Source organism: Hypomesus transpacificus, chromosome 18, assembly GCF_021917145.1.
Source record: "Hypomesus transpacificus isolate Combined female chromosome 18, fHypTra1, whole genome shotgun sequence".
Lineage (NCBI taxonomy): Eukaryota > Metazoa > Chordata > Actinopteri > Osmeriformes > Osmeridae > Hypomesus > Hypomesus transpacificus.
In genome coordinates this window covers 12,609,947-12,679,238 of record NC_061077.1, presented here as the reverse complement: position 1 = coordinate 12,679,238, position 69,292 = coordinate 12,609,947, and the positions used below count along the sequence as shown (strand labels likewise).

The following is a 69,292-nucleotide window of genomic DNA, read 5'->3' as shown; positions in this document are numbered from 1 at the left end:
GAAAAATGGGAAGGCTATCTATATGTCTTTCTGCTTCCACCACAGGGCTACATGGCCACCATGAGCTCCAGAGGAACACCTGAGGACATGAAGGGAAAAGACAAGATTGTGTTTGGGAACATTCACCAGATCTTCGACTGGCACAAAGAGTGAGTGTTGGCTAGTTTGTGTGTTATGTCCGTACTCAGTGGTGAGTAGACCACTAACTGTCCCTATGCCTTTGTGTGTGTGTGTGTTTGTCTTCCTTTCTGTCTAGCTATTTTATGGCCGAGCTGGAGAAGTGTGTGTCTGAACCAGAGAGACTAGCCCAGCTCTTCATCAAACACGTGAGTCTGGTCTGACGCGTACACACACACACACACACACACATACACACACGACCTTGTCAGCCAGAGGCGTCATCTCTCGCTTCGCGGCCGCGTTTGGTGACGGGAATTAACTGTACTAAGAGAAAAAGAAGAAGAAGAAGGGGGAAAAAAAGCACACGCTAGCTTCTCGTTTTTATCCACCACGTGGTATCTCTCTCCTTATCTCCCCCCCTTTCCCCCCACCCTGTTATTGATATGCCTCAGGCAGAGCTTGGCAGCACTGTTTTCACAGCCACTCGGACCTGCCCTGCTCCCCACTGGGCCGCTCCGTCCAGGAAACCCAAACAGAGACAACACCGGCCCCGACAAAGACCGCAGGAAGAAGACCAGCAATAATAAACAGCTGGCTAAGCCGTTTGATATGGGAGGCTATTTTCTGATTGTTACAAAAAAGAAAGAAAAAATAGAAACGGAAGGGAAGGCCTGCTTAGGATACAGAGGAGTTTGCTTCTGGAAGCGGAGCAGGCAGTAGATGAATAAAACCCAGACCTCGGCTTCATTCGATTTGAGCTAATTGGTCCAGCGGTGGCACATGCTCACAAAGCTGTAATGTCAGTTGTTCTGACCAATTTTGGTCAGGATGAAACGGATTCAGTTCAAATCTCGGCGCATCTCTTCCTGTCCTCCTCCCCCCTTCTCTCTTTGGGCTCTTTAAACAGTTCAGTCAGACGGCTCTAGGGGGCTCCCTTACCCCCTCTGGGTAATGAACTTCAAAAGCCTGAGGGGGAATAAAGGGACTCGTAACTAAATCTAAGCATGGTGTCAAACTGTGAAAACAAGCAGACTGAGGCCCATATTAGCCGTAATCAGAAGCAGAGATGAGGTGAGGCTGAGCCAGTCTCAACACACGTGCTCTCTTACAGCACTGTACATACATCCACGCCAATACCTCCCACTGAAAACTTCAAACAGTTCTCCAGTAGGATTAAGTCCAGCCGACACTGCAGTGTGACATCGCGAGCAGGTTATATCAATCGAAATCCATAGATTGATGACATACAGTACATACATATTGTCTGCGTCTAATCTCTCACCTAACCCGACATTACGCAACATCTGTACACATTAATGATTTTACAGTTTATTCAAAACCGTTTTACAGGATCACAAACTTTATAAAAGACCGCAAAATCCAATGGTCTTACGAGGTCAGAAAAGACATTATGAGGACATCTGGACAGCTGGCATGTGCCCTCTTGGTAGGGCAGGTGCATCCTTTCAACCACGGGCCAAACATCTTTATCTTCATTGAAACCTTCGGTTTTTAGGCATATCATCTTGCATGTGTGCATGTCAATAATATAAGCTATACAATGTTTGGGGTACAAGATGATCGTTTTTACAGGAGTAATTCAAAAATGGCATAGTGACATGGCATCAGGAAAGAGCACAAATGATCTTCAACGACCTTTCCAGGAACTACCTATGTATGCTTTATTTACTAGCTGTAAAAGACCCAGTACAGGTCAAGGGCACGTGGCTTCAGAGACATAGGAATGGGCAGTGTGAAAGATGCAGCTGAGAACTACAGATCTGGAGGTTGCTGGCTGTAAGCTACAAACTGCAGTAGTGGGGCTCCAGTTACATTGAGGATTACCTGGCTAAATTATACATGTCGTGCTGCTCGTTCACACGTAACTCCCGGGCCTGCGCTCTGCCACCAATTAGTCTCACAAAACGAGCCTCGTTAAACAGAACCGGCTTCGAAACCATCGGCTTTGACAAATACTTGTCTCGCTCATACTTTTCATCGGAAATGACATAAATAAGGGATGCAATGCGACACAGATTTCTTTCGCGCGTTGATTTGAATCCAATGTCAGTCATTTCGCTCGATATTGTACGTGGTGGATAAAAAAGAGATACATTTCCCCCCGCTCAAATTGAGCGTGAGGATGGTGTGTTGAAGTGTGTTTTAGTGATGGGAAGTTCGGTTCTTTTTACTGATTCGGTTCTTTGAATCTCGTTCAGTAAAATGAACGAATCTTTTTTCGAGTCATTTGTTCATTTCAGGGGGGGGGGGGGGGGGGGGGGGGGGGGGGGGGGGTGGGGGGGCTATACGTCCACTGCAAAGGACGTATAGCCCCTATACGTCCACTGTAGGTTAGTGCATGACATGTGCACCAGCAAATACTATTTCAAAATAAATTCCTGCATTAAAATAATGTATCATGAGTTTGTATGATTTGGTCGTGTATTATCACACTAGCACTTAATTATCACGTCAAACAATTACACTGCACTAAACTGTAAGTGTAAATGTAAAGTGAAAATAACAAAACCAGTCAGTATGATGACTTGAGCGAATATCATTCATTCACGTCTTACTAAAACAGCGGCCACGCGAAAGGGAATAAGGAAACTGTTTCCTCTACTAAAAAATACAATGCGGGTCACGTGAAAAAAGGATCCAAAGACTCGTAGAAAGACCGAGTCGGGGAAGGAACTAATCATTCGTTTCCTCTAGCTACAGAGCCTATGCAGGTCACGTGAAAAATGATCCAAAGACTCGTAGAAAGACCGAGTCGGGAAAGGAACGAATCGTTCGTTTCCTCTTGCTACAGCCTATACAGGTCACGTGAAAAATGATCCAAAGACTCGTAGAAAGACCGAGTCGGGAAAGGAACGAATCGTTCGTTTCCTCTAGCTACAGAGCCTATGCAGGTCACGTGAAAAATGATCCAAAGACTCGTAGAAAGACCGAGTCGGGAAATGAACGAATCACTCGTTGAGAGGACTCGTTACTCCCGAGTCCTTATAAGGATTCGTTCAAAATGAACGAATCGTTCACGAACGACACATCACTAGTGTGTTTGGCTTGTGTTCCGCAGGAGAGGCGTCTTCACATGTATGTTGTGTACTGTCAGAACAAGCCTAAGTCAGAACACATCGTCTCCGAGTACATTGAGACCTACTTTGAGGTGAGCAACATTACACACGCACACACACACACACACATGGCCCCACTAGGATGGCAATAGTTAGAACAAGCACACACGATATAATATCATGGCAAGGGCAAGGAATGAAAGGTTACATCACGATGCCAAGTGGATAGAAAAATGTTGAGCAGATATAATATTGACTTCTTCTTCTTATTATTATTGACTAGTTGGATTACATGTTACAGTGAGTCTTGATTCCGGAGACACAGCTGTAGAGTTGTTGTGTATCATGTCAGGGCACATGGGGGTCCAAATAACATTGAGTGACAAGAATCTTTTATTCACGTGTCACCAAACCCTACAGTGATGTTTTTTGTATGTGGCGACTATAAACACGTCATGCTCCAGTATATCATGTCGTATGAAGTCCTGAACGCATCACATTTCTTCTTCACGTCTTCTGTCAGGAGCTCCGGCAGCAGCTGGGCCACAGGCTGCAGCTCAACGACCTGCTCATCAAGCCTGTCCAGAGGATCATGAAGTACCAGCTGCTGCTCAAGGTGAACCACAGGCCACCGGCCGCCACACACACACACACACACACACACACACATGCCACGTACACACACACACACACACACACACACCACGTTCACACAACAACGTAACACCTCCTCAGTCTAATTCAATGTGGAAACACACATCAAATAGATTCAAAACATGTGTCGGCTTCAAACACGTTTGTACAATTCGATGGATCGTGCCAGCCTTCAGCCGGTGCAACCCCCCCCCCCCCCCCCACCCGGTGCAGATCAAGGACTGAAATAACCCCATTAAACCATCTCCCAGATGTCCTCACCTCCTCATTACTAGTAAACGTCCATTGTTGTTAACCGTGATGTCGTAATGGTGCTGTGTTCACGTCAACAGGACTTCCTGAAGTATTACACCAAGGCTGGGATGGACACAGAGGAGCTGGAGGTGGGGGTTGTCATTCCAAACATGCTACATTCACTACTGGCTACGTTCTCTTTGAGACCATTGAAAAAGAGCATGTCGTGATACTGTTTCAGTATTGTGTATGCCTTTGCCGTAGGTAAGGAAGTGAAGTAGATTTGCAGTAGGTGCCGTAACACTAACCCTCTCTCGTTCTCCATCTCTCTTCTGTCATAGAAAGCTGTAGAGGTCATGTGCTTTGTGCCCAAACGCTGCAATGACATGATGAACGTGGGTCGACTACAAGGCTTTGAGGTACCAGACAATGGACTATAAGATTTCAACTCCTTGCCCAAAAACACGATCCTGTGAGAGTTTGTATTTTTCTCCCGTGAACCAATGGCTGTCTTCCGCCTTCTTGTCCCCAGGGGAAGATCACAGCCCAGGGGAAGCTCCTTCAGCAGGACACCTTTACCGTTATCGAGCAGGACAGCAGCTTCCTGTCCCGCGCCAAGGAGAGGCGGGTCTTCCTGTTTGAGCAGCTGGTCATTTTCAGTGAGCCAATCGACCGCAAGAAAGGTTTCTCGTTGCCGGGCTACATCTTCAAGAGCAGCATTAAGGTTAGTCTCTTTTCTAGCCCTCTTAGATTCAAAATACTCAACACGCGAATGAAAGAGTTGTCTGGTTGACAACGGTTGTTAAAAAGCAACCTGTTTTCCTAGACAAATAAAATGATGTCACACAGGTAATGAGTTCCATAATAGATACAAACAACACGAAGGCTTACGCAACCGCTTGTGCGATGACGTGGCCCGGTTTTCTCGGAACTCGTGCATCTTGTTCCCTGTGCGAGGCGTTTAATGACCTGCACCGCACGAGGTCCTCTTAGCAGATGCTAGTCAGATGGGATTTGTTCCAGGTGAGCTGTCTCGGGGTGGAGCCCAGCGTGGAGGGGGAGCTGGGACGCTTCGTGTTGACGTCTCGCGGGACCGACGGCAGCGTGGTGCGCTTCCAGCTGCAGGCTGCCTCGGCCGAGGTGGCCACGGCCTGGGTCGACGCCGTGGGCCACATCCTGGAGACCCAGCGCAACTTCCTCAACGGTAGGAGGAGGAAACCTTCAAACCCTTCATAACCAACCTTGACCAGACCCGTTCAGGGGCCTTTCATCTTTAACACTGAGAGACTTTTACCGGTCGAGTAAAAAGAGCCCATGCACTCTGCATGAGAGGGTGTGAAGGCTGACTGAGGGGGTTTAACTGGGCTGGACACAGTCCATCAAATCTCAGCACTGATTTGACCTCAAAACAGATGGAAGGATTAGACAATCACAGCCGCTTACCGAAACGCGGGGCACTTTCAAAGCCTTTTTTTCATTTCAATCTATGTCCCTCTCTGTCTCTCCTCACGACATCCAGCCCTGCAGTCGCCTATCGAGTACCAGCGCCGCGAGAGCAAGTCCAACAGCCTGGGCCGCAGCATGAGGCCCACCCTGTCCTCCACCGCCGCCCTGCGGCCTCACTCCTCCGCCTCCATCGACCGCCAGCGCCTGCCCTGCCTGCGCTCCTACAACACGTCCCTCCCCACCCTCTACCTGCCCAGCCAGGGCCAGAGCCAGAGCCAGGCCCCCGCTGACAGGCACCGCGAGGTGAGGGCCCGTGTTTGACAACAAACAGAGGGAGGCTGTTGGGGCCCGCTGGGCCAGTCAGACTGGAATGGCCTCCAGCCAAGCCTGACGGACTATATACAGCTCTGACATAGATGGTGTTCACAGGTGATACGGGATACACACTGTAGCAATGACCAGCGCAGGTCCGGGCGCAAATGGATAGATGGCACATACAACATTGACGCAAATGACATCAAAGATAGTGCGCCCCGGTCTTGATTTGACAATGTTATCAGCACCTAACAGTTGGGAATTGCCTTTCATAAGAGGTACTGTTTGTTGTTTTTCTTCATCGTTGCCTGCTCTCGTTTTGCTTTTTGTAGTCTACACTGGTCCATAATTGCCAAGCGGAGGTCAACTCCCAGACAGTCTCCCCATCACACATTCAGCTGGCCTTCCCTAACCAGGCTGTGCCGCTACACTGCCAAACTGTCACCAACGGGTTGTTCGGCCCCGTCATGCAGAACACACAGGTACGAACACACACACACTTAATTACTCAATTAAGTGACAATTTGTTCTGGGAAACTGATTTACATAGTAAATTGGAATGATACTTCATTATATTTATAGTCTGGGATAACTACCCTTGTCCGTAAGATGAACAGCAAACCAAGCCAACAGAAATTCACTTCTAAAGGGAACTAATTGGTCAGTGAAGGAAGGAAGATAATTAATTCTAGCATGCTCATTACTGTTAATTAAAAGAGGAGAGGCTTTAATAAATCTGGGCCATTTGTTCTCAGACATGTGGAGGGGGGGAAGCCAAAAGGTGTGCTGTTCCACCCCCTGTTGGACAAAATGAAAGTTGGAACAGAAAAGAAACACATTTTTATCAAGAAACGGACAACAACTTTAAAGAGGGATTCCAAAATAAAATTATGGCTAAGACTTTTCTATTGCACAATGTTGTGCCGCCGGCACAAGTGTTGCTCAATCCCTCCACAATGGACACACAGCATATATCCTCATCCATCCATCTTGCACATAGCTGTCACCGTCTGGCTGGGTCAACAATAGGGCCGTCCTGCGGTCTGGTTCAGAACCATCAAGGACTACATCTCCCTCTGTCAACACTGTGCACTTGTCTCTTAGTGGCCTGGCACTAAGAGACAGAGCAGTGCTTTGTTGTAGTTTCTGCAGTGTTTACTTAGGCTGGATGGGCTGGGCTTGTAACAAACAGGAAGGAGACCACGCCGGAGGAGGAAGTCAGAGATGCCTATCAAAGGGCTTGATTGTTCTCTTATAGACATATGGGAGAGATGCATGGAATTGAAGCATTGGTGTGACTAGCTTTGTAAACAGCAAAAACAAATCATTATTCTTTAAACAAAGTTCTTCATAGAACTTTTTTTTGTTTATGTTTTTTTGCTGAATGCACACAGTAAATATCTGTGGCTATTTGTCTCTTTGGTAAAAAACAAAACCCGTTTGATTTGGATGAGTGTGTTCCTAATACAGTGTCTTCCCCAGCAGAGAGCAGGAGAGGGCTGTCGCAGGGGCCTTCCTGAGGCTGGAACCCACACTCCCATGGTCGGCCAGGCCCCTTCCTCTGGACGGCGCTCCAGCAACCTGACCCAGCTGGCTGAGGACGACCTATGAACTCTGAGGGGGGGGGGGGGGGGGGGGGAGGTCTCTGGGGTCCAGTAGCCCTCGCAGGCTGGCGGTGAAAGCTGGGCCTGCTGGTGTCCTCTTCAGCTTTCTGAGACCCTCTGTCTTCTCCCTGAGGTTCCCCCCGAAAGCACAAGCCAGGAGAGCCATGAAGAAATGACACAAACCACTGTAGTTTTCGGTTGGGGCGCTTGTCAGCTTGAGGGAAACTCGCTTTCACCCCTGCTGCTACGTGCTTGACTGTGGTGGAGTTGAGTGGAAGGACGCTCGCCGGACACGTGGGGAGATGACTGGGCGATGACTCATGTTGTTTTGTTTTTTTTCCAAGAATTTCTATATACTGTATATTCTGTCTTTTAAAGGGCAAGGTGAAGAAAAAGGACCATTCCTGATTGGGAAGACCACTGGAGGTCGCTTGTGTGAAGTGTATGTGTGTAAATATGCGCGTGTGTATGTGTGTATGCGTGTTGGTATGGCACGTGTGTGTGCAAGCGTAGAGTTTGCACAGGATAGGCGGTGTATCTTGTAAACATGCAGATAATTCCCCTTGTGGTCTCTGTTTCCCCCAAGAGGGACAATGGAAATGAGTGTGTGTTGACTTCTTTGGTTCCTTCAACCTGCTGGTTCTCTGATTGCCATTTGCCAGGACAAAACAAGGCTATTTACAGGCTCTTCAAAACGTGTCCAAACACTGCGATAGCCCCTCCCACACAAGACAAGCAACCAAAGCAGAAGGACGACAAACACACTCGATCGGGATAGAGCAGATGTGAAGTCATCTGAATTTCATGCAACAGAACAGAAGCTCCTGGCGTCTGCCACGGCGTATCAAAAGGGCGAGAACTCTCCCATGCTCTCTTATTCCGTTTGAGTGTTTCCACTGAAGTATGGCTGCTGTTTGATCCAGACCAGAAAGGGGGTAAGGGAGCCCCGTAGAGGCCTCGCGCCTGGGAGACGTCACGGGAGGGCCTCGGTCATGAACGCGGCAACCTAAAGCTTGTCTCTTGGTTGGACGTGCAAGAATGTGAGAGGGACTACAATGTCTACGGCCAGAACTCCAGTCCTCCTGGAGCCTAGGTTGTTATATCACATGGAGCTTTGTTCTTAGCCAAGATGGGAGTTGTTTGACGTGGTTTAAGATGAAATGTGCTAAAATAGCTAACGGTCCAATCAACCTTAATCTTTCTATTACTTTTTGCTACCACACAAAATTCTGCTGAGCCTGCATCTCTAAGCAGCTTCGATTAGACACTATTAATGAACTGGATAATTGGTCGATAAATTGAGAAACTTTTAATAGAAAAATGCTGAATCTGCATGCGACATTTGTGCCAAAATTGAGGGGCTTCAGATTTCACACTTGCCTTCTCTGTTCAGTTACTGTTGCCACTATTGTGTATAGCGAAGACTAAAAAACTGTCTTCATAAACTTGAGACCTCTGCTTAAAATACATTTCAAAGTGTGGGTGTTATTTTAGTATTGCCAATTATATTCTCAAATTGCAAACTGAAGCCATGCATCATTGGTACAGTAACAAGAGTGAGGGGGTTAGGCAGTCTAAATTCACATTAAGCTGCGTTACTGCTCATGGCCAGTAGAGGGCCCTACAATGCTTTTACAGTTCCCTTAGCAAGCTCTGCATTGAAGATCAATTGGCTTCAGTATCAATGTACCGCAAGCAAACTTTGCCTTTTACATTTGATCCCTAAATAATCCATATTAAACGAGTGTTATTCTAAAAACCAATCAAAAAGACTTCATTTGTGATTTACCTCCTGTTTTACAAACTGTTGTATTTGATTGAATTTTATGATCAAGTATTGGTGTAAGTTACATAAAGATCCACTACAACCTGCATAAACAGAGAGACTTAAGATCACGGGACAGTATGTTAAGATGCCAAGTTTCACTGAGTAGACTCTGCTATATCATATCAAATAAAAGAAGTGTCTTTTTTCTGGGAAAATTTTTTGGTGTGTCTTCTTCATGTGTCTGTATCTAAATGTTACAGGTTAGTTAAGGGACTAACCTTATTAGAATAAAGGAATTAGAATAAAGGAAGTCACATCTGAGTGGATGCAAGAGGAGTTCATTTGAGCAATTTACTTAAAAAGAAACAGCCTTTCTCACTGAGAGAAAAAGGCATGGAATTTCACGTTTCAATTGACGCCCCCTCCTCCTCCCCCCCCCCCCCCCCCCCCCCCCCCCCCCAAAGAGAAACTTCAAACAGGCCCCAAAGACAAAGAGAAGCAACCCCTGGACCAGCAGACATCTGGTTGGTTCAGCCCAGAATAAAGGGCCATTCTGCAGCAGTAAACCCTGGCCTGATCGTAACACGCCTGTGATATATGGACGCCGGGGAGAAAAGGGGGCGAGGGTATTAACTTTCACAAGGGTGCAGAATCAAAGGGAGTTCCTGTCACCACCAAGGGGGTCTTAACAACAGGGGTCCCATTCAGAGGGGATTCCTCCCAAGTGCCCCTCTGTTGCATCTGTTGACTCGATCTCATGCATTGGGTGAAAGAAAACACTCATTAAAGCCACATGACTGTGAACTTGATTGCAGAAGGCAAGACAACTGCCCCTCTGTCAATGGGCTCAGTATTTACTTTGAGGTGCAAGATCTGACAACATTCTAAACATCCTCTTTCCTTTATGCCTGCAGATTGCCGCTATTTGTGTTCTGAATGCGATCCAATTATCATTGAAATAAAATAAGATGTTTTTGTGAATGGAATGCCATTCCTCAATCTTCACACGTTGGGTGAATTAGACAGTAAGCACTGAACTTTGAATATCTATGACAGAATGTCTTAAGGCAAAGTAAACCATGTTAACACATTCGAAGACGACAATAGAATTTGTTTTGGCACAAAACTATGTTTATTAAAATGTACATGCATTTTTGTTGTAGGGCAAATATACACATTATCTACAAGAGGCTTACACATTTAAATTTCTGTCCTATATTCCACAGCAATGGCAACTCACGCAAGGATTAAATATATTAATCATTTTGCAGATACAAAAAAAGAATTCATTTTCACTTTCAGCACTGGTCTCATCCTCCACTGGTTCACTGGTAGATTCATTAAATACGTTGCTGAATAATCAACAGCAAACAAGGTCATTCAACTGGAGACTACAAAAGACTGGAGCAACTCACCTTGTTAGTACAGATACAATGTTCAAATCATTGATGTGGACTTTAAATTGCATATTGTGAATTCCAGTGGTGAGACAACTCAAAATGTGAAATGTGCATTATCTTATATTCTACATTTTGTTCCTGAGCCCCACATACCTTCATCAAATGTATTTAAAACATGTTTAAGTGAAATGATATAAGAAAGCCTTGTACTGCTGCTGATTTAAACAGGCAAGAACGTATCTCTAATGTTGTCTGTTAAACGTCTGGAAAGAAAATCACAAACACTGCTTTGTTATTGTTGCATGAAATTCTTAAATTGATAAGTCTCAAAATTCCTTGAACTCAAACAAACTCCTTATCGAGTGTATTGGTCCTTACATTGGTTGTCCTAAAATACCTCAAAACACATATTGAGGTAACAACATGATGAGGGATCAGACCAACGCTGAAGTGAAAAGTATGGCTTTGCCTACAGAAATTGAGAAAGAGAAGCTGTGACAAAATACTTGTCTTCCTGTCCCCAGTTAGTGAAACACAGTCTCCTCATCTCTCTCTATCTCTCTCCCCTTCTCTCTCGGTTCAGTGTGATGTGGCCCCCTCTTACTCTCTCTTGATGTTGGTGAGAAGGGGGTCAGAGGGGCCGTGCTGGGAGGGCTGTCCAGCCCTGGTCTTCCTGCCCTGGTGGGTCTTGACGTGTTTGGACAGGTGATCGCTCCTCATGAACCTCTTGCCGCACTGCTGGCAGCCGAAGCGCTTCTCCCCGGTGTGCGTGCGCAGGTGGCGCTGCAGCTCATCCGAGCGCGTGAAGCTCTTGCCGCAGAAGAGCCAGTTGCAGACGAAGGGCCTCTCCCCGGCGTGCCAGCGCAGGTGGGCCTTCAGGTGGGACGTCTTCTTGTACACCTTGCCGCACTCGGGGATGTGGCAAATGTGCAGGCGCTTCTTGCCAAACTCCAGCCCGCCGCCGTTGGCCTGGCAGTTGGGGCACTTGCAGCGGCGGCAGCGGCGCGTGGAGCTCAGCAGGCCTTTGGAGGTGCCCTGGAGGAGGGCGGCGATCTGGGGCTGGTGGCCCAGGACCAGCTGCCTGCCCAGGGAGAAGTGGTGGTTGGTGGGGGTGGCGTTAGTCTGGGGGAGGCTCCACCACTGCTGGCCCTCCTCCATGTGAGCCCCGGAGAGGTGGTGCCTGGCGGAGGAGTTCTGGAGGAAGCTGGGAAAAGTCTGCCCCACTGTGTTGTGTTGAGGGTAGTAGGGGCCACTGCCCTGCGACTGAGAGGACAGCACCTTGACGGGAGACAGCTCAAATGAGTAGGCGGACGGGGGCTCAGCTGGAGGAGTAAGAGGCAGCTCGTGGTGGTGGTGGTGATGGTGGTGATGGAGGTGGGGGTGAGGGCCCAGGCCAGGCTGCATGTTGCCAGGGAACTGGACCTTGGGCACGGTGAAGGTCATCTGGTGGGAGGCCAGGCCGGCGCTGGGGGCCACCTCGTTGCTCCAGAGTTGGAACATCCCTGTGGTGGAGCTCACCGCCCCCTCGTAGGGGAACTGGGCACTCTCTGAGGCCACAGTGCCACCCACCTGCCAGGCCTGGCTGCAGGTGGTAGCCAGGAATGACAGAGCGTTGGGGGCTCCCTCTGGAGAGGAGCTGGGAGTGCGGTCCTAAGAAGAAGAAAAACCGACAAAAAGAAAATGATTCATTTTTACATGCCTCACATAAGTAAGTGTAGTCTACAGTTAAACACATTGCACACAACAGTAACAGAACATACATTGAAAAAAAGATTCTAAGATTCTAAATAGGTTTAATAAATTCTAAACCCAAAGAAATCAAGGACATTTCTATTCATTAAAAACTGAAAAAAATCTACATATTTCTTGTTAAAATAATAAACAGTCCCTTACTAACTAGTAATTAATCAATTTTAGAAGGCTTGCGCGCAAGTTATTCAAACTCATTCATGAGTTTCTTTATGCAGAATCTATGTCAACCGAATCAAAAATATTTACTCAAATGTACAAACCTGCAAAAAGGTATGCAAGAAGTTGTCAGTCCTCTGTATAGTCAGCGCAGCCATCTGTCCACGCGCTCCGTGTCTCCGCACCTGCAAGACGAGCCGCGAGGAGAGGCAGCGACGCACGAATTAAACCAAGTACAAGCAGCTGTGAAGGGAAGTGATTCACACACACTCGGGTCCAGAAGGACCGCCGAACTGAGCAGTCCAAGACAGAGCACGAATAATCCAGTAATTCAAGTTTTCCTTGTTCCGCTTGGCAACAATTTTAGAAGTCTGAGAAGATGAACTCTTTCCAGTATACTTTTTTTCCAAACCAGTCGCCTTCATACGACGAGAGTGCCTTGTGAAGTGTGAGGAAAGTATCGCAATAAATCCTCTGAATCATTTCAAACACGCCTGGGCTGCATCTTCTCTTTATAGAGAGAAAAGGTCCTCTCAACGGGGTCTCTTAAGTATGTTCCAGGAGAACCAGTCAATAGAGAGATGTGAGGGAGGGAAGGGGGAGGAGGGAGGGGGGGTTACATTGACAGTTTGGTGAGGGGGTGGGCTGCTGATAATTTCACTCCATTTCAACCAAATGCTGACCCCAGGAAATAAACCCTTCTGCCATTGTCTTGAAAAAGTTTAAGGTCACGGAGATCCGCAGTGTCAAAGTAATTGTGAATGAATACAATGTAAATACGAGTTCAGATAACGATTTATTTCTACTATAACAACGCAAAATCAAGACTTTACTTTGCCTTAATACAGCAGGCCTAGAGGAAGATATGTTAGGATTAAATTAATTCATTGGCATAGGCTACAGAACGTTGTCTAAAATGTGTTTAAAAAAAACAGTATGTCTACATGAATTGCAAATAAAACATTTTTTATAATTGAAAATATTTGATTAGCAGTGAATTCAAAATCAGTTTGCCAAGAATGATTGAGTGAATTGGGTGCCTGGCATTACTATTACAGGAGTGGACTAACCACCATCAGATAAGATTGAAAAAAAACTTATGGTCAGAATATATTTTTATATCTGAGGCAATCAAAACATTTTTGGCTACATATGGGGGACTAGGGATTAATTAAATTGACTGTGGTTCACTTGTCTGTCCTAGGAGATTTTAGGCGGTGACCCAAGCAAGTCACAGCACCCTTGCATGAAATGTTTACCCTCACAAAGCTAATTGATAAAACCTAATCAAAGGCTCCTGGGTTCTCACTGGTGGGTGACATGTCAAATAGCTCGCCCTGCATGACATTCTCACATTTCAGGGTTCAAGCAGAGGCCACCTCAGATCACACCCATTTAATGCAGATTGAGGTTTAATCTAATTCTGTAAATCTGTTCACCATTACAATGTTAAGAGCTTAAATCCAAGCCGGGAACTCATTTCTCATGTAAATAGCAGAGCTTCAATGCTCTGCTCCCTTCCTAACAGGTCGGGATTCTCATTCAAAGAGAGGATGATTGAACTTTGTAAGTTCTTTTTATCTGACCTAAAATATCTTTAACAATTTAAATTAATCTGTTATATAAAAAAGAAATATGGATGTGAATTTATCCAAACAGTTTATTGCAAATAAAAGCCTACTTCTTTTTGCAGATTAAGATACTATATATTTGTGTGATAATTTAGAGTTACGCATCATTCGAACAAGGATGTTTAAAAACAAAACTACTGATGTACATACATTCTGACAAATCATGTTGTGTAAATTAGCTATGACATTGAAAGAAAGAAATACAGTGAATGTAGATCCCATTCTGGATCGCAGTAGAAGGCTATTTTTTAATTAGTTGAATAAACACTACATGATATTCATTGTTGATATTTTTACACATCTCGTTTAAAATCTCTCCATAATATTTTCCATTCGCAGAGGGTATTTGTTTCTAAAAAGCTGGTTATAAACTCCCTAAGCAACCTCGAATGTTTAATTGTGTAATTCATACAGGAGCCCCTTTTGACGCAGAAATAAAATAAAACTATTACGATTAAAGTAACAGTACAGTAATAAAAGAGTCAAACAAAATCATGAAATGAAGGAAGACATCAAATATGAGTGTGCCTCCCAAGCAGAGGCAGACTGGCTGTGTCTCTCCCTGTGCTTTATTACGGAGCAGAAGTTGTTAATTACCCTGATTCTTATTTCCTGTCCCCACACCGCACCCCTCCCTCCCCTCCCGCACCCCCCCCCTTCCTCCGCCCCACCCCCACTGTACCGACTGCCTCCCAGATGAGTGGCTTTGAAGTGCAAAGTACTCTCTCCTCACTTTGAACTGTGAAAACAATGCTCATGTGGTGGTGCTTACCTTCCCCATGTTACCTCATTTAAATAGACCTGGATACGGCTTCCACAGTTTTCAAGGGAAAACTCATTTCCAGAGAAAAAAGGGGTCCCTGTGTTCATTAAACAGCTGTTGAGAGGGTTGATCAGGCCTGCAGCCTCACATACTCGCTGGGCCTCTGTGACTGAGCGGCCTCGAGCCAAGGCAAAACCAAGGAGGTCTGGGCCATTTTTTATGACATCATTGTAACATCTTAACCATTTAAAGAATTCAAATAAAAGACTTCCCTTTAGGTGGCAAACTGATTGCACCCACATCCAAGTGATAACATTACACAACAGCTGTTTGTTCGTGTTACACCAACTGAAATCAGCACTCGACCCAACTTTATGCATTAAAATGAACTATCAGAATGGTTATTATACAACATACATTTGTTTAGCTCATCGTAGATAATCCTGTTTTAGTATCCTGATCAATTCCCTCTTAAAAGCCCTTGAAACAATCCAGAATATGCTAGTGGCTAGTCAAGCTGGTTTTATCATGCCTGGGGGCCAGTTTAAGAGCCTCAGATCACTAAATTGTCCCAGCTGTCTGGGCCATCTGCACTCTAAAAGGCCAAACACAGAGGAGAGGGGGGCCTTTGTACTGGTGGCCATGTCAAAAAGCCAATTTTACAACACTGTGCCGACTAAATGACCCTCATGTGACAAACGTGGTCTAATGGATAGGACAGACAGGGAGCATGGAAAAGCCTTCTGCTGAACTGCCTCACTTTTAACCATCCGTCATTTCCCGGACGGCACAAGATGGTCCATGATTACCATGACAGTACTCAGTTTTGGAATGGGGGGCAACAGCACCAGCTGGACGTTACAGTAGAGTCATTTCTGACTTCATTCAGACGTTTTGTTTCCTGTATCCTGTGGGGAGGTGTGGAGAAAGGGTGGTAGAATGGAGAAGATGAGTTCATTTAAAAACATGGACTTCAGGGCTAGTTAGCGCTAGCTTGGCGTTCCAGGTGTTCTTCAACTTCCAGGTACACCTATCCTGAAGCAGATTTTTTTTTTCCCTATTTAAAATACAACAGACTTACCTAAATTAAAGCTTATTTTCCCAGTAGTTCAATTTACGTTCTGAAGTGTAGGAAGGAGGAAAAAGAGAAGCGCTGGTTTACAGATACAACATTTCGAGTTTTGAGAATTCACATTGGCATTTTTGTGTGTGTTTTTTTTCATCTTTAATACCTCACCTCAGTGCACACCTGTCCGTTTGTATGTGTGCAAGTTGGAAAACTCACCAGCCATGGGCCAGACATGGACAGACAGCACACATCTCCACGTGTCAGAGAAAACTTTTATCAATTCCAGGAGCACTTGAAGTTTGTTTGCATTTTGTTTTCCGGCACTCTTAACAACTTCAGAAGTCAGATCACAGGAGTGTGTGATCAAAGCGCCTCGCGGTTAGTTCTGGAAACACAGGAGTGCTACGCCACACTTTGATACTCCACATCAATATTTCAATTCAACAATCGCTTGACATGCGCCCGTACTCCCAGAGACGAAAGGGGAGAGAGAGAGATATCTGGGAAAAGGGGGGCTGAGGAACCTGATAGAGAAAGAAAGAGAGAGAGAGAGAGAGAGAGAGAGAGAGAGAGAGAGAGAGAGAGAGAGAAAGAGAGAGAGAGACTGAAGGTTAACATGGCTTCTGCTAACTTCATACTTGTGCTGCACAAAGTGCACCCAGGTTCTTTGGCTGGGTTTTGGTCATCGCTTTTGAAGAAGAAAAAAATGAATTTGATTTTGTGTCTGGACCATTCCATGTCCAGTAGATTTTGTATTAAATGTTTTTGCCTGGTGCATTTGACTGCAAGCCATTGATCCGTAATCCCTCAGCCAAGAATCAAAAGGCACGTGCATAATGAGCACATACTAAGCACCCATAAATAAATAAAAACAATGATTTGAAGCCCTAATCTGCCGATACCCGGTTTTGCAAGGAGGTCTACCTGTTACAGCACTGTGGATACTGTATGTCTGTCTTCTGTGCTTCAGACATCAGATCCTCACCACTGGGCAGGTTCCTTCTGATTCCAACCTCAAAGAGGCTCTGGCTCAAACAGCCCACCGCTGTGTCCTTAATGATACACATCCCCAGTGCATGTATGTGACATCTAACTGGAGTCTCATCCACACGGAACATTCCAGAGATGCTGCTCTGAGTCACAAGCTGGGAGACGTTTGCAGCTGAGGGCCTGTTTCAGGTTTTTTTTATATCAAAGCGAGGCAGCACTGGGATGTCACTACTCACTGCGAGATAAAGAAAGACCTGCAACCGAATGTAACTTTGATGGTACTTAATCATTTCATCAATGTGACACTAACTCAGGGAGAATATATTGACTAGCTTTGCTGGTTCATAAAATGTACTGCCTGATCAGGATTAAAGAGTTGTGACAGAGTGGTGTGAGTTGAACCTTCTCACACTGCTGTAGAGATTTGTCTTGTAACTTGCTAGGATATAGATGCATGTTATTTGCATCACTAGCATTGTCGAAGCCTATCAATGTGTCACTAAACCAAACTGGATTGGGATTTATTGACCAAAAAAAGTATGTACATCGGTAAAAACAAGGCTGTTTTAGCCATTACTGCACTTATCTCCTTCAAGACGATGGACAACGCCAAGGAATTTACAACCCCCAAGAGAGCTGTACTTCCACATTGTCACAAAGCTTTACGTAGGCTACATTATCAGCATGAGAACAAAGATAATTCAGCTAGAGGCCTATGCATGTCTCCTACACACATCCCTCCAAACCCCTGGTCATTTCACTATCCGTTTTCTCCTGTTTTTCATTGTGTCGTGAACAGGCTCGGAGCAATACATGGATGCAAATGAATTTTCCTGGTACAGCATTCAAAATGGATGATAACTAATATACTTGTGGGAGGACAAATTGTTTATTCATGGGGTTTGCTGTGTAAACTCTCTAAAACAACGAATTCCCTACAATAGCTGTCTGGAGAATGCTACGTAATATTAATAATAAAAAAGCGAGGGCAGAAACGAAAGGGGAAAAAACAATGTGGTGATCAATCACCAAGCGGCTCCGAACACACTCCTACGTACAGGAACAAAAGGTAAATAATTTGTTCCGATGCTTGACGTCGTCACCTCACGCGCGTCAAGTTAATGTGGGTATCGTGTTGGGCTTGGACCGCTGCCAATTCATCTTACAGAGTTCCACCGTGGCTAGAGGCTTGTCACACTGATACTGGCATCTGATCTCAGCTATGTACTCTGATGGGACTCCATGTCACATGACTCCTGGAGGGAGACCAGCAACGGTGGAGGACTTCTCACAGGACATGAATCTGAGGGAACCGTCACAGTTTTTTGGATAGACTTGTCACTAATAACAATGCACACACACACACACACCAGTTATCTAGTTTGTTCTTGAGTAATTCCTGTTGGAAAAAACCCCAAGAGAACCCCCCACATCAAAATTACAGCCCTGGGCTATGGAGCTTAGCATAGGTGGCAATGACTCACTGATTTAGATCAGGTGTATGTCACCCTGAATGTATTAGATGAAGCAAAGGCCTAAATGGATTTCAGGGAAAACAAGAACATTGATTTCTCACTGCTTAAAATCCACATTAAAGTACGGCACTGCAGTTCTAGTACTTCTTTTATATTGGGTCAGGAGGATCCCACACTCCAAAACAACAGTAGAGGAAGACTCTCTCCTCTACTCTCTCCTCTACTGTCTCCTCTACTCTCTATCTACTCTCTCCTCTTGAGGCGGTACCTGTCCAGCCTGGACCAGCTAACCCTAACCCAGAGGCAGATGCAGTATCTGCCTCTGGGTACAGAGGTGTGCCCCCCAGAGGCATCCAGTTCTCTGTGAGCATGTGCCTCCGGAGCCGTCAGCCTGTTGGCCTCTGCAGGCAGCTCAGCCTTTGCCACGAGAGGAAAAGTGTCACCCTGTCACCACCACGCCATACACACAAGACTCCTACCTTCTTTCTCTCTCTCTTTTTTTTTTGGTTGGCATGCGCAGCAAACCGAGCAGAGCTTTTGAGGAGGAGAGGCGAGAAAAGTGACAAGAGAGACTCTTTCATCTGATCCTTGCTGTGTAATTTGCACCTCAGTAAGTTTAATTGATGACTACTGATCAAATGCTTGCCTTTGAAAATCAAATCTTTGGGATTGTTTCCCCCCCCCCCCCCCTTCTCAAATCCGCAAAAATAATTCTTAATGCTCCTGATGAGGGCGTTACTCACTATGGCGGAGTCTACCGGTAGATCACTTTTGGGTGAGTTTGATCTCTGGCCTCATTTGAAAAAACCAGAGCCCACCTACAGAATAGAAAGAAAAAAAAAACGAGATTCTCTACGATAGAGAATGTGACTTTTAAACTCAACCGAATGAGCAGCCGTGTGGAAGCCGCCTGTTCGTCTGCTGAGTGGCGGTGGGCCCCGGCGGCGCAGTGGCGCGCGCACCCATCCTGCGCTCCACCTCTGGAGGTCTGACCCGAGCTATCAGTGTCACTCAGCCCAATGGATGGTGACAGTTAGAGCTTATCAGTGTCAACCCCGCGCTGCTCGGAGGAAGTGAATCGGTTGGTTTACCCACAGCTGAACAGAAGGCGCGGCTTTGCAAAACAAACCCGGCAAACGAACGAACGAGAGAAAAAAAAGGAAAGAAAAAACCCTGAAGAGAGTGATGAAAGAGTAAACAACACGGCCTGGTGACGTGCCCCCACAGCCATGACACTTCCTAAGTAGGTTACCGTGCCGCTAACCCAATTTAACACGTGGGACTCATCCTGTCAGAGACGGACGAGGAGCTTGACAAAGTTCACATCACTGCAGGACACACATCAGGTGAAAAGTAATCTTTCAAATGCAATTCTTTCTGCGCGCGCGCGCGCACCCACGCTCAAACACGCACGCACGCTCAAACATGCACAGATGCACAACACTTGATGTAGGTAAGGACTACGGAGTCAATCTATTGATGTTGCCTAACTAATTGTAAAGCGGGGACTCAAAAGCAGATGTTGCATTTCAAAGCAGTTGTGAGCAAGGAGACAGGTTATGATTTATGCTAAAATGCATGGCTTCAAAGCACCGCACGCGGCTTCTAAACAAATTGAACAAGTCAAGCACTATTCACCCAGGACCAAGAGAAAGCCTGGCGCATGCAGATCAGAGGAGCGCGGCTGCCGCTTGTAATATCCCTCACTTGAGGAGCGGTCCCACCAGGGGTGGGGGGGGGGGGGGCAGCACAGAGAGGCTAGCCAAGCAGCGGTAGTAGAGAGGGGAATTGTGTACAAGACACAGTTGCAACACCTGTGCGGGATATACCCCTCCCGCCCCCCCCTCTCCCCCCCACGACTCATGAATTGTCAGCCTGATAGGAGGGAGGGGAGAGGGGGTGGGCAGCACCTTGAGACTTGACACCCTTTCTGTGGATGGCACTATTATTTGGGAGGAGATAGAGGAGTCGCTGAAAGATACTGGGGCTTGTGTCAACAAGCTGATGCAATTTTGGTAAACATGTACGGAGCCGGGTTACCTTAGGAAGGGAGGAAGGCTTTCAAATGGGTTTATCATCTCTGTTGTCTTACAGATGAGGCACTCTGGAGACCAGCTGATCCCTGACTGGATCTTTCTAGAGCTTCACAGAGATAATTGTGGGTTTGGCTGTAGCAAAACCGCTTCACAAAAAACTGCAATGGGCCTGTAGTGCAAATATCATGAGACAAACATTATTCATTACAATAAACATTACACAACATTATACAGCATCAAAACTTTATGTTAAGGTTATTTATTACATATTGGTTATTAAAATACAGTGATTAACTGTATTTTAACTTAAAAAATAATAAGTAAAAAGAAATGTTATGTCATTTCTTTACTATACTTACAAAAAGGTTAAAACCGTAGGATAGTAAAACAACAGCCTAGATTTCAAAATGTTTTTTTTGTCAAGATGTTTCCCAGAAAATTTAAATAGACAGACCGTACGGAGCTCTCTCATTAGACAGACCGTACGGAGCTCTCTCATAAGACAGACCGTACGGAGCTCTCTCATAAGACAGACCGTACGGACCTCTCTCATAAGACAGACCGTACGGACCTCTCTCATTAGACAGACCGTACGGAGCTCTCTCATAAGACAGACCGTACGGACCTCTCTCATAAGATACACCGTACGGAGCTCTCTCATAAGACAGACCGTACGGAGCTCTCTCATAAGACAGACCGTACGGACCTCTCTCATAAGACAGACCGTACGGACCTCTCTCATAAGACAGACCATACGGACCTCTCTCAGAAGACAGACCGTACGGAGCTCTCTCATAAGACAGACCGTACGGACCTCACTCATTAGACAGACCGTACGGACCTCTCTCATAAGTCATCTTTCCTTCTGTTTTCTTCCATTTGATGCTACCTGAATCGGGACGGGAGAAACGAATTGCTAAATTTTTAATTAACTTCACAACATCTGCACTTGTGCTTTGAGAGAGCAGCGTGCTTTCCTTTTAACCTATTCCAGCACATTTGCACACCAAGGTAGATCTTGATGCTGGCACTCACACAGAAAGGAAGAGGGAAAAAAAATCAAAAATGGAAATGAACTTGTGTGTGCAGATCAAAGAGGCGGAATTATTCCACTTTTTTGCCATTGCTTGATCTTCAAAAAGGAAGAAGATAAAGTAAGGGAGAAACTAGATGGATGAAATAGTTTGAGTTAGAGGGTTCTTGGGTTGGTTTATCAGGGTTCCATTTTCTCCACAGCCATGTGTGCCCATGCACCCTTAGTTGTGCCCAACTTCATCCTTCACTGCTTCATTGTGTAGGCCTGACAGAACACTTAAATGGGAATCATTATTACGTCTTCCTGTGTAAAATACCTTCATAAGACGTGCCCTGATTGTTGGTTCCTTCAACTGAATTATAGTTTTATATTGCATTGGGTTTTCCCAAAACAAAATCAAAAGAATAACTACTGACATCACATTAGCAATTAAAAAAGATATGCTACAATACAAATAATAAAATTAAGATTGTTGGGAGGCAGTGTGGGGTCAAACATTTTGTAAACATTTTGTAAACAAATTTCAACACCTTCCACTAGGGAGAGCTACTTACCCGGAGAGCTTTAGAAACGAGAAGTTTCTCTTTGTGTTTAGCCCACTGTATAAGGGAGTCTGTGGAAACCACAACATAGGAGGTTCTGCAAATATCTTCTCAAACAAATAACACAAAGGAATTTAGGACCTAAATGTAAACATGTCAACCCTTGCTTCGTAAGAAATAGCAGTTTGCCTTGAAAAAAAAAAGGTTCCATCTTAGATGAAGTTACCAATACTACAGTGTAGCTCGCTACTGGAAAACCTGTGAAATAGGAGCAGGCAGCCAAGCCCCAGCCAGGACAGGCACCTGCAGAGGCACCTACCTGATGGGGCTGATATCACCACCCAGCACAGGTTCCTTAACAAGTCCCCCTTTGATGCTGCTCACACAATGGGGTCTCTGTGGGACGCCCTCCTACCTGCCTGTGTGCAGAGAGGGGTGCAGCCGTCCTCCCCCAACTGAAAGGACGAGCCTGGAGCCAGGCTGGTGGGAGAGACAAAGCACTGAGGGGATCATGGGGGGAGAGGGGGGGGGTTGGGGGAGGGGGGGTTGGGGGGGGGGGGGGTTGGGGATTACGAGGTATGGTGACTTTCTCTGTCCTCGCCACTAGAGGATGTTGTTTGCCATCAGATCCTTTTCGCGCACACTCTCGCGGCAAACTGTACATGAATATACATGACTCGACATGCACTATACAAACTATGCATGAACGATACAGGAACCGATAAAGAACTCCTTTCGAGATCCTCAGACGCACTCTTGCGGATGCCCATGTTGCGACTATGGGGGACTCATACAACACCGTCAGTTTCATTGGCACCGTGCTCCCTAGTCATTACCTGTCTGGCCCGTCAGTCAGTCAGTCAACGGGGCTCATGGTGACGATGTACATAATAGTATATTATTATACTGCTATCCATTTACTCAATCTCCATGTGGTCACTTTAACTGCACAGTAGAATTGTGGCCCTTTTGTGGATCTGTCAGTGTTTATTCAACTCCTCAAGCCATCGACATTGACCAAAAAAGAGAGAGAGGGGGGTGGGGGGTTTTAGAAAGAGAGGAAAAGAGTGAGATGATATGCAATGAGAGCAAGAGAACGGGAGAGAGATACATAGAGAATAGCCCGGAAATGAATAAACAGGAGAGAGAGATAGAAAGAGTGAGAGAGAGGGAAATATAGATAGAAAGAGAGATAGAAAGGGAAGGAGAGGGACAGAGAACCTTAACCCAGTGAGTGAGGCTGGGGGAGGAGAGAAAAAAGGCGGGGTGAGGGGGGTCTGAGGGGGAGGGGGGGAGGGGGGTCTCCCGGCCCTTGGCTTTGTCTGCCCCGTTCGGCGGGGCCATCAGATAACGGCCGGGGGGACAATGGCTCTCCATTCTGAGGGCGCTCTTAAAATGAGCAGGAAGCGTTGTCCGCGAGCGCCGAGCGGGGTCTTCTGGTGGCTCTCCCTGGAGTCCGCTCAGCCCTGACGGAGCGCGCCGCTCAAGGGCTGCCGGGCCCCGACGAGGAGGAAATGAGAAGCTGGTGGCCACCCAGCCGGAGCCACGGACGGCCCTTTGATGCTGCGCTGACGGGGCCCAGGGTGAAGGGTGGGGAGCGAGTGAAAGGTGACGGAGGAGAGCAGAGGGGGGGGGGGGAAAGGAAAGAGGAAACAGAGGGCAGAGCGAAGGAGGGTGGAGAGAGGGAGAGCAGTGGGATTTCACGTGGTACTGTGGAGCAGACCGATAAGGCCCTGGAATTATAGATTCACCAGGGAGGACCGTCGGAGACAAAAGTGACCTAAACCAAGTATGCCATGTGAAAACCGAGGTTGATTTGTCCTTCGGGCTTACATTTGGATTCTTTTAGTTTTTTTGGGTATAGCCTCAGGTGTGGGAGTGATGCTGGACAGGTTGGTCTGGTAGCTGCTGCCTGGACGAGACCACCTCTCCCTGCCCCCCGCCCCGCTGAAGAAGAAGGCAGTCAAATCCAGTACGTGCAGACAGCCAAGGTCTGCTGATGAAGTGGCCCAGGGACTTCCTTAGGCCAGTGGGCAGATCCCGGGTCACAACACAGGGCTGGGAGGGCAGTGCCAAGCCCTGCATCCGTGCTCGAAGGTTCTTGTGGGTCTGGCACAATGAGCTGCAGTAGACAGGGTGTGTTAGAGTACAGCACTGCTGACCCGTGCTGAAAGATGTGTCTGGGGGGGTTACTTTTGGAACCCTCGGTGGAGGGGATCACAGCTTTTATGTTTCCTGGAGAGGTTAAAAGTACATTTCGAGTATTGCCTTTGCCCTTCTGCGAGAGGAAATGGGGATATCATGTTTCCAGAGAACATTTTAGTGGGCTTCAGTTAGGGGCGGCTCACTACAATTTGGCAATGTATGGTTACAAAACGTCTTAGATCCTTTTAAACTAGGATGTGTTTTTAAAGAATTGATGCGACATAAACAATGTTTCCACTGCATTTATCTGATATACAACTTTTACGATCCCTATCATTTTTTTCACCCTTTTTCACTCTCCTCCAACATGTTCCTGAATACACAACTCATCACTATTCAATGACACAAAGTCTCCAGTGTCACGTTTGATGAAAAACTCATTTTAGCAAGTGCCCCAAACTGAGGTTGCAGAATGTGTTGGGTCACGGATGAACACGGATGTCCTGTCCTGAACCCAGGAGGAGAGGGGCCTGATCGCCCTCATGACTCTGAAGCACCCACTCCAAACAGTCCCACGACAGCAGAGCGGGCACCACGCCAACCGCCTGTTCTCAGTCTCCTCCCACCAGTGTGGTTCACCCTCCAGGCTGTGTCTCGTCCCCGAGTGGTTTGGTCGTATCGGCCGAGCGATGAAGACGATCACAGCCGCTTGGATACACAGCAACGACGCACAACCTCGAGTGTGATTTTGTTTTTCTGCGAGCACCATTTATTTGTTAAAAAAGCACCACAAGATTATGATTTTGATGATGACATCCATGTTTTTTTGTGTGTGTTTTTTTTCTAAACAGCTCAAATGAACTCTGCAAGACTGTTGTGTCGACTGCATCACATTTTCCCTGCACTAAAGCGATTGTTGCTTTTTTTTAGTTTGACCCCTCCCTCCGTTCCATGTGGAGGACCAAGGCTGTGTATGCCACAGCTCACTTTAGCTGCACAATGCTGTGGTACGGGCCAGGATGGAACAAGCCCTGGGGGAGGGGGGCAGGGGGGGGGGGGTCAACTTCAGCCTTCCCCCTGGGAAGATGAGGACAAAGTGGACACTGAAGAGGTCAACATGAGGAGGGGCCATACCCTAGACGTCTCCCTTCAGGCAGCTCGCAGAAAATGCACTGACTGAAAAAAAGAAAGAAAATGTTTTCCAGACATATTTTAGGGGGCATTTGTGCCCTCTTGGTTTCTTTTCTTACAGTGACAGGAAAGAGAAACATGCAGCACGACACCCTGCTCTCTACGACGGGGCTCAGTCTATGTGGTACGCACACTTGCCCCCGGGGACCAACCTCGTCATAGCGAACGCTTATTGGAGCCTGGATGAATGCCCCATCGTGATAAGTGACCATGTCAAAGGGATGGATGGTACAGTAGTCACCCGGGCCATCACTTCCACCAGTCCGTGACATCCACCTGGGCCATGCAGTATCTAGCATAGCCCCATACGAAAGCAGTTCACATTTCCCTTACGGACGACGGGTCGACAGTGATTGTAGCATGCCATCACACAGGCACGAATACCTCGACGAGACAGCCAGAGGTTGGTTGAGGGCTGTTTGTTTTGGTACCGTGTCGTGACAGGGCAGGCCCAGGCCGGGCCGGGCGAGCAGCCGGACGATCCGCGTCATTGAGGAAGGGCCAAGGAGATGGCGGCTCCAACCTTTTGTTTTCCTCCGAGGCTGCTTAGACTACACCTTGACCTCCTGCAGTCATTGTTCTGTTGCTTCATCCCCCCCCCCCCCCCCCCCCCCCCCCCCCCCCCACGTTAATGAGGGCAGGGACCACACGCCTTTGTTTTGCTCACACGCAGCCAACCACACTAGCGTTGCAAACTATTGTTTCATCTTGTACTCGTTGCTGCCGGGTGTTCGAGCCTAGGATGTCTTCGCTCACCTCTCGCTCCCCCTTCACCTCCCTCCCTTTCCCATCTTTCTCTCTCGATTCTCTAGAATTGGCATGTCGAGATCTTTCTCTAGACTTGGTCGGTCAATTGTGGGGAAGTTCAACACAACTTGACCTCGACATACCAAACAGACATTCCAGACGCTCCGGAAATGCCCTTGAAAATAAAGGTGTTTGCTGTAACTGGGTGACAAATACACCACTTCACAAAAATAAGCATAAGTGGGTGCCAGGCTTTTGTGGGACGTGGAAACCTTTACCATCTTACATATGAGGGCCTTCGGGAAGGAAGGGATGGGAATTAGGGAGGCACAATTCCAAGTAAAATTGACAGAAGATAATTAGATCATAGCATACGTTATCTGGGGAAATCTGAGACATGCTTAATTAACTTTACAATCCACTCGGAGACACCGCCGAAATTCCTTCAAATACTCATTGATAGTCATCGGATTTGGAGATGTTACAAACGATGTTAAGCTCATTACACATGCTATACGTATGGGGAAATGAGTCAAAGTATTTGTTTTGACAAACTCCGGCAAACTCGGTGAATGTTCGTAACAGTGTCTAAGGATGAAAGCAAAGTACAGGAAGTTGGCATGTTATTTCGGGGTGGATTCGCAGCACGTGCCCCTGTCAAAGAAGGGAGGGGCCAAATAGGTGAATCGAATGAGCCGTCGGATTCAAAACCCAATTCGAACCCCCCTTACGTAAGCAGACGTAACTAGAAAGCAACGGGCAACGGCACAGATAGCGGAGGAGCTAGAGGAAAGTGGCGGATGTCAGAAGGCGAGGGAGCGCGAGCGGAACGGGATGGGTGAGGCGAGGAGACGGGGACACCAGGAGAGGGCCGCCGGCCGCCCCGCTCGCTCGCCCTCACAGACACAAGGTCACATCCAATGGACATGCTCAAGGAGGGAGGGAGGGGGAGGGAGGGGGAGGGGGGGGGGTCAGGACAAGCATCACATAAAGCAGATAAAGAACAATGGGAGGAACTATAGCACACAAAATCACGGCGACCCCTCCCTGGTCGAGAAGAATGGGCGACCGCCGTAAGGACCGGTCCCTCTTAACCCGGGGAAGTAGGACACACACTCAGCATGCAGGAGACAGAGAAGGGAGATGAGATATTTTTGTAACTGAAGTTAATTAAAGTTCATGCAACAAGGATAATGGGATCAGAAGACACTTTGCCAAACACAACAACAGTTGCCATTAGGGGTTATTTTTGTACAATCCACAGCACTCTTCATGGTTCCAACTTTTTGTTTGGCCAAATAAAAACATGACTCATCTCCTAAAAACGGCACTTTAGAAATGTGAAGCTGAAGTGTAAAGCTTTAGGCCTGAATTTAAACCCATTCCAAATTCGAGAAAGGAACTTTTACCTTATAAGGATACGCCTATATGTTTTGACATTTGATGGCTTGACTGGACATGGATAGTTGGACATCTACAGGAAAGGCAGGGGGAGAGAGAGGGGATGACAATCAGGAAATAGCCCAGGCCAGAATCAAACCCAGGTCCCTGCGTTAGGGCCTCAGTCCATAGTAACCACGAGATCCTCCATCTTTCATCTCCTAACTCTCACTCACTCTCTGACATGCCTCCACGACTGCCTAAACAGTGGAAACACACCAGCCCCCATCATCCCAACCTCTGAAGGTAAGCTAATGAGCATGCCCATTTTGACATGACATTACCAGGACGTACAGTACACAACATCTGTTCCTTTGCATCAGACTTGTCACCCCCCGATATTTACATTGTCATTGTTTTCAGTTGGATGGTGACCTGTCCATGTCTTGGGGCATGTTGGGCTGCTGTCTCGCTATGGGCTTAAGCGCCTCATATCCTCTTCCATTCAACGCATTGTTCCCGTTACCGCTGATTAATATCTTGTTTAAACAGCCACCAGACACACCAACGCTGAGAGTGTGTTCATAAATCCTCTGGAGCTGATCAACACAATGGCTTGCATTCTTTTTTTAAAGAGCAGGACCCCCCCCCCCCCCCTCCTCTCACTCTCTCTCTCTCTCTCTCTCCTCTTATATCGCTGCATCTGCTCTCCTCCACGAGAGACAAACGAATTCAAGGAATTTGGGACTGGAACAAAAACATCACTCTGCCTTTCTGTTGATTTTATTAACACACAACATGAGCGAGGTGGCGACACATCAGCACTGTGGAACGTGTCCTGCTGCACAGCTGAGATCCTGTGTGGCATTGACGTTACAACCCCCCCCCACACACACACACACACACACACCCCGACCGACACCTTTGTCGACTCCAAACTCATCTGGAGAAATTTGCTCTAACAATAACAATGTAGTAAACAGAGACTTTGGAGCATGATCGATTGGTGTCTCTCCCGCTTTGAAATGTGACAGTCGTTTCATTGAGAGAGAGAAAGAGAAAAACAGGGTCATTGTGTCCTCGCCTACAGACTCCTCAGAGCTCCCCTCACACAGACGGTCCTGTGTGTGGGCTCACCCAAATACAACACAGTCGGCCTACACAATGGTCATCCTAGAACTAGAACACATGCCTACTAGAACTGATGAAGCGAGATGTGGCCTTTCCTCCATTACGATCCTGATTAGATCTAATCTATGAACAAGTGTTTTTCCTATAAGACTGCCCTCTTCATTGTTCAAAGTGACTTTCATCTCCAATGCTGTACTTTCAATGCTGTACATTCGGCCCGCAGAACACGTCCCATGGTAGTTCATGATGACTGGGCCTGGTTGTAACTGGGTGACAAATAGACCATATCACAAAAACAAGCATAAGTGGGTGCCAGGCATTTGCGGGATGTGGAAACCTTTACCATCTTACATTTGAGGGCCTTCGGGAAGGAAGGGGTGGGAATTAGGGAGGCACAATTCCAGGTAAAATTGACAGAAGATAATTAGATCATAGCATATGTTATCTGGGGAAAATTTAATCATGCTTAATTAACTTTACGAACCACACGGAGACACTGCCGAAATTCCTTCAAATACTCATTGATAGTCATCGCATTTGGAGATGTTACAAACAATGTTTAGCTCATTACACGTGCTCTACGTATGGGGAAATGAGTCAAAGTATTTGTTTCGACAAACTCCGGCAAACTCGTGAATGTTCGTAACAGTGTTTAAGGATGGAAGGTTGGTGCGTGTGGTGGGTCATGATGTCTGGCCCTGGTTGGTGCGTGTGGTAGGTCCGGAGCACGGATGCCCGTACGCGTGTTTCTCTGCACGGAGCCCTGCACCACAGCCCATTCACAAGACTGCCAAACGCTGGGCTCAAACCCAAACACATTCTCCTTTTACATTGTATTCTTGTTTATTTTTACTTTGTCAGACTAAACGCCACATAAGATTGTAATCTACCTCCCTCATTGAAAGGATACACTATAATAAGTATACAGTGAGATTTTGTACAAGTGTCGTGAGCGACGCCACGTTCGCGCTGCAGGTTAACGGATGGGACCCAGACCAACTGCTCAATTAGAAAGGCAGCATTGGGTTTGGCTGAAAAGCTAGTACTGCAAGGTACCACTACTCAGTCAATAATAAGTAAATGCCATTACAAACCGTGCCACACTACTGGTCAATCGGTTGTGTCACGTATGAAATGCATGAACATTGTCCAAGAGAATGGGACAAAAGTATAGGGTTCATGCATAAACTCATCTTGTTTTAGTAACTCTTTGGCTTGTGACATCATGGAGTGCCACACAAATGCTCTCTCACCTGATAGTAGCTGTAGCTGGATCAATGAACCACTTGAGTGTGATTAGGTTTCACATGGTTCCTGAGCCAGACTCTATACCCTGTGGTTATGCAACCTGAACACCCTTTACCATTAGGGAAATACATTCCTTTAGGAAATGACCAGCAATAAGAGTTAATAGATATGGTGTGAGTTTACACCTCCACTTTACCAACAATACCACTTTGATTTGTTTGGATTTTTCCCCTCAGAGCTGGGCGTGTCATTATTTTACCTCTGTGACTTCTGTAGAGGCAGGCTAAGCAAGAAGTACCTGTGAACTGTCAAGTACTGTGTAAAGTAGAAAAGTGCGTGTGTTTGTGTGTGTGTTAGTGTGTGTGCGTGTGTGTGAGAGAGAGAGAGAGAGTTCTTACTATCTAAAAATCCAAAGGAAAAACTTTTAGCAATAGGACCCAGAGGATTGTTGCATATATCAACACAAACTTTGGACAAGCACACCTTTAGGGGGTCTCTGCCAGACAATGATGTCAAAAACCTTCCAAAGCAGTTCAATACGGTATCCAAAAGTTTAGGTTTTGAGCTATGTCATTGGCTAAAAAACAGCTGACAGGAAAACACAATGACTCTTGAAGCCAGACCAGAGTGTACTATAAAGTAGACAGACGGTATATTTTCTTCACCGGAGAGAACTTGGGATTTAATCAGAGAAAAAACTTTACAGAAAAAACACCCAACTGGGATGACAAGATGAGCGCGTCTGTTGCAGTGTATAGGAATATTTACACCGAGGACCGTTTCAGGCAGTCATTTGGTACCGAGGATAAACCGAAAGCAGGCGTGCGGCTCCGGGAAAAGTTCTTAGGATGGTGCAGGTGTTCTCGAGGGACATGTCTTCACCTGTTGCGAGAACGACTACCCATTTTCAACTGGCTGCCGAAGTACAGACTCAAGAAATGGATACTTGGAGATACTATAGCGGGACTTACTGTTGGTATACTTCACATTCCGCAAGGTAAGTTGTTTACTGTACAACCAAATTCCGGAGAAAGTACTCTAAACCTGAAATTGCGAAACGGCGTCACTGTTTCTTTGTCCGTAATAATTTAAACTCTAAATTGAGATGTTAAATGGCAAGCAATTATCTGCCCACTGTGACCACTGTGCTTGACACCTGGGCAGAAATGGTAACCAGCTATCAACATTTTGTTTAATGTGTCCTACTGAAGCAATATTGCAGATATAATGACAATGATCTATTTAACATTGTTAGACAATATTTTTTTAAGTAAATGAAACGTTTTGTCTGCTTATTTAAAATATAAAGTTAAACATTTCATTTTCATTCACCGACTTTAGTTTGTCTGTGGATAATTACAGAGGATAATTACATGTATGAGCATGGCAGCTGAACAATCATTAAAATCAATCACAAGTTGAACTTGTCCCTGATCGTGAACAGGTATGGCCTTTGCCCTTCTGACATCTGTGGCCCCCATCTATGGCCTTTACACATCCTTCTTTCCTGTGGTCATCTACATGCTGTTAGGCACAGGACGGCACGTCTCCACTGGTGAGTCACACAGCACTCCCCCGGGACAGACACCTTAGCTATACAGCAAACTGTTATCATGTAAGTTCACGTTGTTCTCACTCCCTTCAAACATACGAACACTGACCTTTTCCTGAGGTACTGTAAGAGGGGATTCTGTGTCATTGTTGTGCCAGGTACCTTTGCGGTGGTGAGTCTGATGACAGGCTCCGTGGTGGAGCAGCTGGTGCCCACCCCTCTGGAACTGAACTCCAGCAGCCCTGAAGCCGCAGCCTTCGAGGCCCAGAGGATCGGCGTGGCCTCGGCTGTAGCCCTCCTCTCAGGGATCCTGATGGTGAGGGTCAGCGAGGACCGCACAACACCGCAGACTAGCTCAAACAATACTGTCGGGGAGGGGGGGGCTACAACATGCAGGCAGGGTCCTTTTGGAACTGAGCCGTTATCAATGGGTGTCGGGACTGTGAAATGCTTTGTGAGCAGTGTGATGAGATCTGTTGGGGAGACGTTGGGGGGACTGTCCTCCCAGCTGTGGCGGTCTAAATGGGAGAACCTGGTTTTCCTGTCGTCTCCACAGCTCTGCATGTTTGGGCTCCGGCTGGGCTTCCTCTCCACGTATCTCTCCGAGCCCATCGTCAAGGCCTTCACCAGTGCTGCCGCCTTCCACGTCACCATCTCCCAGCTGCAAAGCATGCTGGGACTGAGGCTCCCTCGCCACACTGGACCATTCTCGTTGTTTAAGGTCGGGGTTTAAACTGCATACTGATGTAGGAATTTGTATAATAGTGGTGAGAATGGGTTAAAGTTTCATGAGTCTATTACTAATCAAGGATTTTACAGCGTATGGTCGCAAAAATATAAACATGTAACAATTTTTTATTGTGTGACAGGTGACATGACGTCAGTACATTTAAATCACTTAGCCGATAGATATTTTGTGCATATGGAACATTCCAGAGTATTTTAATTCAGCTTATGAAACCCTTGACAGGTTGGGTTTTGATTTTTTTCCTCAGTACGTTTGACTTCCTCCCTGTACCCGCAGACGCTAGCATCAGTGATCGAGAACCTCCCACACACCAACATGGCCGAGCTGCTGATCTCCATGGCGTGTCTGGCCGTCCTGGTGCCGGTGAAGGAGGTCAACATGCGCTTCCGCCGACACCTGCGGACACCAATCCCTGTCGAGATCCTCACGGTCAGTCAGTAGAAGAAAGGTGTCACTTGACTTGGACGTCGCTCACGCATTCTTGAATTGAATTGGCGGAGCGCCAAGGACATCATCTACTATTTGATTCAGTTGTACTGCAATATACATGTTTATTGTTGTCTTGTTTTCTTTCAGGTCATCATTGCGACAGCGGTGGCGTATGCCTCTTCTGTGGACTCAGCCTATGATGTCCAGATAGTGGGCCATATTCCTGCTGGGTAAACAATCCTGACAAAATAGTTAGAGAGTATCAACATTTGCTCCATTATTTAGCCATGTTTGCTGTTATTATTCAAATAACATCAAAATCCTGCAACTGTATATCCTCAGTTTCCCCAGACCAAGGATGCCTGCCGTGCACACGATTCCAGACATCGCTGGGGACACGGTGGCCATCACGTTTGTGGGCTACGCTGTTTCTGTCTCCCTCGCAATGATATACGCTGACAAACATGGCTACTCCATACATCCCAACCAGGTATGGACATCAGGCTTCAATGGTACATTGATGCTTTAATTCATTCCCTGATACCTGATAAAGCAAATGGAAATGACTGTTGAACTCTCGGTTCTGATTCGCTCCTGTGTTCGTACACACATCTGTCAGTGAATGCTGGGGCCTAAAGAAAGGGTCATGAGCTAAAGTGCTGTAGAGTACCGACTAAATACTGCCTCGTGATTCTTGTGCGCGAGTAATTGTGCTGTGCTGGAGAGCCTGTGTGTATTAAACTGGACGTGTGTGGGGACTGCAGGAGCTGCTGGCCCACGGCATCTCCAACACGCTGTCCTCTCTCTTCACCTGTTTCCCCAGCTCGGCCACCTTGGCCACCACCAACATCCTGGAGAGTGCCGGAGGGTACACGCAGGTACACAGACCTCCTCGCCAGCTTCACGTCTGGCCTCGTCATTTGGCGAAATGTCTCTGGGCTTTTAAAGGACGGCTATGTCCTCTCGTACCATGGCAACATTTGCCAAATTATTCATGGCTTCGAATGTCAAACAAATGCTTCTTTTACTCCCATATTTTGAAGAGAATATGATGTAAGGAATAAACAAAGTGTGTTTCTGTCTTGGTTCTTCCAGCTCTCTGCGCTGTTCACCAGCCTGGTGGTTCTGATTGTTCTACTGCTGATTGGACCTCTGTTCTATTTCCTACCCAAGGTGAGGGGGGAACGCATGTTTGGGTCTGAATCCTGTCGAGGCTCATGTGTGGTTGTGAGTCTGAGTCGGGCCTGTATCTGAGCCTCATTCTCCGCGCTGGTGTCTCTCTGCCCCCCAGGCAGTGCTGGCATGCATCAACGTGACCAGCCTCAGACAGATGTTCCTGCAGTTCCAGGACCTCCCAGATCTGTGGCGAGTCAGCCAGATTGACTTTGTGAGCCGCCGATCCACCTGACAGAAACGTTTTCACGTCCCTCTTCGTTAACGACCAGCTACATCCACCCCCCCAGTCTGTCTAGGTCTGAACTGGAAGGAACGGGAGTGCCCCAACCCACTGTTCTCATGGGAGGTACTGTGTGTCTCTGCAGGTTGTTTGGCTGGTGACCTGGCTGTCTGTGGTCGTGCTCAATGTGGATCTGGGTCTGGCCATTGGGGTGGTCTTTTCAATGATGACCCTGATCTGCAGAACACAGAGGTACACAGAGCAATCCCCTCCTCGTATGGAGAAGAGCAATATAGTTCATACAAGCTTGCGTGTGTCTTAAAGTGGGGAGTGATGACTGCTTCATTGTAAGCGTTGGCTAACGTGACTTAGCCGATGCAGATGTATAAGTTTTGTGAAAAGTGTGTGGTTGACTTCTCAGGGCTGGATGTTCAGTGTTGGGAAGGGCCAGTAACACTGAGATCTACAGACCTGTAGAGAATCACAACAAGGTGAACACACCACTCACTGACTCAGTAGAACTGGCACACTGCACCCACACCCTATACAGATGTGCATGTGTTAAGTTACCACATACTACCTTAAAGTAGTTATATAGTCTGGTTTCCTGTGTATCAAGTGTTACTCTCCGATAGAAAATAGTAACAGAAACTGTGATAGAAACTGACCTATGAGGTCATCGAATGTACGGTTGTGACTTCCACCCGTGTTCTCCCCCAGTGCTACGAGGTGCCTGGGGTCAAAATCCTCACCTACAACGGGCCCATCTACTACGGGAACCGCAGCTTCTTCAGGGAGGACATGAGCCGGCTGCTGGGCCTGACCCCTGAGAGGATCCGCAGCCGGGAGAAAGCCAGGAAGGCCCTAGAGAAGAGGGAGAGAGAGGCCGTGAACACAGTGGTGAGACTGGGGCGTCAGACAGACAGACAGACGACCGAGTGACCCCAAACCGTAGCGTAGAGAACGGGGGGGGGGGGGGGGGGGGGGACTGTTTCCCCTAGAGTTGTGCAGAAATTGAATTTGTCCCCCTCAATATTTGTTTTGTGATGAAATTCAAGAATTTCGTGAAATCGAAAGCAACATTTCAACATGGAGGAAACCTTAAGACTGTGTCAGTTGTATAGAGAATACATACTTGTGGGAGTTTGAGTGTGCACTCGTCTGGCTTATTGCTTATAACACACACAAGGTGAACGTAAACAAGGTTACACTAAATCTGTGTCATTTATTAAATGTTCAACTCTGTACTTATTTCTCTGCAACAGGAGAGAGGCGTAGCAAACACCTCATTTTCGTCCGAGAACGAATTCTTCAAGTCTGGCAAGTGATAAGACAGTTGCTCCAATAAATAATTGTGCTCAGATTCAGAGTGATATTGCCTTCTCCTAATTTCTGTTTTTCTCAACACTGACAACATTGTCCCCTCTATCTATGCTGTGCAGAAATGTCTGAAAGTGAGGTCCAGGCTGTGCTCATCGATTGCAGCAGTGTGATCTTTGTTGATGTTGCCGGAGCAAGGCTTTTTATACAGGTGAATATCCAGATCAATGTTGCCTGGGAGGTTTAACGTTACAGAAAGACAATATGTATAATATATCAATGTAATATGTCATACCGAAATAAACAATGAAACTTACCACCACGTCTACCTTTCCTTAGATGTGCATTGAATGCCAGAAGGTCGGGGTCCTTATTTACTTATCAAACTGCAACGGTACGGCTAATCCTGTCACAGTTATTTTTCTTGACAGTAACCTATACCAACCTATACCATGTACCTGTATATATACAAATGGAATGAATATTGTTCAATATTTCCATGAATTGACGTTTTACTGTCAGTAACACAGAACAAGGATGCAAGTCAACATGTTCTCAAATGTTTCGTTGTTCAGAGAGTGTGCTGAGAATCCTCACCTCCAGTGGTCTGATGAACTACATGAACCCTCAGCACATTTTTGTCACAGTCCATGATGCGGTGGTCTACATTCAACAACAGAAGGTAGCTACCGACTGAACAAACACAACATACCAAGTATTTGCTTCATGAATACATGATGATGATTTCTTTACATGGCATATTTCAGTTTAGCCAGTTAACATGTCTTTCATAGGAGAAACCTCCAGAAAACACCACAACGGTTTGGGTGTGAGATGGACAATCATTTTAAGGATGCAGGTCAACCCCAGACAGAGGACATCCACCTCACTGATACACCTGGGGATGAAATACGGAAAGGGGCACTAGGAACCAAAATGGACCACACGCGTACATCTCTCAACCAGGACATTGATGTCCGACCGTGGTCTCATGGGGGAGTGCTGTCTCGTTGGCCTGACTCGCTACCCTTCTGCTCCAGGTGTGCCATTGTACTCTTCTCTGGAATGGTTTAGAAGTGGGTGGTACAGTCCGAGCATACTATTGAATCCAAATTCGAAGAGTGCACTTTGCGGAGAAAATTCAAGAATTGTAGTGTCAAACATATGCCAATGTTTTTTGTTGTATTTTTATGAAGCATGTTTAGCCTTTTATAGCATTATCTATACTATCACTATCTGAAGTGATGGATTACAGTATTGAACTAGGAGTAATTGTACTGTTGTCATACACTACAGTAGTAATACTATATTGCTGTACTAATAAGACAATGCTTTAATGGGCATAGACACGACAGTATTCGAGAAGTCTTAAGCCATTCAAAAGATTTGAAAGGCACATTTACATGCACACACACAGCTGCACTGGTGATCCACTGGTTGATGAATCCAGCACCCGTTTCTTATTCCAGACTGGAATCGACAGATGAACAAAGGATCAGCTTATTTCAATAATAGAAAACTAAATGTCAATTAAAATGTCATTTAATTTGGATTAAATGCTGTAAGACTAATGGTAAATCATTATATTATAACTGATATTTATTGTGAGTTAGGTATATTTCTTAAACAATATATGAATAAAATGCACTGAATGCTTTCTAAAAGGACGATATCGAATGAATTACAGTGCTTGCATGATGCACATTTTACTGCCTTCCCATGAAATGTTCTCATTTTTATTTGAAATGAGTGATCCTTTTCTCCACGTGCTTTGCCATAGACATGTATTTTTTTACTGATTTAGGTGCATCTGGCCTATACACTAATATCCGTGGACATCAAAGAGACTGAATCTTTAAACATTTTAAAATAAGAATTTAAATCATCACAATCTAATACAGTCAGGCTAGTTCACACGTATTTTCACAATTAAAAAGGATAGCATGACAGATGTGGAATGTGGAGCATGCTCATTTGACATGTTTGGAAGAGAGAAGAAGAACAGTCTTTGTTTTTGGTGACGGAGGGCAGAATGTCAGAACACTTTCAGCCTCTCTGAAAATAGCCTGACAGACAGGAAACTAGGTTATCTGTTGTGTTGGCTCCAATACTCACCATAAGCAAACACTCACTAAAGTTTTAGTGAAAAATGAGTGAGAGCAGTCAATGAGCAACTCCATATTCACAAAGTCCAGTTAAACCATATTGTCTGTCAGAAAATTCAAGTCGGCATTGTAAAATTACATTACGAATAAAGTGTGATTATAAAAGGAATTGATTCACACAAACGATCCCAGATTTCCTCATTTGTCATTTATTAGAATGTTCAATGTAAAGTGCGACAGCTGAAGGGCCTTGAGTCAGCATACTGCCCTCTGCCGCTGTGACTCTCTCCTCGCTGTAGGGCACGGCACTCAGTCACAATCACGCTACCTTGACCTGATAAAAAGACGCATGTGCTATAGAGTTCAAAAACGGGGCAAAAAAAAAGCCAAAACTAATTATTTGCTTACTTGATGTTAGATGCCCAAGTTATTAATTTTTCCCAGTGCATATTTCAAAGAACCCTCTAGACAGTATATCCTGTGAGTTTTCCCTTTAAAGCTCAAGGAGTGCGTTCCTAATTGGCAGGAAGGAGCCTACTTCAATTAGCAGTTTGGTACACAAGGCTCTGGCCAACTGTTTACCAAGCCAACTAGGTACCTCCAGCAGCTCTCAGTCCCAAACACCAACAGACCCACACACACACACACACATCCTCACCCAGCAGTGTGTGTGTTTCGACACCTGTCCCAGACACACACTGTGAACTCACAGCTGGGCACATTGTTCACGGCCAGACTGCACGTCTAGGTAAGCAGCTGAAATGTCAGTGCTTCTTGCAAATATGTAAGTCTTGACATCAAAATAAGGTTTCCATTACAGGACCTAAACTAATTAAAATGTGTAATATGCAGTGTTTTCATGGGGGAAACTGATTAACAGATCATAGTCTATATTGTAACGAAATAGAATGGGATAATACATATTGAACATTGACTCCAATACTGTATATTAGTACATCTAAAAGGCAAGCATACTGCAATGTGTAGTTTGTAACATATCAAACAAACCAGATAGTTTGTCAAAGTCCAATACAAGAACAAAATAGCTAAATACATTTTTGCCTTCTGCCTTTTATCTTATCAAAAATAACGGCTGACTTCCTTATGTCTTTAATTGCTTTCCAACTCTTTGCTTTAAAAACCCTAGTACACATACTGCTTTTGATAAGCAAAAATGTGTGCTCTTTTTTTGGTTGGTTCTTTCAGTAGTGTTTGCCTGGTCTTTGATCGCCACCTTGTGGTTACGTAAGGGATAATGCCCGACTGGGTGTACAATATCACCTGATAACGGACGATGCGGAAGCGTGAACCGTCTGACGCGTAGCGTGTTATAAATCAGAGAATGTCTAATATAGGGAGAACAGTTCTATATATATATATATATATATATATATATATATATATATATATATATATATATATATATATATATATATATATATTTTATATATAAAATATATATATATATATATAAAATATATATATATATATATATATATTAGTGCTGTCAGTTAAACGCGTTATTAACGGCGTTAACGCAAACCCAAATTAACGGCGTCAATTTTTTTATCGCGCGATTAACGCTCTTTTTGACCGAGCAAACTTTGTCGTTTTTTTACATTCTGTTGCAACAACTACTGACGTTAGAAAAACGACAATACCACACCGGATCTAGCTAGACCGGAATCAAAACAACAGGCACGCCACACACTTGTTTGGGCTTGCGAGCCGGCTAAACAGTAGTAGCAGAGCCCCTATACGGATTAGACATTCTCTGGTAGTAGGCTAAAGTTACGTTTTGAGTTGATTGCCAGCGCCAGACACCAAAATGGATGCCAATAAGATTCTGAATGGAAAGTTTACTTTTAAAAGGTTGCCAAATGGTTCCATTGACAAGACCAAAGTGATCAGTGTGTTCTGTCATTGTGAACTGAGCTATCATCGCAGCACGTCGTGGTGAGCTATCATCGCAGCACACAGCTGATGCGAATTCTCCGCCCGCTCGTCAAAGCCAGGCGATTGCAATGTTGTTTTCAATTAAAAAAAAACATTTGCACGAAATCCTAACCACTTTTCCTTGTCGAGAAGAGCATTAACATTTGAAAAAAGAATGGATGAAAAAGAAATCAAGGGACATTTACAATAGATAAAAATGTGCGATTAATTGCGATTAATTGCGAGTTAACTATGACATTAATGCGATTAATCGCGATTAAATATTTTAATCGTTTGACAGCTCTAATATATATATATATATATATATATATATATATATATGGGGAGAACTGCCACTCTCGAAAAACTTCCGGGTTCTGAACTGGTTGCAGTTCCACTCAAGTTCCATATGAGGGCGCTAACGGTCAGGTGCAGAATGAATGGAGGTCTATGGAGCTATTACCCTCAAAATCCACTTTTCTTAGGATATCATTTTTGGTCTAGTAATTTGAATTCTGAATTCGAAAGGTCCTGAAACTGCAGTCCTGAAATTGCAGTTCTCCGGTTCTGCAGGTACATGCTACTCGTTTAAGGAGAACCTTGCCACTCCCTATTTACAAAATGAACAGCTAAAAATGACATATAATAAACAACTTACTAACCTCGACCGTTTGGTCATGACCTCACTCTCAGTTATAAGTAGTTATTAATCTCCCAAAATATTCAAGATACTTCCTGCATAGGTGGCAATTCTTTTTTAAACAAAGAAATCCATTAGATTACTACTATAACAACCCTGTGACAAAGAAGCTGGGGTTATCTAGTGCACCTTCCAGGACTGAAAACTAAGACAACGTGTGTGAACATTGCTGTAAAAACACCACATGACCCAGCAGGTTTAGATAGGAGCAATAAAAGACAAATATTTATGGTGACTAAACCACTGTGGTGCAAAGGTCCGCCTGTACGATTGAAATCAGTATCTTGGAGCCAAACTAAAACACTAATCAAGTCTTCTCTTAAAGCACACTTAAATAGGACTGCGAAAGTGAATCATTTGTAGAATTCATAGAAATCTTTTCTTACGCACCCTTGTTTCAAAATTGAAAAGAAAATGTTCTTCGCTCATATATTTGAAGTCACGTACATTAGACAGCTTAGTCTCTCCATGGTGTAGGATGTTGGGTCAAACCGGTTCCACTGAAGGATTCCATGATGTGGAACCTTGTTCCTTCACCGATGGAATGAGGGCAAACAGGCCAAGTGGGACGCCATCGGTGGCTGAGGTCATCTTAGTCACTAGTCATGCACTTGAACCGGCTCTTGAAGTAGTAGAAGTCACTTGCGGTGTCGGTGTTATTAGAGGGGGAATAGCGGAACTTGGCGTAGGCCTTTTCGCTCTCCGTTTTGCCCCATGGCAACTTGATCTTTGAAGCGTGGCTCACCACAACGTCGCTGCAGGAGCCAATGTGAAGAGATCCCAGCCCGTCAACAAAGAACTCTAGAGGGAGAGAGGGGACAGAGCCTATTCATCCAAACCATAAAAATGAATGATTCATTGGCAGCGAGGACAGGAGGGTTTGTGCACACATCATAAAAGAGATGAGGACAGCGGAATGACTCATGTAGATTGGTGGGTGGGGACACAGACAGACAGAGAACAAGGAAAGGCCTCCTGGAAAACGGCGTCAGGTCAACTGTACTTAGCAGAGCACTGTCGGTGTGCGGCGCGCAGGTCCAGAGGTCAACACTCACCCAGGTGAGCCGCTCGTGCCAGGCGGGGGTCGAAGCCCACCTGCCTCGCCTTGTCCGTCCTGGCCATGAAGAAATTGATGACGCCGTCTGCGACCACGCAGTTGGGATAGCCCTTGATGGTGTGGTGGTGGGCCCGCCTCATGTGTAAGCAGTCCCCATCTTCGCCACCTTCTTCCACAGAGATGGTGTGGCGGAAGGTGGCAGTGTACCCGGTCACCTCCATCACCGCCCCGCCCACCTGACAAAAGTACCAGGGAAGACTCCAGAAGTTTCTGAGATGGCCAGGGAAAGTGTGAATGGGGCTGTAGCTGCACACAGAATCATTCTGACGTCCTAGTTTACATGCTGCACGGCTAACTCACAGTTAAAGTTATAACTTGCAGTATTTACATTGAATATGCATTATTTCATTATTTATTTCAGTTTGGTATCCAAAATGCTCAGACCAATTTTAACACATCACTCTTCAGACCTCACATCACATGACGCAAGCACAATCTATTGTCTAACAGTGAGGAAAACACTACCAACTTCCCCACTCAGGTGATGTCATGATGACTGTTCAGGGTACTTCTCCATTATTCCTTCAATAAAATTCATACCCAAAGAGTGTCTCTCACAGCCAACAGAGTATGTGAGTACTCTGAGTCTGTTTGTCTTTCAGTCCGTCTGTCCGAACAGGATTGGTGGAGGCCCTTACCAGGTCCAAGGTGGTGTTCTCCAGGATGTCCACCATCTTCTCCAGCTTTGTGTTAGCAGAGAAGATGAAGTCATCATCCACCCATAGTACGTACTTGGTGGTCACCTGGGAGATGGCTAAGTTTCTACCAGCAAACCAGCCCTGAGGAGGGAAAGGCTATCTTAGAAAGCTCTTTGTGACAATGCATATTATAACTGGCTATACAAATGAAATTGGATCTAGAAACAATCAGATACTAAATGATATGTTAGTGGAAGGTTAGTCTATCTTGTGTAGATTATTTAAAAAGCAGAGTTCCAATTGAGGGGAGGCTGGTGGGGACCCATCCATAAAAAATGACATAATAAATAAACAAAATCCCACTTTGGAGCCACCAACTTATAGGTTAGTATAGGTTATCATGTGTATTTAGAGGTTTAGTACACTGTATTGAATATTGTATATTCTTGTATATTAGGAGGTTGACTATATTTTTGCTTATCATAGATGAAATCTATGTTCTGTGTACCTATGTTATGTTATGCCAGGTTGCTTTGCGTTGTCTTGTCCTAACAATTTCAGTGCCCTGTGTTGTTCTGTGCATCTGACAATAAAAGACTCGACTTTGAACAACTTCCCTTCCCAACGTCCTCTGAAACCACATGATCACTGTCTAAAATGGATGCCAAAAAAGGGTCAGCTTACTCTTTCATTAAACATTTAGTAGGTTTTCACTACATGAGGCTGTCTCACCTTTGCATATGGCATGGTGTAATGTTCTATGTGGGGGCCCTTGACTGGCTGGGGATGCTCGTTGTCGTCGGCGACCACTATGACAATGTCAGGGTAGTACTGTCGTATGCTGTCAATCAAGTCCTGTAATTTATCATAGCGCAGGAAGGTCTTGGTAGCGATGGTGACGTGGGAACTGATACCAAATGCTGGGGGGGAAATGAAACCGTTTATACAAAATAAACGGTTGGTCCACTCAAAACATTTCTTTTGACCCTGCTTGATTGCAGACAAACAATTGCATAACACACCTTCTTCTTTGAAGGCTGGTTTCACGAGTTTTGGGGTGATGACATGTCCAACGGTGATAGTAAAGACTGAGTGATGTCCAAGGGTTTCCATCTGGACTGGAAGAGTACAGAATATGGTCACTATGGATACGAACACTTTGATACAACACAGTTAACGTCTTTGTCACATCACAACAGTAGACAAACAAAAAACGCATTTAAAAAACTTAAACAGGAATTCATTCCCAATCTATATGTGTGTTGTACTGGATTCAAATGAATTAGTTTGTTTCACTTAGCGTCAGTATTACAGTATAGATGTGAGATGCAAACCGGTTGCTGCAACAAACACAGCCTCCAGATAAGTATATGGGTAAACACAGAGCTGTCAAAGGAGCGGTGCTAGGCCCTGTGCAAACTGAACATGTGAGGCCCTGCAAACAGGGTGTCAACACTGTGCAATAAGCCCTGCTTATTGACATACACTCATGCACGCGCAAGAATCACTATCAACTTGCACGGGGACCGTCCATAAATCCGACAGCTATATGGTCATATCCTGTGCGCTTGTGAGTTCCCAGAGTGCCTTGCTGTGTGTGAGTTCAATGTGGACGTACACTCTGTGTCCGTGGAGTTGAAATACATGCTAAAATAGATAGGATGAAAGTTAAAGTAGGAAAGAAAAACAACTTTGTGATTGCAAACCAGGCAGGGGCTGAGACCCGCAGTGGCGTGAGGCCCTGTGCGACAGATACTGTGGTAATAGATGCAAAGTAGGTCAAAGGAAATGAACTCTGACGCAGACTATGCCTATGAACGGATGTGATTGACTCACCACAGACAAGACTACATATCTACTCTGACCTCTATACCTCTGAATGTGACGAAAACGTTCCACAAATAGACAGCTTCTTCAACAACCTTACATTTCCTTCGGTCCAATTTGAACACAGTTCATTATTAGGGGGAAATATCTCATCTGCAGAGATCTTAGATTGCTATTAAATACTTAGAAAGCAATAAAAAAGCCTGGACCAGACTCCTGAACATTGTGTATTCCCCTTCAGCATCTGCTCCTGAAATGGTGATTCAATGAGTCACTGTCATCCGGACAGCTTTCACCAACTCTATGTCAAGCTGCAATAAAACTAATTCCAAAAAAGGTAAAGATCCCCTCCAATGTTATTCATATCGTTCCATCTCATTACTAAATGGTGATTATAAAATTCTGTCAAAAAATGTTGCTGGTCGAATGGAGAAGTTCTGACCTCAGATAATGGCCGGGTTTCCCCAGATTCGTTAAGAAGGTCTTAACGCTAAGAGCTTCTTAAGAGCGTTCTAAGAGCGTTCTAGAGCGCTCTTCGAATGTTCTTAAGAAGTTCTTAGCGTTAAGAGCTTCTTAACGAATCTGGGAAACCCGGCCAATATCAACAGATCAAACTGGTTTCATTTTAAATAGACATTCTAGCTCAAACTTAAGAAGACTCCTGAACATAGTGTATTCCCCTTCAGCATCTACTCCTGAAATGGTGAACCCACTCGATGCTGAAAAATAATTTGACCGTGTTGAGTGGCACTCTCTTTTCTCGAATTTGACAAAGCGTTTATATCTTGGGTTCAACTTCTGTATGTTCAACCTCAACCCCTGGCAGCGCTGGTTACCAATGGACAGCAGTCTGACTACTTTCCCCTTGGTAGAGGTACCCGTCGGGGTTGCCTGCTATCCACTCTCCTCTTCGCAATTGCCATAGAGCCTCTAGCCATCGCCCTTAGACAATCTGAGGAGTTCTCAGGCATAGTGCAAGGTGGGCTTACTCATAAATTCTATTGTTAATATTTGACATCAGTTTGGGAAATTATCTGATTACAAAATGTATCTCCAGAAAAGTGAGATGTTTCCCTTCAAATCAGGCTGCAACCCAAATTCCACTTTCCCCCTTCATCTCCACACCGGAAAGGGTTAATTTCAATTCTTTATAATGATATCTGCAACATTTCTCCCCTTTCACTGCAATAAATAAGAAAATTTTGGCAAGATGACTATGGGGAAGCAATGAGAGAGGATCAATGGGAAGCAGCACTTGATCGAGTACACACCTCCTCTCCTTGTGCCAGACACGGCCTAATTCAACTTAAGATCCTCCTTAGAGTGCACTGGGCTAAATTTTCCCTAGTGTTGACCCTGCGTGTCCCTGCTGTAAAAGTCGACCAGCAGACCACATATGTTCTAGTCTTGCTCTTTTCTCAGGACATTTTGGGCAGACATATTTCAGGCATACTCCAGAATGTTTGGTATACACTTCCCTCCAAACTCAATATGTGCCATATTTGGCTTCACACAAAAAACCTCAATCTCTTAAAAGGCAGGGGCTATGCTGTCATAGCATTCACCTCTTTGCTTGCTAGACGTCAGATATTACTCCTGTGGAAAGATCAATCACCACCCACATTCAGTAGATGGACTACATTATGTTTTTCCTGAAACTGGAGAAAATTAGAAACACACTGAAAGGTTCCATACAGAGTTTTGAGAGAACTTGGACCTCTTTCTTGATGTACGTTGAGAGCTCACAAATGTTTTTAAAGGAAACAAACTAGATGGTGATGCCCCCACCATCAATGTGTTAAAAGATAAGGTTTTAATAGCTGTTTGAAGATGTTAATGCCCTCTAAACTTGCAACACGGAAGACAATCTCCAAGAGAATCCAAACCCATCAAAAGACATACTTGAATCTGACCACTTCATTTACATTTAGTCATTTAGCAGACGCGCTTATCCAGAGCAACTTACAGTAAGTACAGTGATATTCCACCGAGGCAAGTAGGGTAAAGCGCCTTGGACACAAGACACAACGTCGTTCTTGCACGGCCAGGAATCGAACCGGTAACCTTCTGATTCATAGCCCGATTTGCTAACCGCTCAGCCATCTGACTCCTTACTATCAACTTCAACACTATTAGAACTATGCCTTTCTGATACTTCATCTTCAGTTATACTTTCTACACACAAGGGCAAATTTGGCTTTCCACCAAAATCACTTGATGTTGTAACTGGCTTACAGTCCCAGTGTCTTTCCCCACCCTTCCACCTCCACCTTCCTACACAGTCACCCAAAATACAGCACATGACATTGGGTTGTATGACTTTGGCTGGCTTAGGGCGCCAAGCCATCAAGTCTGCCGTGGAGCAAGTTATGGCTGGGTGAGGTTATCGGTGGAGCAAATTATGGGTGGGTGAGGTTATGGGTGGAGCAGGTTAGGGGTGGGGTTGGAATGTTGGAAGGCACATGAGAGCAGTTCCAACGTGTCAACGGTATTGTGCAACGTGGATGGATTGTTTTCTGTCTGCCTAACTGCAGTTCTTCCACTGTCTCTGCCCAAACTGGTCTATCTGGCGACCAAGATATCTTTTACTTGAGGTTTAACAAAATATTCATTTCTGATGTAGCTGACGGTATTTCTTATGGACTCACGTATGTCTGCTGTCCTGGGGTGGAACACAGTGTTTGTGTACGTGACAAACTGAAGCTGTCGGTTCAAATTTGGAAGATGTCTACTGGACATGCTCATGTGCATGTGCCCCGCCCCTGTGATGAAGACTGCATCCACTGTGGCAGCCACATCAAATGTACCCATGGTGGCAGTCAAATTCACCTATGACAAAGCACCATGGTAATAACATGCAAAATACATGGAAAATGATCAAGTCCAAACAGGGAAGTGATGCTGATCATACAGCACTTCTTAAAACCAAACTATACAACAAACAGAAAGTACTACAACCTACCATGTATACGTCTTTAGGCAGTTCCTTCAGACCCAGCCCTTCGGGAAGATCAATAGTGAAAATCGTATTTATCCTTTATCCCAAACCAAACTCAGTATTATTCCTTCAGATGGAAGTCAACAGCACTTTAATGGTTGCAGAAGTTCTCTACTGTATGGTTTATTATCTGCTCTCACCAGGGATGATGATAGTCTTGAGGGGTCGTACCTCCAGCCCCTGAGTAGGGTACTGGAGAGGACTGTTAGCCTCTGCTATGATAAGAAGGTCCAGAGCGCTGGAGGACCTAGAGTAGTAATGGGGACGTACATAAGCATCAATCACACGTAACGGTTAGCTTCCATCAAATTCATATGGTTCAATTTGACAGTGGGAATTTACAAGGAATTGTAGATTTATTTTTTTATAGTGTGCTTTGTAGGTGTTAGTGTGTAGGCCTGCATAACCATCCAATTGAATGCTGACATTTCTACCGTTGTCGACGGTGACGTCTGTGTTTTAGTTTTTTGAGTCGGGGTGGGGGCCAGGAGTGAATATTTCCGTGTGTACTGTTTTAATACCTCTTCTGGAAACGTTCATACTCCTTTGTCCTGCGACTCTTCACCTTTGAGTCCTGGACGGCGGAGGAGAAGTTATGTGACCACACGCGTGGAAACAGCAAGCCTGCAAACGGCAGTTGGATGCTTTCATCCCTCTCGCATACGCATGTATCCTGCTTCAGACGACTGGGTGGAGAGCACATGGTTTAAAGAAAAACATCACTTTTGGTGACTGTAGGGTGGAGAAACAGGAACACTAACGTCTTGATTTCTAGGCGAATGTGCTGCTAACCCAAGTACACCACTGTGGAGGCCACAGTGTTTGGGTTGGTGTGTCAACACGGCTCGTCACTTACCTTGCCACACTTGCCTTGACATGGTAGGGGATATCATCATGTTCTTCCACCGGTTTATGAAGCTTCTTAAATAGAAGACTCTTGAGGCGCAGTGGGTGCTCATTAACTGGGATGTCAGTGGACAAGGTCCATGAATGGAGGGCATAAATCAATACACCAAGAGCCAGAATAGACAGCAGGACCTTGCGGGCAGTACGCATCATGGAAAAGAGCGCAGAATACAGTGTGCAGGGAAGCTGACCAGCGCTTGGTTTGTGACTGCAACAGAGAGGGGCTGTGAGATACAAGGAACTTCCTGGGCCAACAGTCAACTCCAGCACCTCCTTCAGGAAGTGGAGGTGCACCCCATCAAGACTATCATAATCCGTTGTATCATGGGTCATGTACCATATCACATGTATTCACATTGCTTTACTGTCATTATGTTTTGTGTGCTCCTAGATCATATCCCATCATCTTTATTTAGTAGGCCATATGTGAAAATAAATATGCATACGAGAATAGATATTATAATGAGAGGATGGTGGTCATTCCTATGGCACATATTGACTCAATTTGAGTCGTGACTTGCAGTACAGGAAAATCAACGAAACCTAGTGTTAAAACTGCCCCTGCCTAACACTAATCAAGGCAGAAAGACAAATATCCTTGTCTAACGTAAGGGACAGTTTAACATGAGTGAAATCATGTATTGTTTATAAAGTAGCCTAGATGATGTAGCCTACAGCAGATTTCATAGTGTTGATTAGCATTGACATTTGCTGTGTCTTTAGTGCATTGTGTGCCAGCTAAACTTGTTTATAAACTACACCTGCTATCCTCAGAATATTCGTTATGATGAAATCAAAAGTGGCAACGACCACACTACCAATCAAGATTCGCATATTGAAGGGCAAAAAATAAATCCGCCATAAATATCCGCCATGTAGGCTATATAGCCTACGTCTTCCCAACAAAATTCAATAATGATATCATTATCTAAAAACATTTCTTGAATTTGATTTTTACCATCAATAACAACGACTCATTTACTCCACAATAGACAAAGATAATGGGTATAATTTCCAGGACCGTGTAAGTAGAATCCTTATTTATATTTACAACTTACTTAACTTAAACAACTTAACGTAGAAATACGATATACTTGTTCAAAGCCGAAGCCAAATTTACCTCTCGAATATTCTACTTTATCCTTACTACCCCAGTGTTGTAAAGTTTATGCCGTGAGAATATCCAACCTGTTTTTGTAATGTCCATATGTGGGCGCTGTCAAAGATTTCGATGCAAGGGTGGACTATGGGAAAGTAGTTAGTTGAATGAAAAAGTGCTCGTACAAAATTAAATGCGCAAATTATGTGCTGACCCGGATTTGAAAAAAAAAAGACTCATCTTATCTTGAATTTCAGGTTGGTCGCGTTTTATCCAAGCCCCTTTGGCAAGGCGAGATACGGTATCTCGTTTTAAGCATCTGACGGTTAAACGAAATTCTCATTTTTTAAAGTGTTTTCCTCCCCCTAAATTTGTCTACTAGACTCGTTAAAAACTGGACATGTCCACTCTTGCGAATTCCCTCACCTGTCCACCTTCTGAACGTTGGACTAAAACGCAATCCAACCCTCCACCAGGATATCCTACCTCCCAGCAATTAACAACTTCAGACACAACACATCTTGCAACTTCCCCTTTTACTAAACAGTTGTTGTACTTTAACCTGTAAATCAGTACTTTCGTAGGCTACATTGTTTGCACTTTGCACTTTATACCTGTTTATAAGCTGTATTTGCACTCCTGGTTTGATGCAAATTAAATGTCCTGTGTTTGTACTGTTTAGTGACAGTTGAATCTAATCGAATTTTTCCCTCTCCCCCCCCCCTCTCTCTCCCTCCCCCCCCCCCCTCTCTCTCCCCCCCCCCCCCCTCTCTCTCCCTCCCCCCCCCCCCCTCTCTCTCCCCCCCCCCCCTCTTTCTCACTCTCTCTCTCTCTGTCCCTCCCCTGTTTCCTACCTCCCAATACATCTGTCTTGTTTACACAGCACCCAGCTGGTGTCCATTGTGATTACCCTAACCTGTGCTTTCAGGGTTGCTTCCTTTGTCGATATGTCTGTTCGGTTTTGGTTGTAGTTCCAAATGTGATTATCTTTTGTCTTCTGTCTTGTGTCTGAGCTTTTGGAGGTCCTGAATTTTGTAATTTTGGTTAGTAAAAACCTATTAGTGCTTTCATCCTGTCTGCCTCCTCCCTTTATGTCTGCTCGCTCTATGGACTTTGATACTACAGCTCCAGTCAAGACAATAATAACCCATCACGCAGCTAGGGAACATGCTGTTGGGTGTGTTGTTGAAACCAGGCACTTAACACTGGTATGTGTGAGATGTTTTTAATAACTGCAAAGAAAGCAAAGAAGTCTAGGCCCATTGAGCCTAAGCCTTCTTATTTGTTTTCAAATTACAAGTGCTTAATTTGTGTACATGGCTGTAGGATACAATATCAAATGGTGTCTCCCTACAATGTTGTTTTTTTTTCATGAGGATACATACAAAAATTCTGGATTTTTTCGTGCAAATTTGTATTGCCTCTTACTTGTAATCTGTGAAAAATCAATTTAACACTTGCTGGCTCCTGGGATTAATGGCCTACAGTTTAAGGAACTGGGAATGAGAATTTTAAATATGAATCAGGTGGGATCCAATGTCACAGTACGAGTAAATAGTGTAAGGTAACCAGTAAAAGTTGTCATCACCAACCTCAAGAGTTCAAGGAAAACACATAATCTTCCAGAGATGTTCCACCCATCTCCTCTTGTTCGTACCTATCATGCTGTCCGTTGGTGGTGGTAGGGGGTAGAGCAACTTAGATTCCAATAAACTTGCACAGGTGATGTACTGTCTCCTTAAAACAGTGCGCTGGCGTTGGCATGGGATTCATTACTTTTCATCTCGAAAACTGTGGTTAACAGCCGCATCCTCAGTTATTAAAACAATCAGTCCTACCTCCATTTGAAAATTAACTTATGCCCCTGCACTGTAGGACACAAAGTACTGAGCAAAGGGTAGGGAAAATGTGTATATTTCCTTTTAATACATGCTGTGATGTATACTACGTCAAACAAAACGCACGTTTTCACTTGTTGATATTTTCCTTGATGTTTAAAATAGGTTGTTATACAACTAAATATTTACTAGATTGTGTCTTTCCTCGTGGATGCACTGTATTTATTTGATGCCACACATGTCCATATGTTTTCTTAATGCTTGGTAAATATGGGCCTCTTGAGGCCACTGCGCACACATACACACTCACACACTCACACTCACATACACTCACAGTCAGACACACTCACACTCAGACACACTCAGACACGCTCACACTCAGACACACTCAGACACGCTCACACTCAGACACACTCAGACACACTCACAGTCAGACACACTCAGACACACTCACAGTCAGACACACTCAGACACGCTCACAGTCAGACACACTCAGACACACTCACAGTCAGACACACTCAGACACGCTCACAGTCAGACACACTCAGACACACTCACAGTCAGACACACTCACAGTCAGACACACTCACACTCAGACACACTCACACACACTCACAGTCAGACACACTCAGACACGCTCACACTCAGACACACTCAGACACACTCACACTCAGACACACTCACACTTCCCACTTGACACAGAGACACACAATTGGAATCACCATCTTCTTCAGATCTCAAGAATTCAAATACATCCATACATTTTGTGCAAACCTATGCCCCTGCACTGTAGGACACCATGCATCTAAATCTGCTCCAAGTGATGTGGCCATGATCACAACTGATTTATTGTTGGATTTGCAACTGTAAACTTCAAATGAATAATCTAAGAAGGACAGTTTCACATTCACTACATTGCTGCCACCTCAAAAGGCCTTTTATACCAATACAGTAGACTTCTAACTCTTCAAACTCTGACCTTTTTTCGCTAGGGCTATTGAGACTGGACACCTCCTATAGTACCACACTACTTCTTGGTGCATAGCTGGCCAGGACCACTGGTGTTATGACTGAACGTCCTTTTCAGTCAGTGTTTCCCATGCTCATCACGTTTACCACGTAACACCTTCCCTTGCAGACCACTCGTCAAAACAACAGTGTTTTTGTTGGATGTAATGTTGATACAAGACAGGTCCTTCCTACATGATCCTTTTAAATTCATGCAACAACTCATGTCCATCTTCTATGGCTGTTTATATATGTGGAATACACCTGGAAACACTGGACCTGGGTTCCTTTCCTCAGCTCAGTATTTCTGCATACGTTATGGCCCTAAATGATAGGATGTCCTGCTAAGTTGTCAAGACCTGACTAGAGTGCACACGGAAATTGGTACGATCACTTTTTGTACTGCAGATGAAAAGCCCCAGGGTCTAAACCCTGCCCCTTCTACTCTGACCGGCGGAACCGGATTAACAAATTCTGTTCCCCCAGGGAGGGGTGGAGGGGCCCGTGATGCCTTCGTGCCCAGGGGCCCCTCCCACCCCTCCTCCTATCAACTCAACCACAGCTAGTTATATATGTAAAACTATGTTGGTTACAAAATGCAGTTGATTTTTCAGTAGGCTGCAGCAGCCAATGAAAAATGAACATTTACGTGTCTACATACTGTGAAGGAACAAAAACTATACTGCTAATCAATGCTGCTATACCAATCACTACCTCAAGTATATAAAATGTGTAATGCATAATACTAAAACACATATCCAATTGGGATCAATTGATTTAATAAAGAACAGATGGGATCGTGCAACAGGATGTTTCTGTGTACTAAGGTCGTGCTGAAATGTAACTTTGGTGTGTGGGTAAGAATGCCAAGGTCAGGCAAACTGTCTCGGGAGGCAAGTTTGTAACATTCAGGGACTGGTGTGAGCACAATGGGGCTACTCAGCTCATGGGAGTAAAGTGTCAACTTGGGAGATAAGGTGATGTTGGGACTGTAACTCCTTTCTACTTCAGGATGAGTCAGACTGGCCGGTCTGATACACAACCTAACCCAACCTTCTAAGGTCCCAATCCCCTGGAGACCCTGCCCACCCTTCTCACTTAATGCCCCCTTCTCCATGGAGACATGCCCCATCTGCCCCTATACATCATCAGACCTTGGACTGGTCTGCCCCCCCCCCCCCCCCCCCCCCCCCCCCCCCCTTCTCTTGGAGACACAGCCCCTCCCCCCCTGATTACATCAGACCTTTGGATCTTCTCTGCCCCCCTCCCTCTCTGAACATCATCAGATTCTTGGACTGCCCACCATGTGCCACCACGAACGCCCTGGACATTTAATTGGATAACCACATCCCCTCCCCATGGTCTTCTGACCAATCACCTATCAAAGATCTCCCTCTCTGGGGGGGTACAAGACCTGTCTCCCGGGGACAGGGAGAAATCATTTGGACTGGGCAGAACGCTCAATGATTTCTGTCAAGACTACTTTCTCACCAAGGCCTTTGTTTGATCTATGCTGAGACTCTGTTTCTGTGAAGCTGTATTGGCATCATCGACTGATTCACTAGACTGAGGTCATCCTGGTGTGTTGTACTCATTGTTGATTGCATCATTTCTTATTCATAAACTACAGAGAACTTGGTCTGGCATTTAACTTGTATCCTTCTACTCCAGTTTGAAACACAGTAATAATACTAACTGGCACATTGGTTTTGGTAGTAGTCGCTAGTTATCGAGCTAATAAAAGGACGTTTACCGGAAAAATCCTGTGCCATATTTTCAGGCAGCGTTCTTAGATACATCCAGGCTAATTCATGCTTTCTGAACGTTCAATTCAATGCGTTTGCTACCTGCGTTCCAGAATAATTTGACAGTTGGTTGGCCTTGGACAAAAATTAGCAAATTGTCCACCCTAGTTAAGTCAGTCAGCCTCATTGCTAAAATTAGCAGACGAGCTAGCACTGGCAACAAGTGCATCCTTTCTAACAAGCAACTAGCAACCTCCTTTTTTTTTTAAAGTCCCATGACATGAAAACTTCACTTTAGGAGGTTATTTAACATTAATGTGAGTTCCCCTAGCGTGCCTTTGGTCCCCTAGTGGCTACATTTCAATAAGTGTAAACCAAGCCCTGGATATTCTTCTCCGCCTTGAGAAAATGAGAGCTCAAACACTCGGTTTTGAAAATCCCCTATCGTGACGTAACAATAGGGAAGGTTACCTCTCCTTTCACAGAGAATTTGGCCCACCAATGAGAAAATGAGCTACGACCGTGCAAGCGCGACATTGGTTTTTCCTTGAGACATCATGGCTTGCAAACAACCGAAGCATTTAAAGCTACAGACACGGAAACAGCGTGTCCTGAAGAAAGCTTATTGAGGGACTGCTCATAGTGCCTGTAATTCTCCACAAAGGTGGAATTTTGAGAAGGAGACTTCAGATACAGTATTAGGGGACCACTACCAATTGTAAAGGGTCTTCTGGTAGAAAAGATTCACACGATTTAATTGGTAAATTTGTCGTGCTTAAACAGTGAGTGTGTGATTGTAAACCATAGAGTTAATGGTGTAAACATTGGACAGTTGACTTGCTCATTTTAATTTATTTCAGTTACACGACATGTAGTTGGGGTCCCCCTGGTGGCAGGGAGCCCCTGGGCCACTGCCCCGGTTGCCCGTATTATAATCCGGCCCTGCTGACCGGAGCTGGAGTCAGCTGATGTATCAGAACGCGAAATGCTGATTCACAGCTGCATAACTCAAGACACTGAATGACGCTCATTTTGAACCCTATTCTTTTCGGTAGCGGACAAAAGATGCAACAAAGTCTTTCAGCTCCCCACAAAGCTTATATCAGAGTACGGCCTGCAAATCCAAGAAAATACTTGTTTCTTGGTTTAGTTTAAGCTGCTGCTTGCAACTGTTTTGATCTTACTGAAGTTACTTGACAGGCCTTCTTGAGATATCACATGATTTACTGTAAGGAAGTAACTTGAATGTCACAAACCTCCAAAACACCCTGGTACTGTGGGACTGGAAATACTGGTTTCCTCATCATTTCCTTGACTTGAAACGTTAATAAATTTTGTTCTGTTAGTAGTCTTGTGTAGTAGTAAAAAGGTATTGTGCCAGTCCTGTCTTTCTGCAGCCTTGTGACCCACTGACCAATGGCAACATTTAAAGTCACTAAATTCACTTGGGTCGACCAAACTCCAACCCAAATCCATGTCTGCAGCTGGTGGAGTTATGAGGACCTCTGTCATAGATGCAGAAGGCACTTTTACAAAGTAAAATGTAGGGATCATTTGTATATTTCCTTCTAATACATGCTATGATGTATACTATGTCGTACTAACGCAAGTTTTCACATGTTGATATTTTCCTTAATGCTTAAAAAAAGGTTTTATGATATAACTAAATATTCCCTTTCCTCGTGGATGTATTTATTTGATGCCACACATGTCCATATGTGCCCCCTCTATTAAAAACTGTTTCTTAATGCTTGGTGAACAAGGACCTCTAGTGGCCACTGCGCACTCACACACACACACTCACACACACACACACTCTCACTTGACACAGACACACAATTGGAATCACCATCTTGTTCAGATCTCAAGAATTTGAATACATCCATACATTTTATGCAAACTTCAAATAAGAAAAAAAACAAAGTCTCATTGCTGCCCGTGACAGCTGATGCCCTGCCCAAATGCCAAACATGCCGGTCACAAAGGCAAAATATCACATTCTCGACCTCACATGCACACAAAGACTAATGATGGTGCTAAAATAGATTTTACCTTACACAAAAAAGATTGACACAAAACAGACATTGAAGTTGGGGGGGCAAGTGGGACTGACTACCCAGGGCCCCAAAGGGGGGGGGGGGGGGGGGGGGGGTTGGAGTTAAATGTGTTTAATGAAAAAAATGGACATAACCAAGATTGGAAGAGAGGGGGGGGGGGGAACATTGCTGTTCATGGGTCCCAACATTGTTAGTGGCGCCCCTGTGTGTAATTACATCAAGCACGTTACACTGTGGACAGAAGCTCCTGAGGACAGCTAAAAGCAGCCACTAAAAAATTCTCTGATTTAGTCTGTTTACCAAAGAGGTTGTGTACCTTGACCCTCTCTCCTCATGGGTCGCGATGACTTTGTTAATATTCAACTTTTGAAAAGGTTGCATTCTAATTGAGTAGGCCTAGCCTGCTATAGCCTATAGTAATTAGGAAACGTACGCAATCCCCAGGTCTGTTAATAATATGCGTTATTCTAAAACAGGATATTGGAATTTTTTAATGAAGGTTATTTATGAAGTCGTATTTCTTTTTAAAAAACATTTAAAGGAAAGTCCACTAAGGACTCATAATTAGAGTTTCGGAAAGGCGGGCTGTAGTGTACGCAACCCAAAATTGTCCAATGAGATTCTACCATTTCAGAGATTACTCCGTGATGCTGAAGAATGTTATTTTTAAGCGCCAGGATACTCGTGTTTTCATTAATTTCACAGAGCGAATGAGTGGCATAAGACCTTCAAATTAAACGCTTACGGAGAAAATGTGTGGGTAGAAAAATGTTGACAATATCGCTTCGCCCAATAGTTTTAAATGGACCAACACAAGATAGGATTTTCTCCGGCGGCGATGTACTGCAAATGTAGACTATCTTTCCAATATGGGCCTGTCTAAAGAGTCTGACCTTCGCACAAAGGTAAATGAGACATTTGTCGGAAAAGAACATGGGTAAAGAAAAACGTGAAACCGATTTATCCTCTTAAAGTAGCGTAGCCTATTAGTTTTTCCTAAATTGTAGGCTACATCCGTCTAGGAAAAGAGGTGGATTTAACGCAAAGCTGGATTTGACTCATGAGGACCTGTCACCGTTGTTTTTCATTATCGGCTTTTCTGTAGCCTGTCAGTACCGTTTACAAGCAGTCAGTTTGTATAAAAAATAATTTCGCATTGTTGTTGGTAGACTAGCTATAACGGTAGCCTAAGATATGACGCTAAGATCTAACACATAACGGCACGGTCATTTGGTATGGTAATTCTTGTCAATGGCAAAAAAGAAAAACGGTAGCTGACGTTAATGCAAATCAACTAATTTAATGATGAGAAATATATCCTGTTGTAGCGGGGAGCTTCAGTGAACAGAAGCAGCTTATGCTACCTTTAGAAAGCAAATAAATAGGCTGATGTGTGTTTTGGGTATGAGCTCTAGCCTTCAGTTTTCAGTTCATTATCAGTTCACTTTGCAATGGATACAAACTGTAGGCTACTTTGTTTAGGATTAAGATAGTGAGGGTCCATGTCAGTCAGTGCACTCAACCCAAATTGTCACACAGATTTAGACAAAATGTGTCTTTCTCTTCCAATTATAGATTTGAAGGTAAAGGCAAAACGACACTTATATCCTAGTATTGCTTTCTTCAGGAACCTTCCAAATACTCCGTAATACTCACCTGCAATTCTCAAAAAAGAATTTCTAACTTGCAAATCAGTAGTGTATCATAATTTGACACAATATGTGTCACTTAACCCCAGCACACCATAAATGACTCCTCCTCCCCACCCTCGGCCGGTGATTGGTTAGGTTTTTGATAAGCCTATTTAAGTAACTCCTTACAGGTGCAGGGTGCACGGTTTGCCTTCAAAGTAGGATTCTTATGTCCTGAGTGACTTTTACATATGTACATGTGTTCAAATAAGTATATTTACTTGATGTGTGAGTCAAACGATTGACACTCCTGCTGTGTTTGACCCTCAGCCTGTCATGCTGTGACCATGAAGGGTCTATCCTCCAGATGTGCCTTCTGCCTGGGCTTCCTCGTGGGGACTCTCAGCCTGCACTTCTTCCTGAGGCAGGTGTGGTTTGAGAGGAGCTTCCCCATGCTCGCAGAGCTCCAGGAAAGCCCAGCGGCAACTGTGGAGCGACAGGCCAGTGGCAGCAGTCGCTGGAGGAAGGAAGGAGCTGCCCTTGTCAACCTCCACCGCCCTCATCACATAGGTACGCTTTTGAAGTCCACTGTAGGACGTTTCAGATCATCGATAAATAGATCGATATATACTTTATTCATCCCGTGGGGAAGTTCAGGTATCTCTCACAGTACTCATACGAACAACCACAACAGACAATATGTACAGACAACACGATACAATACAAACACACGACACAACACAACAAGGCCATGTACAGTGTAGATAAGATGCAGTGCAAAACATAGAACGTAGGGTGCTGAGCTGCCCGCCACGGAGGCTGGACTGTCCTGCCAGGACACGGCAGACCGGATGACTGACACCGCCCATGATGGCCGACAGCTTGCCCCGCATCAGTATCTTCACAACAGTCACCGCCTTCCTGACCAGTCTGTCCAGCCTGTACCCCATTTTCAAATCATATGACATTGATTTGAAAATGCAATCCCCAAATTAATCGTCTTTTTTATATATTTAGCCATTATCGGAAGTAAACAAGTTGCATCGTAAAATCCTGTAAATGTTAACTCCTAAAAGTCTTGAGAATGATTAAAGCTGTGTGATGATGTATGTCTGTGGCTCATGCTTCAGACGAGGACAACAGTGTAGCAGAGGAGCTGTATCAGAAGGTCCGGATCCTGTGCTGGGTCATGACAGGGCCCAGCAACCTCCACAGCAAGGCCCACCACGTCAAGGCCACCTGGAGCCGCCACTGTAACCTGGTGGTGTTCATGAGCTCTGTGGACGACCCCGACTTCCCCACCGTGGGCCTGGGGACTGGGGAGGGCCGCGACCAGCTCTACTGGAAGACCATCCGCGCCTTCCACTACGCCTACGAGCACCACGCCCATCAGGCAGACTGGTTTCTCAAGGCGGACGATGACACTTTCGTGGTGGTGGACAACCTGCGCTGGATCCTGTCCAATCACACGTCCGAGGAGCCCGTCTACTTTGGCAAGCGCTTCAAGCCGTATGCCAAGCAGGGCTACATGAGTGGTGGCGCTGGGTACGTTCTGAGCAAAGAGGCCCTCAGGAGGTTCGTGGAGGGGTTCCGGACTAAGGTGTGCACACACACCACGCCCGTGGAGGACCTGGCCCTGGGCCAGTGCCTGGAGAAGATGGGCGTTCTGGCTGGGGACTCTAGAGACACGCTGCAGCGTGAGACCTTCCACCCTTTTGTGCCGGAGCACCACCTCACCGGAAAGTTCTCCAAGAGCTTCTGGTACTGGAACTACTGCTACTACCCCATTGTGGAGGCAAGTGTTCCGAACGTTCCCTCTCTTTCATGTGCAGTGAAGTTGTGTGTTTGAACACAGGTTACACATGGTTTAGGACTGATGAGCCATTTCAGTTGGGATCACCATTGCTGCATTCAATCTAAAACCACATCTAGTACCAAACAAAGAAACATATTTGCAAGAGTTAGTCCACCATACAAGTAATGTTGCTTAAACAAATCAGCTTGTGGATTAGGCCTGTTTTCTGCAATACGGAAGGAGCTGTGACAGTTAGGCCAGGGAGGAACATTCTGGAAAAGCCTTTAATTCCATTAGCCTCCATCTGTCTTTAAAAAAAGGAAACTAACAGCTCCAATATCCATCTTATTGGGTGTGGGCATTGCAGTATAATCAACACAATGATGACGCGTTATTTTTACAAACAAGTTTACATGTATTATTTTTGAAGATCTAAGTGAAAAAGTACTACATTTATAAATACTGTATGATCTCTGCCTATTGAGATTCTCTGTACAAAGAAGGAGACATGAAATGAGATGAATGCTTGAGTGGATGATTGCATTGGAAACAATGCCTTGTCCGCAATGGCAAAATTACCCAATTTGTTACAGATAATGCTGCTAATTCGTTGTTTTCCATTTTTATGAGGCCCTACTACGCCTCTGTTAGACAGTTGATCATTAGTGAAGGCCACAATTCGTCTGGCGTAAACAAGCCACTTTGACAAAATATATTTATATTTGGTATCAACAAAACGCAACATCAAATCTTTATCCGACTGTCAATAAGAATACAGAGTTTTGCTGCAGACTTTAAATCACTCGCAAAGGCCTTACACTGTAACAAATGCATTCTAATAACGGAAGATAAGACCAAACATATATTTTAATTAACCTCACTGAAGGTTCTTATTGTGTATTGTGACTTGTGCTGGTGTTTAACCTGCGTGTGTTCTGTTCAACCAGGGACCCCAGTGCTGCTCAGACCTGGCGGTGTCGTTCCACTACGTGGAAGCAGAGCTCATGTACACGCTAGAGTATTTCACCTATCACCTACGACCCTACGGCTACAGATACCGTTACCACCCCACCCCACCCCGGGACCTGGCCTTGCCAGCACACACAGACAGGGGGAGGGCAGTGGACGACCAGGGGACTGAGGTAGTAACCCTGCCAATCTCTGTCACCATGGTCACTGGGGAAAGGCTCACGGCAGTGTCATTGAAGGTTGCAGATGAAGTTTTGAATTCTACGACAACGCCCAACCGAACTGCAGTCACACTGGACAATGGCATTTTGAGGAATTGAAACAGTGATTTTAAACGGTTACAGTACCATTTATCTTCTTTTTTTTCTTTTTTGCTGTTGTGTACATTTTGGGGTGAAATTTGACTATTGCACTTGAATTTCATTTGAAGGCATTGTGTAGAGTTTTGTATTGCAATCGTTATCAGTTGTGATAGGTTAATTTTTATTATCATTGACCCTTACCTGAAATTACCTTTAATCACTGAAGTTGCAGCGTTCGTGCTTGTTACTGTATTTGATAATGCCATAAACATTTGTTCTGGGGGCTTTGTAGATACTGAGTCATCCCTGAGTAGGAGCGTACCCTATGTCAGCTATCTTGAACGGTTACTTGCTAAAAAAGATAAATTAATATTGATTCCATTATGTCATCAAGCAGTTACCGCCTTTTTGCGTGGAAAAATTGGTCGGCACACACAGTATTATTTACTTAATTTGTATGGTGTACAAAAGCTTTTGCAATGATTGTAAAATTATATTTGAATAAATTCAAACTGTTGATGTAGAAATGTCTGCATTCATTTAAGGTGTATGCATCTAAAATGTTGAGGGGCGTAACTTGTTTCCATTCAATCTCAAGATGGCACCCTCCTAAGACAAACAAAGCTGAATAACTCACAGAACCATAAACATTTTACATGGACGTAAGAATTAAGAAATACACCCAAAACTGATTCACATCATAAGTAATAAACAGAATTGTTGATTTCCATTTTATTTACAAAAATGTGGTTTACGTTATCTTGGAGGAAAGGAACACTAGGGTAAAGAAATAGTTTTTCTTTTATCAGATAAAACGTCTTGTACAAACTTCAAACTTTATGCTGTAAAGCCTAGGTGCTTTAATTAACTTGTGCATGTCTCTGAGTTTAGTTAATTCAATTTTGTAAAAGGTTAAAATAAATAATGAAAATGTAGTTTCATCATCTGTAGTGTGAAGAACGTCTACAAACCGCGACGAAACCTGCAGCAAAACAAGAACATTTGAACAATTATACACATTAAAACGTTCTTTTCACGATGTGTAACATTCTAGTTAAAAGAGTTAGATAAAGATGGTTGTAATTAACTAATGTAAAATGTAGTATGTAAAAAACTATTCAATTACCATCATAACAGATTACCTATACTTCTTTACCAGAATGAGCTTTTGTGATAATGTCCTAAGTACATTTGCTCATACAAAATGGTATGGATGTAAACGTCATATTGTAGGAGGGTAAAATGACGGGGTGCTCACCTAAGTCTGCACTTGTTGTAAAATATGCCTTTTGTCTCTGGGTTCTCTTTCCCCCAGGGACCAGCGTTACCTGTTGGAGCGACAGAGAGATGAAGTACACACATACATCATCACTGTGGCGTATTGGTGTAAAAAAAAACATTTTAACACGAGTACGCCCATAAACTCACCAGGCTCTGAATTCCTCCGTCCCATGAGTCCAACAAAGATGTCATGCATTTCTCCTGCAATTAAACACCTTGGGTTATTTTAATTGAGCTCACAGACTATTTTAACACTAGTAACACAGTCTTTTTATTGTTGCATGCTATTATAGATTCGATAATAAGTGTGATTCGAGAGCACTTACTTTTTTGTTGGGATTGTACACCATTTGTATCTGAAATAAGAAATTAAGGTTATATAAATGCATTGCAATATTCATAGCATCAAAATTAGTTTTATCTTATATATGCTGATTCTTATAACAGAATTGGGTTATACTATTATTGACTTTCCGCAAGTTTTTTGTGAAAACAGATATGTAAACAACTGAAATGAAATGATGAGGCTTAATCATGCCTAATGTAAATGTGATGCCATCGAAAGCGAGTTATTGAAACAATCGTTACGGTGACAATATAGTTATCAATCATGACTATTCAACGATTGAATAAGGACAAATTGCTAACTTTACCCGCATTTCGTCTACCCATCAGACCCACAAAACTGTCATAGTCCACGTCGCTGTATCTCTTCAGAAGATTGCGCTTCAGCTCACCCAAACCTGGAATTTCCTATAATGACGGAAAGTGATGAGGCAGTGTTTGAAGTTAAGTGTTGAAATATTTTTTGGGTGCGTACAGCAACAATTAATACTATAGTGCATTGAATACTATAGTGAATTATTACGGCTAAGGCTGAGAACCTACACCTGACGATGACCTGCGCGACCATGGCTCCTCGCTTCCGGACTGGCACAATCGGAGTTTCATGACGAGGAACAGTGCCACCAATAATAATCCTCTTCTCATCTTCTTTGGACCACCTGTTGAAATTCCTCGACATTAATATAGAGATGGACAATCGTATATTTGTTTTGTTGAATATTTAAAGAAGCCGACACGGGTACTTGGACACAGAGAATGATTGATCAAGCAACAAGCAACATGTTTGCTAGTAGGCTAAATATAATATTTACTTGCAACAAGACAATGTAATACTTTTCATTAGACAACCACAGTAAGTAGCCTAATTATTAAGTAATCTGCTGCTGCACCTGTTGCCTCAGAATCTATTTGCTGTTCATGCGTAATGGTGCACGGTCAAAATGATTTGTCTTGAATTTGAAAACCATTGATTTACTGAATACACAAGAAATCACTCACTTTAAGAATAGGTATATGTCCAATAGGTTCTAAATACATTCTATATAATTCTAAAGACTTTGTAGGCTTCCAAATTATTTTAAATGTTTTATTGTCTGCGTCTCCAAATGTCCCTGCAATTTTAACTTAATTCTGCTGGGAAAGAAATGTAGAAAGAACATTTGATGACATTCCTTTTCAAAAATATGTAATTACCTGGTTTATGAGTAGCCAAGTCTGTTGGTGGTTGTGGATACCGCGCGCACACTGGTGAGTAGGGATGAACGGACAGTATAGATCCTGCTGTGAAATCCGCGCGGACAGTGTGAGGTGTCCACCCTTCTGATTATTAAATGATTCCTGGTAACCGGCGTCGCTCCAATCAGCAGGCTCTGCGTAGGTGGGTTGTTGGATCTTATATCACGTACTCCCGTGGCCACCATCCTATTGATAATAATGCTATAAAAGCTGATGCCTGTGGCGTCTGTCATGCTTCATAAAAAAAAGAAAGTCCACGGTCTGTTTCTTTGCAACAAGGAATATATTTAGAAACATTTCCTGGGGTTGTGCAGTCCAAATGGACTGAAAACTGACGTGAAAACTTGGTGCAAAACCAAAGTATCGAGTAAAATTGTCATTTTGGTTGACAAAAGTTTGATAATAATATAATAATAATAATAATAATGGTCACTGACTTGATCCTAAACTTGGTAGAAAATGCACCAATTTGACTTCGTAAACACAACTCACTGCAGCAATCAAATCAATTTCTAATGTGGAGATGTGGAAACACAATATTTAGTTTAATTTCTGTCAGATATGCTGTATGCTGTAGCATTCATATTATTACAAAGGATCTCCATGTCTTGATTTTATTTTTTATTTTTATAAACATTTTAATTGACATCCCTAAATTCAGAAAGGACCGTAAAGGAAAGGAACCCTAACTGTTATGAGCTACAAGGGATACATTTGAAGGTATTCTGACACACTAATCCAGCAACCTGTGTGTTATCAAAGTCATGAGCAGCTGCTCTTGTGCACATTCAAAGTTAACTTGCAACAGCCTTTATTTCTGATGGATTACCACTTAAACAGCCATGACAGCCTTAAAGACTAAAACTCGAATTTTGTCATAGAAAGCATGACAAGTCTACAGGTGGTGCTAAGCAATGGTATTTGTAAACATGTAAAAAATGATTTGCTGAAAATATATATTTTTTGGAACTCATGTTGGCCTTATTGTCACGGGAACAGCATGAGAGCGATACATACACCCCACTAAAGAAAGATCATTCTACTCTCTGACTATCAGGCAACTACACTTCAATGGGATGTTGGAGGATTCATTTCAAAATGAAAACTATACATGAATATTTCAGCAATGTAGAGTTGGAGATCACACGTTCATAGAGGGGAGAAGGGGGAGTTTGGCCTCCAGAGACTAAGATGTGACAGGAACGGGAGGGGACAGACACTTACTGTACGTGGAACAGGAGCCAGGCAGGGATCCAAATTGCATTTGACAAAAGGTTAACACAGCTATGTTTTATTAATACCCTCCCCGTCCATATTTGTCACTTCCTGTATTCTGTAGAGCTCATCCAGTTGGGTGGAGGTTGGTTGTCAGTTTGGGAGGGTCTGAGCTGTGCAGATCAGACAGAAGTGGATGGGTAGGGAGATCATTTATTAATTGCATTTTTCCATAATTGATGATTGTTTTTTCCCCCCTCCTTTAATCAAAGCGCCCCGCTCTGTAGCCTTGTGGTGAGCACTGGGGGGGCGGTGGGGGCTGTTTATCTACTGCTGGACCGTGCTGGGGAATCCTAGGAGGGGGGGTCTGGGAGCCTGCTGGAAGCTTCCAGTGGCAGCGCCCTAGCGAGGGTATCGCTGCGTCATGCTGCAAGTATTTTTATCCGATACTCAGGTGAATTGATTGGACCTCGAGATGGCGTGGAAGGATTCTTTCGTTGAGGTCTGGAAGCAAGGCCCTGACATTCATTTTAAAACCCCTTAGATGTTAAAGACGTGATGACATGACCTGTTCTCGATGATAAAATGGCCATGAGAAAGCACCGCGAGGCATTCATGGTACCCAGATCACCATCTGTGACCTCGCTGAGCTTGAAGTGAAAGCTTTGCAAGTGGGAGGGGATATTTTCTTGGGAAACGTTCCTTTTGATGTGCTAACATACTGCTTCCATTTTTATTTGTATGTATTTTTCTTTGCCTGAAGTCTTAGTTTCACAGTTTGACAGCTGTAAAAACTGGAGAAATGGAACATTCGGGGGACTTGAGATGAGAGGTTTGTTTCTGGATGACGGAACACCTTGCACCTCCTGCGTGTGTTGGAACACATCCTACGGTTCCCCCTGGTCATGATCAACTGGGTCCTTCAGTGATTGAGAGGTGACATTTGACATGACGCGATGGCCCTGGACAGCTCAGCAGGCTGGTCATGGTTGGCTCAGTCCCAGCGGGAGGCTGAAAGGCATTGTGGGTAACACAAAGGACAGCACACACAGAGATGATGTAATGGGGTCTATTTCCAGATGCCACCATCTCTTCATTCATTTGAATGCCCATCCGTTTTTTTGTTGTTGTCATAAATTGTCTTTGGTAGTCTTTGGCTTTAGCAAATCTTACTGTTTTCCCAGTAAATCTTTGTTGGTGTAGATGGAGGATGCAAGTCTATTTCTAATTAGCATTTCTTGCTGGAGACAAGTAGGAAAGGATCGAAGGGTAGAGGAAATGGTCTGGTGCAATATATAGAAAAGGGCATCGTACCAGGAAGCATGTGAAGCTCACAAGATCAGGCATCTTAAGGAAACACTTTACCCTCTCATCCCTTCCATCTGTCAATGGTCCCCACACTGCGGTATCAAGCCCATAGAGTTGAGTGATCTCCTCTGCCCTGCCCTAGATGGGTGCAAGATTAATCGTGCATTCCGGAATAATGGACACCTCGGAGTAAGTTCAGCCACCAATGGTGTTTGCACTCAGTTCACCACAAAACGTAGTCATTGTTTTTTCCCACTTGGATAGTCTGAATAGACATGTAACCTTGAAGTGGCAGACTTGAGATACAGGAAGAGGAGCTGGGCCTTTTCACTCCATACAACGAATCACATAGGAGAAGGAGACGTCGGGTGTGTAAAAGCACCTCGCAATTTCAGTTTGTAAAAGTTCCATCCTCAATAAGACACCAATAGGAAGAAGTCACACGTCCAAATATGGGCAAAGTAGAAGTTACATCACCAACAAGACACCATCACATGTCCATGTGAGGATGCAACACATCCCCATAGAAGGCCCGTACCTTTGTTTGGATGAGGGAAACAACATGCAGGATGGGACTTGCTCTCTTTTAGTACATCCCTGTCCTTCTTAATGTTGTTCCTCTCATCCGTCTATGGAGGCTTTTAGGAACAAAACAAAAAAAGTGAGATCTCAAAATGATGAATTGAGTCACTGGGTCTGTTGTGACTCAATTCTGAGAAACCCAGAGAGAGAAACAGACTCGGATGACGGGGGGAAATGAGTAAGGAGAGCTTGTGAGTAGGCAAAGACTGCCATGTCAAAATATGGGAGCCAGAAGAGGACATCAATCTGAGGCTTGATTGTCATCTGATGGAAGGGGTGGGGGTGGGGGGGGGTGCTAGAGAGAGGGGGGAGGGGTGTTAGTGAGCCTGCACTCATGCGCTGAGACGTGTCAGGCTGTTTGTGTGGGCTCACACCAGGCCTACACCACCACTTACATACTCCCAGGCTGCCCTGCTGCTCCCGTAGCCCACGGCGACACTTTCCGGACAGAAATACACGCAGCGACGGGAAGAGCAGGCGTTCCCACCACGCCAAACCTGCGACACACCTGTCAGTAATTGAATTAATGACCTCTAATCAATTGGTGGGTTTTCATCGGACGTCAAGACTCCGGGGGCGGACGTTGGAGAGGACGTCGGGCCGTGGGCGGTTCCCCCCTCGCCTGAACTCTCACTTGCGTGTTGGGGAGATGTCACTTTCATCTAAATGTTAATTTGAATGCTCTACTCTTGTAAGACTGCCAGAAGTGTCAATCAGAGCGCTCTGAAAGCCCATTTGCACCCTAACACGGCCGCATTACGGCTTAGGTTCCAACGAGAGCGTGTCATCCATTCTACTGCCTTTGATGAGTCCCAGATAGGCTGTGTTGTGCATTCTACTCATTCTACACAACAACTCTTCGATTGAATCTTCTCTTTTCTTCTTTTTGTTCTAAAAAAATGCTCTGTAAGAGAGGGAATGAGGCACTCCAAAGCTTTTTATGTGTTCTTTCCTTTCAACTGATGGACAGTTATGGTGCTTCTCCCGGTATCCATCATTTTCTGCTTGTCACCCGCTAGTGTGGAAAGTGTGAGATTGTGTGGAGGACGTAGCTTACTTTTGTCACCACCAGTGTGGTCAATGTCTCATCCTTGTGTTGGAACATTAACATCCAGTCATTGGAATTGTCACCACAAACTGTGCAATCATGTTTCGAGTTGTCTTATTAGCTGTGGAAATTGGTCCTGACCATCTTCCAGCAACACAGTATGAGCAAATACTGCAGAGCTACATTGTCTAGATACATCGAGTCTCATCATGCTCACCGTTTGGAGGGAGCTTTGTATTCATTCACTGCAGAATGAAATATAATGCCAGTAAAATGTAGGCTTACTTTTCCAAATGCACTTTAGTGGAGCCGAGATTGGAATTGTCGCAGAAAGGCCGTGACACCAGTCTGACGTACCCATGCCACGCATCCACAAGTGATCTTATATTGGGATGCGCTGCTATGCTGTGTTTTTGACGTGTTTCGTGGGACGGATGGAACATAAATGTTCATTTGACACTTCTTCTTGTTTAGTGGGTTACTGATCTTCCAATGGAACTACATTTACATTTAGTCATTTAGCAGACGCTCTTATCCAGAGCGACTTGCAGTAAGTACAGGGACATTCCCCCCGAGGCAAGTAGGGTGAAGTGCCTCGCCCAAGGACACAACTTCATTTGGCACGGCGGGAAATCGATCCGGCAACCTTCTGATTACTAGCCCGACTCCCTCACCGCTCAGCCATCTGACTCCCTAACTATAGAGTATATGACCATCTCAAGGCCCTGTATTCCAAAATCCATAAATACTGAACAGACTGGTGTCTACATTTCCATCCAATTCTGTGGAAGGGCATCTTCTACAAAATGTCACATTAGATCTTTTAGTTTCATACCTACTTGATTTTATGAATCTCCCAAGAGTTATCCTTTCTAGACTATTTTCTTTCCACAAAAAAAAGAAAAAAAAGAGGAATAAGACTGCACGATGATTATTTCTTAGGTTAGAAGCTAGTCTATTACTGGCTTTTCACCCCCCACTGTGTCTTCTCCTCTCAACCTAGTAGTCTTCACATGTTCCAGTTTTTATCTTGTCATGTGAAATGCAGAGAATGGCTGCACAGAAAACCTGGAGAACCTCACTTTTCATTCAATCTTTTCATGAGTGCCCTACTCCAACTGAACACGACATTGGTAGAACTAGGCAGTGGGATCGTTCCAATCTCACCCAAGATGGTCTGAGTTTGGTGAGGGATCTCAAATAAGGACACGCAACAGTGTACTTGGTGTGGTAAACAGCAGCACTGCTTTTGAAAAATATAGTGACTGTAAATTTTGAGGAACATGCTACCACCTGGTTTAATGTGTGTGAAGAGTACTCTTGAACTTCATCGTAAACACATCACTAATGGGTTCTCATCTCTACCCGAAGGAAAGGAAAGGGATGAAACTGTGTGTGTGTCTGTGTATGTGTGTGTGTGTGTGTCTGTGTGTGTGTGTCTGTCTGTGTCTCTCCCTGTGTGTGTGTGTTTGCTCAGTGTGCACGTGCGAATGAGCGATTGTGTTCGTGAGCCTCTCATACCTGACGCAAGTCCTTCAAGTTATCAGTCAGGTGTCCATCTCTCTCAGGCCCGCCACTTATTCACCTGCAGGACTCCTGCCATTCCTGCTCATTTGCTTGCGTCCTCTGTGCCAAGTCAATCACGCCATTCGAAGACACGATACTGACCAATCAAAGCCTCCTGGTCCCCAGCAGAGGCCCTTGAGCCCAGCCCTGATGCTGTAACGGCAGACCAAGTCACGCACCTGAAAGGGGTGCCTCCTCAAGAGCGGAGGGCTGTGTCTCTGCCTAATTGATGTTCTGTGGCAAATGCGCTGTGACAGGTTGGATATGGAAGGTTCGGGGGGGGGGCGCCAGGTTTGTGTCAGGACTCCGACAGGCTCTTCGGCTCATTATCGCTGGGAGAGTGAATGCTGGGGATATTACCATGGAAGTGCCATGAACGACTCGTGTGTGGCTTGTTGTGGCCCTAGCTCCGACCCTCTTCCCAGCTTATTGCATTCCATCCCGCTCATCAGAAATGTTCCAGTTCAAATCCTGGCATAACGGGGTGAAGATATAGATTGGAAAGCACTAAACACTTTGCGATCATATTATTTGGTCGCTGATTGCATTGGATTGGTTGTAGCCGGGTCAGTGTGGTTGTCACGGGGCTTTGGTGTGTGTGTGTGTGTGTGTGTGTGTGTGTGTGTGTGTGTGTGTGTGTGTGTGTGTGTGTGTGTGTGTGTGTGTGTGTGTGTGTGTGTGTGTGA

The 69,292-nt window shown here is 44.8% G+C and overlaps 6 protein-coding genes and 1 long non-coding RNA gene across 12 annotated transcripts in view; 3 read left to right on the top strand and 4 right to left on the bottom strand.

Moving 5' to 3' along the window:
* The window catches only part of arhgef25a (Rho guanine nucleotide exchange factor (GEF) 25a), a 14,863-nt gene extending 5,430 nt beyond the window's left edge, over positions 1–9,433 (top strand). Inside the window, exons 5-15 of one of the 2 annotated variants that reach the window (XM_047039646.1) lie at positions 46–149; positions 257–326; positions 3,200–3,289; positions 3,721–3,813; positions 4,184–4,234; positions 4,427–4,504; positions 4,618–4,809; positions 5,109–5,289; positions 5,605–5,834; positions 6,179–6,328; positions 7,332–9,433. In XM_047039646.1, the coding sequence (XP_046895602.1) occupies positions 46–149; positions 257–326; positions 3,200–3,289; positions 3,721–3,813; positions 4,184–4,234; positions 4,427–4,504; positions 4,618–4,809; positions 5,109–5,289; positions 5,605–5,834; positions 6,179–6,328; positions 7,332–7,457 (1,365 nt within the window). In that variant the 3' untranslated portion in view covers positions 7,458–9,433. Of the gene's footprint in view, positions 1–45; positions 150–256; positions 327–3,199; positions 3,290–3,720; positions 3,814–4,183; positions 4,235–4,426; positions 4,505–4,617; positions 4,810–5,108; positions 5,290–5,604; positions 5,835–6,178; positions 6,329–7,328 lie in introns of both variants that reach the window. The other variant, XM_047039645.1, reaches the window with a different exon arrangement.
* A 1,775-nt stretch (positions 9,434–11,208) lies between these two features.
* On the bottom strand, positions 11,209–12,984 carry sp5l (Sp5 transcription factor-like). The gene is made up of 2 exons (XM_047039680.1): positions 12,631–12,984; positions 11,209–12,268 (listed from the first exon to the last, which is right to left on the bottom strand). The coding sequence occupies exons 1-2, from the start codon at positions 12,682–12,684 to the stop codon at positions 11,219–11,221; spliced, it is 1,104 nt and encodes a 367-aa protein (XP_046895636.1). The 5' UTR covers positions 12,685–12,984; the 3' UTR covers positions 11,209–11,218.
* Positions 12,985–14,863: 1,879 nt separating this feature from the next.
* LOC124480415 lies at positions 14,864–16,211 on the bottom strand. The gene is made up of 3 exons (XR_006957547.1): positions 16,158–16,211; positions 16,002–16,041; positions 14,864–15,828 (listed from the first exon to the last, which is right to left on the bottom strand). It is a non-coding gene; the product is annotated as an uncharacterized LOC124480415 (long non-coding RNA).
* A 3,362-nt stretch (positions 16,212–19,573) lies between these two features.
* slc26a10 (solute carrier family 26 member 10) lies at positions 19,574–38,737 on the top strand. 2 transcript variants are annotated; one of them, XM_047039643.1, is made up of 19 exons: positions 19,574–19,697; positions 30,696–30,907; positions 31,355–31,465; positions 31,621–31,778; positions 32,019–32,183; positions 32,487–32,639; positions 32,787–32,869; positions 32,982–33,129; positions 33,404–33,517; positions 33,735–33,812; positions 33,931–34,026; positions 34,181–34,287; positions 34,457–34,526; positions 34,756–34,935; positions 35,301–35,355; positions 35,478–35,566; positions 35,695–35,749; positions 35,931–36,037; positions 36,150–38,737. In XM_047039643.1, exons 1-19 carry the CDS (start codon positions 19,684–19,686, stop codon positions 36,186–36,188), a joined length of 2,034 nt encoding a protein of 677 aa, XP_046895599.1. In that variant the 5' UTR covers positions 19,574–19,683; the 3' UTR covers positions 36,189–38,737. The 2 variants fall into 2 exon arrangements, with proteins under 2 accessions (XP_046895599.1, XP_046895598.1); XM_047039642.1 differs by lacking the exon at positions 19,574–19,697 and having other exon boundaries at positions 30,308–30,907.
* A 1,555-nt stretch (positions 38,738–40,292) lies between these two features.
* On the bottom strand, positions 40,293–50,628 carry b4galnt1a (beta-1,4-N-acetyl-galactosaminyl transferase 1a). Of its 4 annotated transcripts, none has more exons than XM_047039664.1 (11): positions 49,597–50,628; positions 47,532–47,789; positions 47,197–47,361; positions 46,816–46,922; positions 46,640–46,677; positions 46,326–46,506; positions 42,873–42,968; positions 42,583–42,770; positions 41,851–41,991; positions 41,151–41,388; positions 40,293–40,896 (listed from the first exon to the last, which is right to left on the bottom strand). In XM_047039664.1, exons 2-11 carry the CDS (start codon positions 47,732–47,734, stop codon positions 40,688–40,690), a joined length of 1,566 nt encoding a protein of 521 aa, XP_046895620.1. In that variant the 5' UTR covers positions 47,735–47,789; positions 49,597–50,628; the 3' UTR covers positions 40,293–40,687. The 4 variants fall into 4 exon arrangements, with proteins under 4 accessions (XP_046895620.1, XP_046895621.1, XP_046895618.1 ...); XM_047039665.1 differs by lacking the exon at positions 49,597–50,628 and adding an exon at positions 49,107–49,289; XM_047039662.1 differs by lacking the exon at positions 49,597–50,628 and adding an exon at positions 48,702–49,288.
* A 5,342-nt stretch (positions 50,629–55,970) lies between these two features.
* c1galt1a (core 1 synthase, glycoprotein-N-acetylgalactosamine 3-beta-galactosyltransferase, 1a) lies at positions 55,971–60,485 on the top strand. Its single transcript, XM_047039671.1, has 4 exons — positions 55,971–56,233; positions 57,290–57,529; positions 58,090–58,754; positions 59,702–60,485. Exons 2-4 carry the CDS (start codon positions 57,307–57,309, stop codon positions 60,041–60,043), a joined length of 1,230 nt encoding a protein of 409 aa, XP_046895627.1. The 5' UTR covers positions 55,971–56,233; positions 57,290–57,306; the 3' UTR covers positions 60,044–60,485.
* Positions 60,486–60,737: 252 nt separating this feature from the next.
* tac3a (tachykinin precursor 3a) lies at positions 60,738–63,023 on the bottom strand. Its single transcript, XM_047039699.1, has 7 exons — positions 62,846–63,023; positions 62,195–62,310; positions 61,960–62,059; positions 61,633–61,662; positions 61,454–61,507; positions 61,284–61,353; positions 60,738–61,007 (listed from the first exon to the last, which is right to left on the bottom strand). Exons 2-7 carry the CDS (start codon positions 62,294–62,296, stop codon positions 60,989–60,991), a joined length of 375 nt encoding a protein of 124 aa, XP_046895655.1. The 5' UTR covers positions 62,297–62,310; positions 62,846–63,023; the 3' UTR covers positions 60,738–60,988.
* Between the last annotated feature and the right edge of the window lie 6,269 nt (positions 63,024–69,292).

What these genes read in the sequence shown, in the direction of transcription:
- sp5l (XM_047039680.1), bottom strand. Translation starts at nt 12,684, where the DNA reads ATGGCTGCGCTGACTATACAGAGGACTGACAACTTCTTGCATACCTTT. An exon ending in TCTTGCATACCTTTTTGCAG is followed by an intron (nt 12,269 to 12,630) that starts GTTTGTACATTT and finishes TCTTCTTCTTAG; the next exon opens with GACCGCACTCCCAGCTCCTC.
- slc26a10 (XM_047039642.1), top strand. Translation starts at nt 30,643, where the DNA reads ATGAGCGCGTCTGTTGCAGTGTATAGGAATATTTACACCGAGGACCGT. An exon ending in TCCTCTCAGGGATCCTGATG is followed by an intron (nt 31,779 to 32,018) that starts GTGAGGGTCAGC and finishes TCGTCTCCACAG; the next exon opens with CTCTGCATGTTTGGGCTCCG. An exon ending in TGTTCTATTTCCTACCCAAG is followed by an intron (nt 33,813 to 33,930) that starts GTGAGGGGGGAA and finishes TCTGCCCCCCAG; the next exon opens with GCAGTGCTGGCATGCATCAA.
- b4galnt1a (XM_047039664.1), bottom strand. Translation starts at nt 47,734, where the DNA reads ATGATGCGTACTGCCCGCAAGGTCCTGCTGTCTATTCTGGCTCTTGGT. An exon ending in GTCAAGGCAAGTGTGGCAAG is followed by an intron (nt 47,362 to 47,531) that starts GTAAGTGACGAG and finishes CTCTCCACCCAG; the next exon opens with TCGTCTGAAGCAGGATACAT. An exon ending in ACCAGCCTTCAAAGAAGAAG is followed by an intron (nt 42,771 to 42,872) that starts GTGTGTTATGCA and finishes TTTCCCCCCCAG; the next exon opens with CATTTGGTATCAGTTCCCAC.
- c1galt1a (XM_047039671.1), top strand. Translation starts at nt 57,307, where the DNA reads ATGAAGGGTCTATCCTCCAGATGTGCCTTCTGCCTGGGCTTCCTCGTG. An exon ending in CCACCGCCCTCATCACATAG is followed by an intron (nt 57,530 to 58,089) that starts GTACGCTTTTGA and finishes CTCATGCTTCAG; the next exon opens with ACGAGGACAACAGTGTAGCA. An exon ending in GCTACTACCCCATTGTGGAG is followed by an intron (nt 58,755 to 59,701) that starts GCAAGTGTTCCG and finishes CTGTTCAACCAG; the next exon opens with GGACCCCAGTGCTGCTCAGA.
- tac3a (XM_047039699.1), bottom strand. Translation starts at nt 62,296, where the DNA reads ATGAGAAGAGGATTATTATTGGTGGCACTGTTCCTCGTCATGAAACTC. An exon ending in CGCGCAGGTCATCGTCAGGT is followed by an intron (nt 62,060 to 62,194) that starts GTAGGTTCTCAG and finishes CCGTCATTATAG; the next exon opens with GAAATTCCAGGTTTGGGTGA. An exon ending in ACGGAGGAATTCAGAGCCTG is followed by an intron (nt 61,354 to 61,453) that starts GTGAGTTTATGG and finishes TCGCTCCAACAG; the next exon opens with GTAACGCTGGTCCCTGGGGG.